We start from the raw sequence: 72,089 nt of genomic DNA, 5'->3' as shown, positions 1-72,089 counted from the left end.
ACTGACCTTTGAGAAGATCCTCATAGTTGAATCTACATCTGTATTGCTTTGGGACTTCCCTAGATCTCCACGTCGCACTTTGAGATCACCATCTCAATCATCCGACAATCCTTGTCTTGTAAACAATCTTTCCACTGACGAGGTTGAAGGCATCCAAAACACAAGCCTTCTCTCCTCACTTTCTCTTCTTGCTATGGGGTCAAAGAAGATTTTGACCAAGCCTGGGCTATAATTGGAGTTACTTTTCTTTTCACTCCAATGGTGGTACTTGGTTTAGAAGGAGTCTCAATACGCTTTGCCTACTTGGCTTGGCCACTGGCCTGTGAGACACTCCCTTTGCTAACTCACTTTTCTTCGGCTACTCATACCGAGTCCCAATCTACACAAACCCACTTGGTCTCTTCCCTTTGGCATCCTCATAGTTCAAGACTATGGCAATTGCTTCATCTAGAGTGTTCGTGTACTTAGCCCGAACTTCCATCTTGATTCTATCATTCAGCCCAAAATTAAAATCCTTTATCTCTTCCGACTAAGAAAGTGGTTCATAAACCTTCATTACACATTCTCTGAATCTATAGTGTATTCAAGCACTGATAAATTCCTCTAACGAAGATTTCTATACTGAGCTCGGGATGCTTCGTCAGGAGGCAAGATGTGTTTTCTAAATTCTTTCTTAAACCCCTCCCAAGTAGTGGATGTCGCTCCATCCCTCTGTTGTTTTATCCACCATCTATCCATTGCCTCATTAAACATGTGGGTGGCCTCACGGATTTTCTTCATGTCATTCCTGATTTCACAAATGCCAAAAGCCACGTCCCATTTGTGCAACCAGGTTTCTATGACATCAGAACTATGAGACAACCGACTAGAATACTTTTCTAGCCTATAATTGGCAATATTAGGTACCTTAGCCCTTCTAGGCTCAAACGTATGAACACTTGTTTCAAGCTCCATTGGAGCTTTATCTCTTTCCTCATGAGATGATCTAGTATGTTAGAATTATTGCCATAACGGATTAGTCCCTCTCCTCTTTCACCTCTACTCGCCATCCGTCCGTACAGTCTGTACGATTGCACGAAATTCCCTACCTTGCACGTATGGTCGCTGCACATCCGTACGGCATGTTGCCCCGCACCCGCCATTCCGTACGCTGCAATTGCTGGCTCATTCGTATGACACATGCGCCGCCGTACAATTCAGCCATCCATACAAAGTACGTGCACGTACAGTGTTCGTACTATCAACAGTGCAGGTGATCCGCACTGCGTACGGATTTCCGTACCCGCACCTCATACTTGCAATGTAGTACACCATACTTTCATACCTGCACGAGCATATCCGTACAGTTATACCGTACGTTGCCTAATCGTCGCCGTACAGTCACTACACGTGATTGTACCGTACATTGTACGGAGTCCGCACACATCTCTACGAAACAATCCATACAAGTTGTACGGGTCTGCTTCATCTGCAGGAGTTGTGGTGAAGAAGGATTTTTTGTGCAGGTTCTTTTCTCTACAGGGTCATCTTGTAGGGCCTTCTTGCAGGTGCATTTTGCAGGGATAGCCATTGTTTGGCAAAGCTATTTGAAGAGAAATTTGGGGCAGATTTTCTTGCCTTGCAGATAAATTTGCAAATTTGGGGCTTTTGCTGCAAAATTTGGGACTTTCAGTAAATTTGCCCTCTTTCGGTTGCAATTTCCCATAAGAATTTGGGGCTTTTGCATTTTAGATGCAATTTGGCAGTGGACAATCACTTTGGGAGTTTTGCAGGCAATTTTGGACTCAAATTGAGTCACATTGCAGACATTTGCCATTTTTTGCAGACAGATTTGGCAGATTTTGGGCATTTGTAGAGCATTCTGGTGCATTTTAAGCCTTTGATAGGCTATGACAACAAGCTGTCATTTTGGGCAGCCTTTTTCGCAAACTTTGGTTGTGCATCTTTGATCCCACGAAGGGATTTCACTTGTCAGATTTACTGCATTTTTGTTTTATATGGCAGATATGGCTCAGAACAACCCCAATGAGGTTTTTGGTGTCCTCACACAGGAGGATGAGTAGCATGGCACCAACTACTCCTTATGGAGCTTTATGGTTTGCAATATCTTTGTTGGCACACCTATGGGATTATGTCAACGGAGATGAGACACGGCCAGAGACTGTGGTTGCACCTATCACTCCTCAACAACAAGGTGGAGGAAGGGCTAGAGGTCAAGCACAAGGTGCAGGACAAGTTTCAGTTATTTCCCTTTCTGTCAAAAGGTTTATCATTCCACACATTCGGTCATGCAAGACCTCGAAGGCAGCTTGGGATATTTTGGAGAGCATGTTTGCAGCCAGAAAAGATGCCCGGGTCTCTTTCCTGAAGAGAGAGTTATCTCACACACATATGGATGAGGGTGATTCCATGAATGCTCACCTCACCAAGCTTCAGGATTTGAGGGAACAATTGCTGAATATAGATGAGATCATTCCTGATTCAAAGATGATTACCACTACTCTGAATTCTCTTCTTGAGTCGTATCTCGGTTTTCATACCTTGCTGAATTTGTCATTGAGGGGGGGTTCCAATCCTCTCTCTTTTCACGAGTTGGTAGGACTCTTGTTGCAAGAGGAGCAAACTAGAAAGAACATGGCCACACAGGCTAGTGAGCATGCCATGCTTTCAAAATTCCAGCCTATAGGGAAAAGGCAGCAAAAGCAACATGCTAACCAGCCTACACATCACCATAACGCTGATTCCGGACACAAGGCTAAAGGTGATGCATTGAAGCCAAAGAGGAAGGGTATTTGTCACTACTGCAAGTAGCCAGGTCACTATATTGGTGAATGCAAGAACAGAATAGTAGAGGAAAAGAAAAAGAATTCGGGTATGGCTGTCTCAGATGCATTAGCCCCTAGTGCACATGAAGGAGCGGATGCTACAGCCAAGTTTGTGGAAGAAGATTATGCCTTTTTGTCTTGCATTTCAGATTTTCAAGCAGTTGGTTCAGATACTACAGCCACTCTTGAGGATGACTCTCATGCTTTTCTGACTTACAGCTATGACCCTTCGAAGGATGCATGCACTTTCAGTGTCAATGAGACATTGACCACGTGGTATTTTGATAGTGGTGCATCCAAGCACATCACTTCCAAGAAGAGTCTTTTTGCGTCTCTGCATGCACCACCCGCTGGAAAGAGGGTGACTTGTGCAAACAATTCTTCTTATTCAGTGTGTGGAGTGGATGACATTATACTTACCTCCATGGATGGCACAGATTTCAGAATTCCTAATGTACTTTATGTGCCTGGTATCAAGAAGAATTTACTTTCAAGGTCCTCACTCAATCGAGAAGGGTTTCAGGTCATCTTTGAAGATCCCAAGTGTGCAGTCCAAGACAAAGAAAATGATTATGGTTTGATGTTGTCTGGCACTTTGTATCGGGGTCTTTTCACCTTGATGTTTATGACAAAAGATCCGATCTAGCACTTGCAGTAACTACTCCCATTGCTACCATGCAGGATGCGGAGTTATGGCATGCCAAATATGGACACATGAGCTATGGCAGCTTGATGACACTTCAAAAGCATGCTATGGTTGATGCATTGCCTCCTTTGAAGTCACCTCCTCCTCATGCCTATGAAGGGTGCATCCTCGGTAAGATGCATAGATTTTCCTTTAAAAAGGATGATGCAGTACGAGCTGTCCGGATATTACAGCTCATACATAGTGATGTCTGTGGTCCCATGAGGACACCTACTTTGGGTGGTTATCTGTATTATGTCACATTTATAGATGACTACACAAATTACACTTGGGTCTATGGCTTCAACAAAAAATCAGATGTGTTTATGCATTTCAAACACTTTGTGGCCAAGGTTGAAAATGAGACAAGACTCAATCGCACTGACAGAGGAGGGGAGTATATGTCTCATGAATTTGAGGCATTTTTGAAGAAGAAAGACATCACACATCAGCTTACAGTAAGGCTTACCCCTCAGCAAAATGGCAAAGCTGAGCCAAAAAATAGAACTCTCTATGGGTCTATGGCTTCAACAAAAAATAGATGTGTTTATGCATTTCAAACACTTTGTGGCCAAGGTTGAAAATGAGACGGGACTCAATCGCACTGACAGAGGAGGGGAGTATATGTCTCATGAATTTGAGGCATTTTTGAAGGAGAAAGACATCACACATCAGCTTACAATAAGGCTTACCCCTCAGCAAAATGGCAAAGCTGAGCGGAAAAATAGAACTCTCATGAAGATGGATAGATGCATGCTCACTAGCGCTCACTAGCTAGAAGTTGCCTCACAGATTCTGGCTCGAAGGGCTCGTGTGCCAATTATGTTTTGAATCGGGCTCCCACAAAGGCTTTGAAGACAATCACTCCCTATGAGGCTTGGCATGGGAGAAATCCTTCAGTGCATCATTTTCGTGTCTTCGGATGTGTTGCATATGCCCACGTGCCTGTGGAGTTTCGACATAAGTTGTCAGATAAGGCACTGAAGTGTATTTTTGTTGGATATAGTGCAGGGAGAAAAGGCTATCGTCTCTACAATCCTGCCATAGGCAAGATTTTTGTGAGTAGAGATGTAATTTTTTTAGAGAATTCAGCTCATACACATGCTGAATTCACTATTCCAACTTCTTTAGATGATGTTTTTGAGGGGTTCCTTTCTATTGTTTTTGGTTTCCCCGCTGATACTAATGCTGAAAATCAGCATTTACAGCAGCCTCCTCCTGTCCACATGCCCCAATTCAGCCACCTGCTGGTTTTGTTCCTCCACAGGCAATGGATGATATTGTCAGGCAAGAGATTCAAGAGATACATACAGCAAAAATAGTTCTAAACTGGTTGCTACAAACTCTCAAGGAGAGTAGGCTTGAGGCACCTTTGCCTGGCAGGACTCATAGTGCATCAAGGCACGCAAGGGGGGCTCTTTCTGGCTCTTTCTGTTGAATCATCTTATGCAAGTACTCTTCTTGATGAAGAAGAACCTGATACTTTCGAAGAAGCCAAGGATAATGTGCATTGGATGAATGTCATGCACAATGAATTGCAATCCATTGAGAAAAATCAAACTTGGGATGTGTGGATTTGCCACTAGGAAAACATGCCATTGGTACCAAATGGGTTTTCAAATTGAAAAGGAAGCCAGATGGGTCCATTAATAGGTACAAGGCACGGCTGGTTGCCAAAGGATATGCTCAGAAAAAGGGCATAGATTATGAGGAGACTTTTGCTCCTACATCAAGGATGAAGGAATGTTCATCAGTTGGACATAAAAACAACTTTCCTTAATGGGGACTTGGGGGGAAGAGGTTTATGTCAAACAACCTCCTGGCTTTGAAATTTCGGGCAATGCACAACAAGTTTGCAAGCTGAATAAAGCTTTATATGGGCTGAAACAAGCCCCACGTGCATGGTATGCCAAGATTGATGCCTTCCTGGCAAGCAAGGGGCTACACAATAGTCCCACTGAAAGCACCCTCTACATCAAGAAGGATGGGGGGGATATTTTAGTCATCATTCTTTATGTAGATGACATGCTGCTCATAGGGTCAAATGAGGAAATAATTACAGATTTCAAGGCTGAATTGAAAGCTGAATTTCACATGACAGATTTGGGCATGTTAAATTTCTATTTGGGGATCCAGCTCATACAAGACAAGCGTGGCATTGTTATGTCTCAATCCAAGTATGTGCAAAAGCTCTTGGATAGATTCAACATGCAAGATTGTAAGCCTACAGCCACTCCCATGGAGCCATGGCTGAAGCTTTACTATGTAATGCAGGTGAATCAGTGGATGTCACACTTTACAGCCAGGCTGTTGGATGCCTCATTTATTTGTGTAATACATGGCCCGATATTCAGTATGCAGTATCTCAGGTGAGCAGGTATATGCACAACCCAAAGACCACACATTGGCAAGCTGTAAAACGCATCTTTCGTTACTTGCAAGGCACAAAGTCTTTTGGCTTGATGTTTCCCAGGGGGGGTGACTTGCAGATGCATGCTTACAGTGACTCGGATTGGGTTGGAGACTATGACACTAGGCAATCCACAAGTGGTAATTGTTTCTTTTTGGGCAAAGCTTGCATTTCTTAGCTGAGCAAGAAACAATCTACTGTGGCTACTTCCTCATGTGAAGCTGAGTACAAGGCAGCTTTCACAGCGATAGTTGAATGTGTTTGGCTGCGTCATTTGTTTACTGATCTTCATCTCTCATCGGAGGGTCCTTCTCCAATTCTCACTGATAGTCAAAGTGCTATAGCAGTGGCAAAGAATCATGTGTTTCATGCTCGCACGAAGCACATTGAGGTTCATTATCATAATGTCATAGAGAAGTTGCATGCAAGGGAGATCAGTATGATCTATGTGTCATCACATGACAATGTTGCAGACATCTTCACCAAAGCACTTCCACGTGAGAAGTTTGAGGCATTTCGTAGTGCCCTGAACTTACCTCCTTTTGGTGATTGATCACTTCCTTGTACATCATCACATTGGCACTACAGGGAGGCGTTAGAATTATTGCCATAACTCTAGGCAGTGACCAATGTAATCCATAAGTGAGTTAGGGGCACTTTCCCTCACTAGAAGTTTTTTCCCTTAACCAAAGTTAGTGGGTTAGTGTGGTTTTGTCACTTAGATAAAACCACCTCCACTCTTGTTTTGTATTTCATCCTATCTATTGCATCTTCTACGTTCTGCACTAATCTAGCTGGCAATATACAAAAACCTTACAAATTTCTGCAAAACATTAAAATTGTGTTGTCAGGAAAAGGGCCTTCTTGCGGCTGAGATACCCACTATTTGAGAGGGAAGGAAAGAGGGAGAAGTACAACGGGGAGAGAGTGAGAGAGAGGAGTGACACAATAGATGTGGGTGTGAAGTGATGAGCCACACCACAAACTCATAGGTTTTATTAGGATTAGGTTTTTCACCCTATGACTGTCTTAAGACAGTCATAGGTGTCATATCTTTAACAAAGGGGTGGCAATGTGCCTTTACCCCAACAACCTCCCACCTAAAGGCCAATGTGCCTAAAGGGGAGAAAAGAATAAAAATTATAGCAATATACAGTTACTGTATACAAGACCATAAAATAAGAATGGTCTCATCCTAATCCCATGATGTGGTGGCAATGTGCAAACCGCTCTGTAGGCAAGCTCTTAGTGAGCAAATCTGCAGGATTATCATCAGTATGCACCTTCACAAGCTCAAGTCGCTTGTCTTCCAGTACCTCCCTCATGAAATGATATTTCACATCTATGTGCTTGGTCTTTTGATGAAAGACCGGATTCTTTGCCAACATGATAGCACTCTGACTATCACAATGCAAAACTGGCATATCTCCTGTAATGCCCAAATCTCCCACCAGCCGAGTAAGCCATATTGCTTCCATGCAAGCCTCAGTGGCTGCAACATATTCAGCTTCAGTGGTTGACAATGCAACGCATTTCTGCAACCGAGACACCCATGATATAGCACCTCCTGCAAAAGTAAAAATATAACCGGTAGTAGACTTCCGGTTATCTGCATTCCCTGCATAGTCTGAATCTGTAAAACCATGCACCAATGCATCCTGCCTACCATAGCATATGCACAAGTCTTTGGTACCTTTGAGATACCTCAAGACACCTTTCACTGCTTCCCAGTGCCGCTTGCCTGGATTTGCCATATACCTACTGATGACTCCCACCGCAAAAGCAATATCCGGACGAGTGGCAACCATGGCATACATCAAAGAACCAACTGCAGATGCATACGGAACCTTGGCCATTTCAGCCTTATCATCATTTGATCTGGGGCTGTCCTTACTGCTGAGTTTTAAATGTGGAGGCAACGGGGTACTAATAGACTTCCCCCCCTCCATTTTAAACCTCTGCAGTACTTTGTCAATGTACTCCTTCTGTGACAAAAACAAAAGTCCCTTGGACCTGTCACGAGTAATCCGCATGCCAAGAATATGGTTTGCATCACCCAAGTCTTTCATGTCAAAAGACTTATGCAGTTGTTTCTTTAAAGCACTAATCTCATGCTGAGATTTACTGGCAATCAGCATGTCATCCACATATAGAATGAGTAGCATCAAACTGCCATCCTTTGCCCGTTTGGTGTACAAGCAATGATCGGTCTCACACCTATGATACCCTTGGGACTGCATGAAGGCATCAAACTTCTTGTACCATTCTCTTGGTGCCTGCTTGAGTCCATACAAGCTCCTCTTGAGCTTACACACAAGCTGCTCTTTCCCTTTAACAGCATATCCCTCTGGCTGACTCATATAGATCTCATCATGGAGATCTCCGTGAAGAAAAGCAGTCTTCACATCCATCTGGCATAAATCCATGTCCTCATGAGCAACAAGAGCTAACACTGCTCTCAAAGTAGTCATCTTGACTACAGGGGAAAAAATCTCATCAAAGTCAATGCCCTTCTCCTGCTTAAATCCCTTGGCAACCAATCTGGCCTTATACCTCGGTAAAGCATTTGAATCCACTTTGACTTTGTAAACCCACTTGCATGGCAAAACTTTTCTGCCTGCAGGTAGCTACACCAAGTCCCATGTATCATTTTGAAGTAGGGAGTCCATTTCAGATTGCATGGCTTTCTCCCACTTCCTTTTCTCTGTTCTTCCCATAGCTTCCTTGAAGCTGGAAGGCTCACCACAATCTGTCAGCATAATAAAATCAGCCACATTATTGGCTCCTGGAACAAACCTGTCAGGAGGCCGTTGTACACGGGTGCTCCTCCTAACAAAATGTTCCGGATTAGGCTGCTGTCTAGCCTGTTCGTCATGCATGACGGGTGGCTGTACCACCATATCTGGCTGTTCTACAGCCCCATTTGCTGGCATATCCAGTGGTGCATCATTGGCAAAATTATCTGGCTGATTTTCAGCCTGTTTACCCTCTTGAACAGGGTTATCTGCTGCTGCATATAAATGGGCATTCTTTGCTGTCCGACATCATCATAAATAACCCTCCTGTATTCCACAGGTTGCACGGGTTCTTTGTGTACACTATCCTCTTTAAAGAGGACATCATTGCTGCGTAAAATCTTCCGTTTAACGGGATCCCATAACCTGTACCCCATTTCACCTTCGTCACCATAACCCATAAAGATGCATCTGGAAGACTTTGGCTCCAGTTTGGTGCGCAATTCTTTGCGTATATGAGCAAAGCACTCGCAGCCAAACACACGTAAGTGCTTATATGAAGCTGGCTTGCCAGACCACACCTCCTCTGGCACTTTCAACTCCAAAGCCTTGTTCGGCGACCTGTTAATTATGTGAACTGCTGTTTGCACGGCTTCTGCCCAAAAGCCATGGGGCAATGCAGCATAAGACAACATACATCGAACCTTCTCCTGAATAGTTCGATTCATCCGCTCACTCACACCATTTTGAGATGCATTATGAGGGGCTGTGAGTTCCTGTTTAATGCCCTTAGCTTCGCAAAACTGTACAAAAGCATTTGACACATACTCACCCCTATTATCGGATCTGAAGCATTTCACCCTGCGACCTGTCCGATTCTCAACCTGAGCGACAAACTTCTTGAAAGCATCTAAGGCATCACTCTTATGCTTCAAGAAATAGACCCACACTTTGCGTGTGGCATCATCAATAAAAGTAATGAAATACTTTGCACCCCCTAGTGATAACTGTGGCATCTCACACAAATCAGTGTGCACTAGATCAAGCGGTGCTCTATTTTGGGGAGTTCTCCTCTTATGAGGAGTCATAGAATGCTTGCCAAATATGCAATGATCACAAGTAGGCAAATCTGAAAATGAAAGAGACGGCAGATAACCCAAACGTGACAGTTCTTGCATTCCTTTAACGGACATGTGTCCCAACCGGCTATGCCACAATGAAACCTTTGGCAGCTCGGTTATGGCAACAACATGATTACCTACACTGGAAACATAAAGAGGGTACAAGGTATCACTCTTATAACCCTCAGCCACTACAACCTAGCCATCAGTAATCACCCATTTGGAATCTCCAAATGTGGTGTGGTAACCACTGTCATCCAACAAGCCAGTGCTAATCAGATTTTTCTTAATTTGCGGCACATGTCGAACACCATCAAGCATAAATATGCGTCCATCAGGGAATACTATCTGTATACTGCCAATCCCTGCAATCTGACATGCATAGTTGTTCCCAAGGTGAACAACTCCATGAGTACCTGTGTAGGAAGTAAACCACTCCCTATGAGGAGTAACATGAAAAGAAGCCAGGTGTGCATGTCATGGCCATCAATAACCAAAGTATGTGCAATTACAGCAGAAGAGCATAAAACATCATGTCTGTCACTGTCACTGTCCTCTGCTGCAACATTCACTGCATCCAAGTCATCTACCTTGGCCTTGCCTTTGCCTTTGCTTCCACTGCCTGCATCCTTTGCCTCAACCTTCTTGGCTTTCTGATCCCGTATAAACTTGAAGCACTTAGACTTCACATGTCCCTTCTTGCCACAATAAAAGCATTCAATATCCTTTTTGCCACGGGACTGACTGCGGGATTTGGACTTACTAGCAGATCTCCCCTTCTGCTGAGTCTTGCCTCTTTCCTGTACCTGCAAAGCATTTGAAGACTTGCTGCCCGCATTATTCTTCCTGCTCATCTCCTCCATAGGGAGAGAGCTCTCTACATCAGCATATATAAGAGTGACATTTGAATTAGACAGGGTGGTCTTGAAAGTGTCCCAACTCTCAGGGAGGGTACACAACAAGAAAGTAGCCTTGAACTCCTCATCAAGGTTCAACCCCTGTGCAATCAGCTGTGTAAAGATGGCATTGAACTCACTCAAGTGTGAGGTCATAGCTGTACCTTCCTTCATGCGAAGATCAACCAGCTTCTTCAACCAATACACCTTACTGGCTGAACTCTTTTGGGCATACAACTCTGCTAGCCTCTGCCATAGGCCATAAGAGGTCTTTTCAGCCTGAACATTGAACACAAGAGAATCACTGAGAGTAAGCATGATAGCAGCCCTCGCGGACAAATCTAGCTCCTCCCACTCATCATCTGACATCCCAGATGGCTTGACACCCTTCACCCTTATGGGCTTAGAAATCTTCTTTAGCAGAAGTACATTCAAACACTGTTCTGCCCATAATGCATAATTGTGTGCCCCTTCCAATTTCTTTATGTTCAGAATTGATGATTCACTTCCCCCTGATGCCATATCAGATAAGGAAAGTACCTGACTCCCTGTAAGTCAAAAAATGACTGAATAAAATTCTGATTTCTCAGAAAAACCTGCTCTATCAAGAGCCAGGAGCACTCACAATAGTGCTGTTTTTACTGTCAAAAAATCTGCAGCAAAACAGAAAATTTCCCTCCAGTTACTGTACCTTCTGACACATTGTACCGTGCTCAAATAGGCATAAAACAGTAATTTCAGAATGCTGCAGCTGTTCCACAAGTGCTTTAACAGTGCATCATCAGCTGACAAAGCACAAAACACTGCTGTCCTGGACACTTCTTCCACCTCAGATGAGGTATTGCACTGATTTTATATGCATAAACCACTTGTCATACACTGTTTTGTTCATTGAAAAAAGGCTCCAGACACTTCAGCCTGTCACAAACCTGCAACAGAAAATGGGACAAATCCCAAGATCACCCTTCTGCCAAGGGGATAAAAGGCATCTGAAGGTCTCAAACAGTAACTTAAGTGCTCTCAAGCAAAATCTGGGCGAAAGCCCCTTGATTTGACACCTGTGCCAAGTGAAAAACACCTCAACACTGAGGTAGCATACAAAATATAGCGCTCTCCTGGCACTTTCACCTGACAATGCAATGCATAAACAGCCCTGTGTACACAGTAACAACACAGATCCCAACGTACAAACACTGAAGAGAAAATCTTTTGAGCACTGTCAACGATGGACAGTTAGGGACCGAGTAAACTCGATGCGCCCTGGCCAAGCGTGGCTCAACTGAGATTTTTCAAGGTGTTGTACACAAAATGTGACCTGCAGAAATGTCACTGAATACACTGCGGAAACAAGACCAATGTGGGCTCCCTGGCTCCACACTGCCTCAAGGCATACACTGCATAAGCTTCCAGGCAAAAGCCCTTTGAAAATGTCACCCAAAAGCTGAGATTTGCACTCAGCAAAAGCATAAAAGCCCTCTGCAAAATCAAGGCATTACCTTCCCGAAACAAGATAACTGTGCAACCACCACACACTGTGGTACTAGTCACCTCAAGCACAAGGGATAGGAGGGTACTTGCTATACCTTCAACACACAGTTTTAAGAACTGAACAGCCGAGAATGCTCTCTCTTTTTCTTCTTTCCCCAAAGAAAAACTGCTGTACTTTCTGTATGTGTACTTGTGTAGGGTACCACTGTACCTGCTGTACCTGTGCAGGGTACAGATCCAAAACTGCTGTACTTTCTGTACCTGTGTACTTGTGCAGGGTACCACTGTACCTGCTGTACCTGTGCAGAGTACAGATCCAAAACAAAATTTCAAAATGCACTCCTTGACGCAGCTCCCTGACGGAGTTCGTACGGCGGCGTCCGTACAGTACGGACGCCTGTACGGTGTCCGTACGGCGGTACGGATAGCCGTATGTCCGTACACGACCGTACGGATAGCCGTACGTCCGTACACGACTGTACGGTGCGCAACCTGGTTGCGCACACGCAGCTAGTAGCAGCTAGCTGCTGCTGCGGCTAATGCTGCCCCGCGCTGCCTGCGTGCACACCTGCGCGCCGCCTCTCTGCCCGCGCTACCTGCGCGTACGTGCACGTCGCCTCTCTGCCTGCGCTGCCTGCGTTGCCTGCGCAATACCCAGCTCCACCCGCACGCTCTGCTTGCGCTACCTGCTGCGCAGCCCCGCTGTGAGCTCACTGCTGAGGGCACGAGGCCCGAAGGGATAAGGAGGGGTGGAGGGAGTGGTAGGCAGAAAGGGAGAGGGAGAGAATGAAGGCTCTGATACCAGTTGAGAGGGAAGGAAAGAGGGAGAAGTACAACGGGGAGAGAGTGAGAGAGAGGAGTGACACAATAGATGTACAAACTCATAGGTTTTATTAGGATTAGGTTTTTCACCCTATGACTGTCTTAAGACAGTCATAGGTGTCATATCTTTAACAAAGGGGTGGCAATGTGCCTTTACCCCAACACTATCAACGTTTAATCTCATGGGTATAATGGCATTAGAATGTATAAATTCAGTGCTAAAAGGAGCTTGCAAGTAGTACTCGATAGATTTTTTTCTACACGGATGATTTTGGAGGGATTTAACTATTTGTATCATTTCAACGCAGTCACATCACTCTTGTAAGACACAAAAAATATCCAATGCGGAAGGTCAAAAGGTAATGCATACTCCTACCCTGTTTAAAAAGGAGTTGCAAACAAGATGCATATGAGCTTGGATCTCTAGATGATAATTAATTACATCTTGCAAGCAAGCCAAAGACGCACATGTTTGTATTCCATTGAAAAGTGGTCCTTTCTGGAAAACACTTGTTAGTTCTAGAAGGAGATATCATACCAAGAACAGCATTGATGGAACAGAAAGCAAGCAAACCTGTTTTAAGACAAGAGATCTATTTGGTCCAACCACAATGTATACAAAGTTGAGATTGCCATCCCCTACTTCCTGGACATTCCAATCTGTACCTGTACCCCCCAATCTTTCTGCCAGACCTGGATGATTACTGATGTACTCAACCACCGAGCTCGTATCCAATATATGAAACACGTTTCCATGATCTTGATCACTGTGAATTTTGCCATCTGAAGAAAAAGCAGTGTTCGTCTTTTGTGAACCTGAATTGAGGATAGTATGGCCGAATTCATCATGTTCTTTGCGAAATGCATGAATGTCAAACATGGATGAGCCTTGTGCTTTTGTTATGATGCCCTATAAAACCAGACAAAGATGCACAAGTGTTTATCTCCTAAATTTCATATAAATCCTAGAGCTCTGTTTTCGCATTTGCACGATTTCTCATGTATTATACCTTGTCTGTGATGATTGCTGTAATTAGTCTAGCTGGAGTGACATCAAATGCTGGGTTCCAAACAGAAACTCCAGGCGCTGCCACCTGATCTCCTTCACCTCCATGAGAATGAGTAAGCTCTTTTGATGACCTCTCTTCGATGATAATACTCTCTCCAGATGACAGAGAAGTATCAATAGAGGTCAAAGGAGCTGCCACATAAAATGGTATACCATGATGGGATGCTGATAATGCCAGGTTGTAGGTACCAATCTTATTGGCCGTATCACCTGTTAACATCATCTCAATACATCCACAAGAGAAAACCATCAAAAATCATGCACAACTTGGCAAAAATACACCAACTGATTTTTTAAAATCTCGTATCTGTTTGTTTATCAAGAAACAAGGTGTTCCATGGCTTGACAACACAAAATTGATAAGAGGAACATAAAGATGCATCGACATTCAAGACAATTGTCAAAAGAGCCATCTCCAAAAACAGGTAATGGCTCAAAGTGCATAATGCTTATAAAAATGATGAGTTTCCTTCTCATCATCACATAGGACAGGACTTCACCCTTGATATGTGAGACACAATGACACTTGGAAAGAAAGCTAGAGAAGTAAAAAAACTGAAACTGTGAGATGATAATGATAGCAACTATATTTCTCAAACACTCAATTTGAGTTACATCAGTGGAATACCTGGTTTCCATGGCAATAAATCAATCACCCACAAAAGATCTAAGTAATGGTCTTCCATAATCTAAACAAACAGCAACCTGCAAATTTTCAAGCAAAACCTACGTCTCTATGTAAAGAGCAAGTACACATGCAAAACAAGGCCAAACCAGCAGCTGATACAGTAGCTGTAGAAACGATTGGTTTGAAATCTCATTGCCAAAGAAGAATCTGTGATTCCCATTTGTGTGAACTCGCTCTCATGTGTGGAGTCACTGCCACACAAAACATAGCCTCCACCTTTGGCTTGCTAGAAATAAACCAGACAGAGGGTATCCCGCAGCGGAAGACTGACAGAGCGTCCCAGGAATTACACGCAGAAGTGTTTAACTATGGAATCCAAAACTTCTTTACTTGTGTGTACTCAAAAAACATGTGTGTATGTGCAAGTCAGTAAATAGACAATGCTCCGAAAGAGATATAGCACCAATAAAAGCTATTATTCTGTTCTCAAGTGGACACGATACAAAAGCGAGAACCAGAGTCCTACCAAATCCTGGTCCTCGGACCTTACCAAAAGTTGTCCTACTATCACCTTGGCACTTCTAGATCCCTGAGCCGGCATGCTCCCCGATGAACTTCTGCAAACTTAGTCTCCATGCCGTGATCTCTACATCTTGCTGCCTTGGATGTCAGCCTAGGTGTGCAGCCCTCTCTCAGCGCTGTCTGCAGCTCTTTAGCCTTCTATCCACCTCCTGGATGTAGGCCCAATAGGTGTTGGTCTGCTGCTCCATTCTGCTGAAAGCTTGCTGCTCCAGAAGATGATCAATGAGGCCCCAAAGGCCTCCCTTTTATAAGGGCTGGATGCCCTCTAAACTAGCCAGCGCAACCAGGTATTCTGGCCAACCCAGTAGCCTCTAGAACCGACCCACCCGAGTGTGGGGAATCCGACTTGAGGCAGCTCTTTCTAGGGCCCTTGCAGGCCCTGCCTGGTCATGTTGCATCCAGCCACTGGCCCAGGTTCTGCCACCCTACAACCCGGCCTGTTTCAGGCCTATTTGCTGGCCAAAAACCTCTCCAGACAGGCGCAATCTTCTCCTACAGATCTGCCTCTGTTCCAGCCAGGTTCCAGCCTCTGGATCCTCTCCAAACTCTCCGTACAGCCTGCTGTACAGATCCATATTGGCGTGTACTGATGCTGGCGTCATCTGCCACGTACTCCTTGCGCATATTTGCTCCAGCCAATTGTTGGCAGCCACGTGGCATAGCCATACTATTGCTGATGTCATCCGCCTTGCGCAGGTCCACATCATCACTGCCAGGTACCTTCTGGTCTTGCTGCCCACCTAGAAGCTCATGTGCTGCCCAAGTGGCAGCCCCATCTTTTGTTATTTTGCTGTGAGCATGCTGCCCATGTTGCAGCCACATCCACATGTCCCCCCCCCCCCCCCCAATGCTCTCCTCATATGGAGGCTTATAGATGGGGAGGTGACCAAACCCCTTCCAACACCCCCACTCGCTAACTCATCTTGGCCCAATGCGGACCCATTGATAAAGATACTCTAGTAGCTCCCATGTCGTAGCCCTCTGGAACATTTTGGAGTTGATGTTGCTTCCTGGATTTATGATCCAATGGCTCCTGCTCCACCAAGTCCGGTTCCGCATAAGCACACCACCCTAGTACACAGATCCATCTTTGGTAGCACCATATGGCACATCTCCTTCAGTCACATACCCGCCTTTGAACTCGAGTAATACAGGTACTAGCATCCTCCAGATATCTCCCTCATGATGGGTGAACAGCCTGGGGTCTTCCAAAAACCATGCTCTCAGGGTCTACTTCAACCCGTCCTCCATCTAGCAAGGTCTACAACCAAATGACATACTCGAGAAATCAACTCCCAAGTACAAATCCAGGTTATTTGGACCACTAGCATCAATGTGGAGTCTTGTGATGTCCCCCTCTAAGTTCCAGCCTCCATCTAACTCTGAGTCACCCATAATAGATGCTAAATGCTACATAGTCCTAGAAAGTATCAATATGACACAGTCATAACAGTAACATCATCTACATCATCACGTCACATCAAGTGTTGTGCCAAGTCTGGCCCGATACAACACATATTGGAGCACTACAAGAGAGGTCATGGTGGACCCAAAGTGGAGAGGCTGCAGTGGTATAAGATTAGAGATAGAGCGATGGCGGCTATCTATGGATGCGGTCTGGCATGGTCTCCTAGCTGCAGCTCTACGTCTGATTAGGGTCACAGTACCTCATGTAGGTCATATGGGTCGTGCCCCATGTCTGAACATGGACGGGATGCCCCTGGGCATGATCTATGTGTCCTCTCTTTATCGGGTATGTCATGTCACTAGCTTTGGATCTCCGCCTTGCCAACTACACGAGGAACAAGGGTCTGTGTGATCTAGTTGGAAGAACTCTGTGATCATGCTCTAAGATGAGTCTGCATTTGAACACCTAAAGCTAGGCTCTCTCTCAGACACTGTTTATGTACACAGACTAGTTACTCATCCAAAGGCTTCATTTCATGCCTTGTACATAGTTTCATGGTTACAGTCTGAGTCCTTCTCAGTTTGGTGTCACATTTACTTGAATACCGTACATGACATGGCAATATCACCTAGTGGGCCAAAAAATCCTACTCACCACGCTAACTCAGCTATGTCCTCCACAATCTACTACATACTTGAAAACTAAAGAAATTCAGCACACCAAACATATTGGGAATTTCTTTATGAAACCATTTAGTTCCCCTTTTGAACGTCTTGAATGATGCATACCATTTGCAGCAATGCGGTCTGCCCCAACCACCACAGCATCCACCTGTCCAGAATACTGGAGAGCCGCTGCTGCTGAATCGGCTATGAGAACTGCTGGTATTTTTTCATGAACCAATTCATATGCTGTCAAGCGTGACCCCTACACATATTCACAACTAGATTCACTAATTGCGGTCATCACATACTTCTATGGAAATCCTCACTCATCAATGGAGCAAAATAGATCAATTCCAGTACTTAACCTGATTGTAAGGCCTTGTCTCTGTACAATATACTGTATCCAACTTGCCCTTAGAATGAAGGGCTCTAATAACCCCTAATGCAGTTCCATAGGCTGCTGTTGCCAAACTGTCAAACATATGAGATACCACGGTTCAAATTTTAGCAATCTTATGATAGAAGATAATCATTTAAGAAAGCTCCATCAAGTTCACAATAACTCCCCATTAACAACCAAATCACATTAATTATTAACTCCTTGCTCCTGAATACTCTTGCCTGCCTGTATTGCAGTGAGTAAGCAGACGAAGGCGCTCCCCACGTCTCTGATTTTTTGCTTCATTCAAAACCAAATCGGCACCATAGGCTCCAATGGCCTTGTTTGATGCCACATCAGCTGCCAGCATTTCTTCAGCAGCCTCAATGTATGCCTGTTAAAAGATGTAAGAGTTTTTTAGGTTGCCACCCGCAACCAATAAGTGGAAGAAATAGAAAACTCGACTAACAAAGTTTAAAAGCATTACACCATGGTTGTTAAGACACTCGTGTCTTATGATACGACACTTAAGACACATGTCTTACCTTAAGACACCTTTAGACACTCTTTTTTTTTTTTTTTTTTGAGTGGGGTGTAACAACAAACATTGAGTTTGACTTAACCATGCTATCATTGATGGCGACTTTGGATCCAGTAGTGGTAGTGACCTCACACATTCAGATTAGGATGAATCTTGAGAGTCAAAAGTTTCCTATTATATGTATCGAGATGTAGATTTCATTCATGTCACATGTGATTGACTGACTGTTGTCATGATATTTATGTTTATGGATATATGATGATTGATATATAATCTATGTAGCCCTCTAGGCTCTTGTTAAGTTGTTTATCTGGATTTTAAAAAAATTGTCAGTTTAAACCTTTAAAGTTGTGTCGTGACTTGCAAGCTCTTGAGCCGTGAGTCTAAACTTTACCTTTGAAGTCCTGAGTACATTGTACAAGTGCTTTGTTTAAGTGTAACTTATTGTACTTTTAGAATCTAGCTGCTAGCTATGCTAGCAAGTTGTACAATTGTATTCTTATACATATATTAATTAAATATTTATTATTACAATGACGTGTCTTACGTGTCTTATTTTAAAGAGACTTTAGACACTCATGTCTGAAGCGTGTCTAACGTGTCGTGTCTTAAACGTGTCTTACAACCATGCATTACACAGATTCATAGGACATCCAAATGAAGGACAACACTCGCATCCTTTCAGTTGCCTCCCACACATGCACAACCCAAAAAAAAAAAAAAACTTACTTAAAATTCAAGAAAATATAAAAACATTTTCAAAGAAACAAAATCATTCAGTAACAACCATGACATAAAAGAGTTCACATTTATCCCAAGTCTCTCATACTCCTAACCAATCAAGAGATTCCCCAACTTGTTATGATAACCTTAAAAAGAATGACTGCCGTTTGCTCTTTACTTGCAAAATTCCGACCAAAAACTATGCGCATACTACAAGCTATGAAACCCCAACTCATACGAACATAACATATAAGATGGTGCACCTCACATATATCAAGTTATACTTTTACACAAAGAAAAACTCACAACTTTCTGTGATTGTACTCTAGGGAATAAAGAATATATACCATAAAAAAGCCCCTACCGTGAGAATTCTCCCAATTTTGTATATAACTCACCAAGCATACCACAAGATAAGACAGAGTTATGAGAGCTGTGCCATGAAGCATAGATGGAGCCAACAACTATGGCCGAATCATATAGAAAGAAGAAAGATATATTAACATTTGCAGAAGCCCTCATGGGACTATGAGACAAAGTACACATCCAAAAAAGGAAAACCCTTACATCTCTGAGTGTCAGAGAGAGTCGAGGAGTGCACAAGGCATCTCAGCTAGAATTATTTAGCACACTACTAAAGTCAAATATTATTTGAATTGGCCTTCATTAAATCAGTTTTAGACTGAGAGTCTTTGGGTCTAGGATTGTAGTCTCTAATAAGTGCCATACCATCTCGATAAACAGCGTAGGAGGGCTTGCATATGGGGATGGTGTTGAAGCTATGGAAGTGTAGGAGGGCTTCTTGTTGGCTGGGGTCGTAACAAATAGTTTGGTTTTAGGGAACTCCATCAGGTGGCATGTGCTGGGGACCTCTTTGCTAAGACTAACCCCCAAGCTAGGCCAAGGGTTCAGGGTTTACTCCCCTTCGACCTACTCGATGGCAACCTAAACAGGCTAACGGGGAGGGGGCTAGATGGCTGAACAGAGAAGCGGATGAGTAGAGAGGCTAATGACCTTTTGTATCTTGTTCTTGAAGTAATATAATTAGCACTGTTTTTTCGGCAAAAAAATATACGTGCAAGCAAGAGTGTAAGCGTACATGTACGTGAGCATGTGTATGTGTGTCTAGAGTAAAATGGCCAAATTCATAATTTGAAATAGAATTACTTGTGCAGTTTAATGCATGATAGACACACAAGGCCAAAACTTATCAACTCCATCATGAATTGCAAAGACTAGCTATTAATCCTTGCCATTGACTCACTAGTGCCCAGTAATCAGTGCAGAACCTTGAATCTTCAGCAGTCCTTTTAGCGAATTTTGTGAGAGCTGTAAGGATGAAGGGCAGACTCTATCATGCAGGCTAGTAAGGAGAAGGCTGAGCAAAATATGAGATGAAGTCATACATCAGAAACTACAAAACTTACTTTAAAAACAGCTTCAGCATTAGAGCGATGAGCTGCAGCATTGCTTGTCCTTTCTTTTAATTTCATGGCCGCATCATAGAGATTGACTGCTGTGGGTCGACTGCATTTCACAATCATGACCAACACCCTCAGTTCGAAGTTCCAAAAAGTGCATAGAGTCAATGCAGATATTACAGTCAGTATGATACAGCACCAACCTAGAGACAAGGTAATCCAGTCGATCCTGTATGTATTGGAGTGCCTCGACAGCATCAGTAGGCTTTAACTCTAAGTTTGCCACCTCCACGGCAAGGGACAGTGCTGCTGCAATGGCAATCGCAGGTGCACCTCGTACCACCATCTCCTTAATCGCAGTCCTGGTATAAGTGGACAGAGGCCTTAGAATGTTCAAGCAACATCCAATTATATTTTCCTGTTTGACCTTTTCGTTCTTTGAATAAAAGCCCGAAACCTGGTAAGTAACTAAGTTTTGCAGAAAGCAAAGTTGGGTACAAAGTTTGATGAGAGTACATGCTCAAAAATCTGGCAGAGCAAAAAAAAACTGTAGAATTTGCAGACAGCAACCCTCGATAATGTCTATGCAGGAAAGAGGTCTCACATGAGTTAAATCTTTTGCTGTAAAATGGACACTGGCAATCCAAAAATCATAAGTCTATTCCCTTTTCTATGAGATGTACTAATAAGCACTGAAGTAAACACAGTTCTACTCGTCATTTGAAAGCCAGGGATTCAATGAAAGAAAATTTCATAATTTGATATGTTTCCTAAATGGCACCCCTTTTAGCAGGGTGCACACTACAAATACTAAATCCAGTTTATCTCATCTTGTCTTCAACAGTGAAATTACAGGTTTTGCAATATTATGCTTACAATGAGATGCACAAGGATGAATTTATTGCCTTTGAATATCACCGATGTGAATCCGATATGAGATGTGAGAATTGCCATTTCAATATGAAAGTGTTTGGTCCCCCATGATCTGATCCATATGACAGGTTATATAAAGGAACAACCAGTTCAGTTTTGTTTCATGATGGCAGTACTCGTAAGTTTGTTGATGCCTCACTTGTGCAGAAGCTGAACATCCCGACAATTCCTAGTACTCACAGGTATATTGTGAATCTGGCTCAGGGAACAACGGAGACCTGGAACGAGATGGTTCCTCTCTTACTGGTGATCTGTGTTGTCCAATATCTAAAATGGCTTCTCATATGGATATGGAAACGAATACTTTATCTGACCAATATTGTTGTTCCGCTTTGGAAACATATGACTTATTGCAATCGGGGAAGCGGAATTTCATTGGTGCTTTGAAAAACCTTAATTTTATTTTGATCATGATTCAAGTTTGTTCTCTGTTAATAACACCTTTAAAATGTTTCTCGAGGAAAATGATTGCGATAACAGGTTGGCTGTCCAGAAAAACAGCGTACAAGATACGAGTTCAGCGACTTGTTTAGGGCATGTTAGTACCTCAGCCATGGTACTTGGCTGCCCATACTGAGGATTCAGTGATGGATGAACATGGTTTGGATGGACATCCACCTGTTCGGGTTACACACGAGATAAACAGTCGACTGAACCTTATACTTGGGCTACTGAGTAAGCCGAGATCTTGGATAGAAGCCCTTGGAGTGAGGATTCACCCGAGGCTCAGCTTATCTGAGATCTATTGTTTGAGTATTCCCAATGGGTCTACTTCCGAAAAGGAATGTTGACCATCGGATCGACCTGTTGCCCAGTGCTTAGCCTGGGTTTAGGCAACCGTACAAGACAAGTTCGAAGGAGGAGGATGAAATTGCAAGGCAAATTCAGGAATACCTCCGGCTTGGTTAGATAAGACCTACCAAATCAACTTCGGGTGCACCAGTGATTCTGGTAAAGAAGAAAGACCAAGGGATGCATCTATGCATGGACTACAAATATCTGAATCGCTTGACCATCAAGAACGAATATCCGCTACCTCGGATGGACGATCTCATCGATCGGCTCTGTGATGAGAAGTATTTTACTAAGATCGATCGCTATCATCAAATACAGATATATGAGAAGGATGTCTATAAGACCGCATTTCGGACGAGATTCGGTCACTATAAGTTCTTGGTTCTACCCTTTGGATTCACAAATGCACCAGCAACATTCCAGCAGATGAATGATCTGTTCGTCGAAATCTACGAGTGTTTGTGGTGGTGTTTTTTAATGACATCCTAGTCTACAGTAAGACTCTCTTGGAGCATGGGGAGCACTTGAGGATCATGCTGACCATACTCAAGCAAAAGAAGCTCTATGCTAAGATGACTATGTGTGAACTTCTGAAGCAAGAACTCGCGTACCTTGGACACGCCATTTCTTTGAAAGGTGTCTTGTCCAGGAAGGTATGACACGTCCCAGCACTCCTGAAACCCCTGATCTGCAAAATAACCACACACAACATCAGAACTGAGCAGGCTGCTCACCACCCAACCGTGACATCTACGGGATGTGATCCCGAATCAGAAGATGTCCCCTCCGAGCCACGAGCTGAGCTACTAGCACGAACTCCCAATCAGATCCAAACCAGCCTGGTGTCCCATACCACCAGGTGGCGCTGTGAAGCCCTGGATCTGCCACGGGGCCTTGGGCTACGCTAAGATGCAGGCGCGCGTCCGCGACTCAATCCAGGATCAGACCTAGCACCTGGGAACGAGACTTGCTCCCAACTGCACACTGAGAACTGAACCCCCTGGGCCTCTTTTATAGACTCGGGCCCCGGCGCCAAAAATAGCGAAGACCTATAAATAGTTCGTACCCTTGCCACTCAACCCGAGAATCAAGCCTGCCTAGCTCTAAGCCTCCCCAGGCTAACCTGAGCTAGTTCTGTGTAACTAGTACACATCAGATACCAATCCGTGCACATGACATACTCCCCCTCCTCTAAGAACTCACTCCTGAGTTCGCTAAGAAATCGGGAAATGTTCTTTGGAGGTTTTGTAATGTCTCCCATGTTGCATCCTCCTCAACACGATCCTTCCACTTGATCTTGTATTCCGTGATAGTACGATTTCGAATCTGTCTTTCACAAAATTCAAGAATAGATTCAGGTTCGTGAGGAATAAAAGTCAAATCTGTAACTTCTATAATCTCATGAGGAGAAACAAGTTGATCATCTGCACCCAATACTTCTTTCAGTCTACTGACATGAAAGACTGGATGAACTTTAACATCAGGAGGCAATTCTAGTCGATATGCAACTGGTCCAATTCTTTTAATGACCTTGAATGGGCCACAGTATCTGGGGGATAATTTCGGAACCAAACCAGTACTTAGGCTCTTGGATTCCTTAGGAATTCTCAAATATACCATCGTTCCTTCAGAGAACTCTCTGGGTGAACGATGTCTATTAGCATAAAATCTGTCCCGATCTTGGGCACTTCTAATAGACTCCTTGGCAAACTGCAACATTTCCTGCATGTCTTGCAAGAAGTTCTTAGCAGCATCATTTTGAATCCCTTTTAATCCTACCATAACTGGTGACTTAGGTTGAAACCCGTACATAAGCATAAAAGGACTATAACCTGTACTAGAATGCTTTGCACTGTTGTAAGCAAATTCAATCATGGGTAGATAATCTTCCCATGAAGACTGTCTCTTAGATACATATGCCCGAAGCATGTCTTCAACCAACTGGTTGACCTTTTCTGTACTGCCATCAGATTGGGCATGATCCGAAGAACTCATACTTAGAGTAGTTTCCAACTTCTCAAATACAAGTGTCCAGAAGTTACTTGTAAACTTTGAGTCCCTGTCACTGACTATGTCAGATGGCAAACCATACAGCTTGAACAAATGGTCCACAAACTCGTGAGCCAACTGAACAGCTGAAATAGTTGTTCTTGTAGGTAAGAATCTAGCCATTTTTGTCAAACGGTCAACTATGACCCATATAGAGTCATGACCCTTGCGCGTTCGAGGTAAACCAGTAATAAAATCCATGGAAATACTTTCCCATTTATTACCTGGAATCTGTAATGGCTGTAATAAGCCCGCGCTCCTAAGGCGTTCAGCCTTAGTAACCTGACAAACTCGGCAACCTACCACATAGTTCTCTACAAATGCACGCATCTTAGGCCAATAAAAGGTATGCTTCACAAGAGACAGAGTCCTATGTATACCTGGATGTCCCGCACTAGGAGCATCATGACACTCCCAGAGAATCTTGGATTTAAGGTCCAGAACATCAGGCACACAAATCTTTTCATTTCGGAACAGCAAGCCGTTCCTAATCATCCACTGACCTCCCGCCGCCTGTATCCTAGGTGGCACAATCCTTGAGTCCTGGTCAACCATGGAGCTCCCATCCTGGACTCTCTGCCAATAAGAACTGAAATGACTATCAGTTGCGTATAGCCCTCTCAAGGATTGAAATAGGTCTGAGGATATTTCCGTAAATGACAAAGCATTTACAAACTTAACCCGACTTAAGGCATCCGCCACACTATTCAACGAACCCTTACGATAACGTATTTCGAAATCAAAATCCTGCATTAACTCTGCCCATCTAGCTTTCCTTCCTCTCAAGTCTGATCCATCACACACATACTTAATTGACTGGTGATCAGTCAATACAAGGAACTTTGAACCATACAAGTAGTGTCTCCAAACCTTGAGAGCATACACTACTGCATAAAGTTCCTTCTCCAGTGTGGGCCAACGATACTGAGTGTCGTCTAGCTTCTTACTCTCAAAAGCTACAGGTCTGCCCTCTTGGAATAGAGCTGCCCCAATCGCATAATCACTCGCATCGGCCTCTAAAACATAAGGCCGGGTAGGATCGGGTAATGCAAGAACGGGTGCTTCCTTGATAGATAACTTCAAGGTTTCAAAAGCCTTGTTCATTGCATCATTCCAAGGGATCGGTTGAGTAGACCTGCGTCCACGACCTTTCAACATGTTGGTAAAGGGTACCGTGATTTGTGAATAATCACGGACTGACTTCCGAAGAAATACCGTAAATCCTAGGAAAGAGCGAAGTTGTTTCACAGTCTGAGGGATAGGCCATTCTAAAACCTTCTGGATACGATCCAGATCAATGCTAATACCTTCAGAAGAAATCTTGTGTCCTAAGTAAATGATCTCCTTCATAAAGAAGTCACATTTACTCATCTTGGCATAAAGCTTATGCTGTCTTAGAACAAGTAAGACAACCCAAAGGTGTCCTATATGATCCTCAAGCGTTTTACTATATACCAAGATATCATCTAAGAACACTACAACAAATTTGCCCAGATAATCTCTGAACAAATCGTTCATCATCTGCTGAAAAGTAGCAGGAGCATTGGTCAAACCAAAAGGTAATACGAGGAACTCGTAATGACCATACCTAGTCCGGAATGCGGTCCTATCTATGTGTTTAGCATAGATACGGATTTGGTGATAACCCGTGCGCAAATCAATCTTAGTGAAATACTTCGCTCCGGCCAAACGGTCTATCAAATCATCAGAACGAGGTAAGGGTAGCGGTTCTTAATTGTAACTTTATTTAGTCGTTTATAATCTATACACATTCTCCAAGAAGAATCCTTCTTCTTTCTTAAGAGGGACAGGTGCACCCCAAGGAGATTTACTTGGGCGAATATAGCCCATATTCAGGTAATCCTGAAGCTGGATAGCTAACTCATCCTCCTCTACCTGACTGATAGGTTGAGCCCCTGGGACTAAATCTATGCGATGATCTACTGCCCGTTCTAGAGGTAAACCTTCCGGCAGTTGAGCTAGGAATACGTCCTTAAAATTATCTAACAACATTCTCAATTCCCGGTGTTCAAACACACTTAATTCATTTTTGTTAATTACCGAAACAATAAATGAAGAAAGTGGAATCAAAACACACTGATAGACATCATAATGAGAAGTGTTCAATATATTCCGAAGCTGCATCGCAGATACAATAGGCCCCTAAGAAGGGGGAATCTTATCACACTGAATACACAAATTGGGTGTCCTTATCTACAAAAGAAAGCGTATGCTCCGTCCATCCGATCTGAATATTGTGGGTTTTAAACCACTCTATCCCGATCAGCAAGTCTACATGCTCTAGATGCATAACATAACATGTGAGAGCTCCTATGTAGGCTTCAATCCGGATGGGAAGCGCTTCAACCTTGCGATCCCAAAACTGCTTCCCAGCTGGAAGCTGCACCTCGTAGGTGTGGTCGCTAGGTACTGTGGACAGCCCCATCTTCTGCACAAATTTGTAATTAACAAAATTGTGAGAGCTGCCCGGATCAAAGAGAATGTGAACCTGTTGGTCCCTAACTTCTCCATAAACTCGGAAAAGATCATGGGAACCAAACAACGAAGTATTAAAGGTACAATTACAAGAAAGGGGGCAGGTAATGACATTTACTGAAATACCTGTCATCGTAACCTGGTTGGCTCCCTTGGCTGCGGTACGTGGACCTACCTGGAGCTTCGGTCCTAGCACCAATTTTTGGTTCTTCCGCTTAGGACACTCATTCTTCGTGTGGCCCCGCTCCTCCCAATAAAAACACCGGCCCTCTTTCTTGAGCCTGAAAGTGCGAAGGAAACGGGCCTTACCATTCTACGCAAGAGTTAAGCTTTTCCTGGAGGCGTTGTCCGTAGACTTCGTCTCCCCAATACCAGTTGCATGCTGAAAGAACTTGCGTTTGTTCTTTCCACTCGTCTCGGTAACTGTGGTTGCCTTGGTACCGGCCATGGTATCATCGCATATGTCATGGCCTCCTGCAATGTTGTGCACTTGTTATTCTTAATCTGTAACTTATAGGAGTCTGGCAAACCATCCACGAAAAAACCTAACAAGGTTACAGGATCCATTTTAGTGGCCCTGGTTTGCAGATCCCTAAATCTTTGAAGATAAACTTCAAAAGTTAAATTCAATTTTGACATATCGAGGACCTTGAGCTTGCCGACGATATCGTAGTCATCTTCCTTCTTCAGGAACTCCTTCCTGAAGATACCCTCAAATTCTGTCCAAGTATCAGGCTTAGGCTGGAGTTCTTTCCACCAAAGCAAGGCTTTACCTGACATAAACCCTGCTGCTAGCTGAATCTTTTTGTCGTCTGGATAGGGATGAAATTGGAAGTGTACTTGCCACTTGTGCAACCAAGTGTCAACTACCTCCTTTGTTCTTGATTTTTGGTCACCTGGAAAGGGATCCGGAGTGATATTCGGGCCTAGCACGGAAGCCATGGCATCCACATGCGTGAGTGCCTGAACCGTGCTAGCCAGAAGAGTCAAAGTTGCTTGTATCCCTTGGAGTTGCTGTGTCAACCCCGATTGATTAGCGTTGACCTGCTCAAATTTACCATCCAGAGCAGTCGTGAACTCACTGAAGGCTTTCTTAGTTATCAGGTCGTCATAGAGACCCTGATCATCCTCTCCCACTGGAGTGTAATCTAAGTCCTGCTCTCCCATAGCAAACTCGGGATTTGGAGCATCAGACATGGCTGAAATCTGATTTGATTACAAACGGAGAGAAATAACTGACTGAAACGAAGCACGGAGGGAGATGGAGCAGAAGAAAACCGTCCCAGATGAAGCTGACAGAAGGAGATGCTGAAATCTGGTAAATCGGAAGACCACGAGTCCTGGTGCCTCCCCGAACCTGCTAACCGGATGCGCAGGCTGCAATAGGAGCTGTGCGGACTGCTGACGTGGCCTGTACGGCTGCTGACGCAGGCCGTACGGTGGCTGCAGATGCTGGCGCAGCTGCTGTTCGGTACAGCAGCAGGTACAGAAGCAGGCAGGACAGTCCGTACAGGCTGTACGGCTGTCGCTGGAGCTGTACGGGCTGGTACGGAAGCTTCAGGAGCTGTGCAGGGCTGACGCAGGCAAGGGCAGATGCAAGGGAGCTGATCGAAACAGGGCGCAGGCTGAAGGGCGAGGCTGGCTGGCACGAAACTCAAGATAACTTCTCGAATCTTGGGGCTGCTTGTGGGTAGCCTAGCACCCAGCCCCCACCTATATAGGGTGCAGGGCTGCCTGATTTGGAAGCTAGGCTTCCAAAAAAGGCTAAGCCCCTCCAGCTTTGGAGGGGTGCTTTTTCGAAAAAAGCACCTGAGCCCCTCCAACTTTGGAGGGGTGCTTTTTTTCGAAAAAAGCACCTTGTTTCAGCGCAGGCTGCACGCAGCCCTAGGCGCAGGCTGTTCGCAGCCTGCTGCGCAGGCTGTGGACAGCCTTTTACACAGGCTGTCCCGCCACACTGCCTCGCCTACAGCGCCCCTTAATAAGCTCCGCATCCCCTACTCCCTTGCTGTCTATTTCCTGCACTTCTCTCCTCCTTTTCTGCTCTCCTTCTCCTCCCTCAAAACTTCTCTCCGTAGCCTTCAGAAATTTCGATTCTATTTCACTCCTCTTCTTCTTCCTTTTCCAGATATTTCTTCACCCCTTCTACCCCAGGTAGTCAGCAAAAACGCAGCAGGAAATCTCGAATTTTAGGGCATACCTGGAAGAGAAATCCGTCAAATTTCTCGCATCAGAAGTTCCTACCTCAGGAGTTGGCTCTGATACCAACTGACACGTCCCAGCACTCCTGAAACCCCTGATCTGCAAAATAACCACACACAACATCAGAACTGAGCAGGCTGCTCACCACCCAACCGTGACATCTACGAGATGTGATCCCGAATCAGAAGATGCCCCCTCCGAGCCACGACCTGAGCTACTGGCACGAACTCCCAATCAGATCCAAACCAGCCTGGTGTCCCATACCACCAGGTGGCGCTGTGAAGCCCTGGATCTGCCACTGGGCCTTGGGCTACGCTAAGATGCAGGCGCGCGTCCGCGACTCAATCCAGGATCAGACCTAGCACCTGGGAACGAGACTTGCTCTTCCCAACTGCACACTGAGAACTGAACCCCCTGGGCCTCTTTTATAGACTCGGGCCCCGGCGCCAAAAATAGCGAAGACCTATAAATAGTTCGTACCCTTGCCACTCAACCCGAGAATCAAGCATGCCTAGCTCTAAGCCTCCCCAGGCTAACCTGAGCTAGTTCTGTGTAACTAGTACACGTCAGATACCAATCCGTGCACATGACAAGGTATGTGAGTGGCCTATTCTGAAAACAGTTACCCAAGTCAAATACTTTTTGGGATTTAAGAATTTTTTCCACACTCACATTTGGAACTATGCTAAGATAGCATTGCCCCTGTCAAACTTACTCAAAGGGGTGGAGAATGGTAAATACAACAAGTATAAGCCCGTGGTGTGGACAGAGGAGCTGGCTGCGTGTTTCAAGGAGTTGAAACACGCGGTTACCACAGCTCCTATCCTACAGATAGTCGGCCCGAGTAAACCTATTGTGGTTGAAACGATGCTAGTGACTACGCGATTGGAGCAGCATTGTTCCAGGATGGTAGACCAGTAGCTTTTAAGAGTAAAAAGCTATCTAAGCCACAGGTGGCTAATCCATGAGAAAGAGCTAGATGCTGTAATTCATGCACTGAAAAAGTGGAGACACTACTTATATGGTTCTACTTTTGTGATCTACGTGGACACTTCCCTCTATGAGGTATTTTTCTAATGCATTGGACCTAAGGGGCAAGAAAGCCCGATGGCCGAAATTGATGCAGGAATTCGATTTTGAGATTCATTATCGAAAAGGCTCTACCAGCAAGGTAGCGGCTGCTCTGAGCCAGATCAGTACATTGAATCAACTAAGGTCTGTGTACCCAATGTGAGGGATACAAGATGTCGTATCCTATTTGCATGTCATGATTGTCCCAGTGCCAGTCATCCAGGGGTACAGAGGACATTGGATCTAGTCAAAAGAACCTTCTTTTGACCTAAGCTCAAGGTTGATGTCGAACAGTATGTTCGATACTATCAACAGTGGCAAGTCAATAAAGCAAAGCGCTTGAGACAAGGTGACATGTTGCATACCAAAGAATAATTGGCTATTTCCATGGATTTTGTGGTTGGATTACCACGCACCTCTCTTGGGAATGATGCGATTTGGGTTATCATGGATCGGATAATCAAATTGGAGATATCCATACCCACTAAGAAGTCTATTACAGCCACACGGCTCTCTCATCTTTTGTTGAGAAGTTGTTTAGCCTATGTGGCTTGCCGGCTGAAATCGTCTGTGACAGAGATCCCAAGTTTACTGGGCATTTCTAGAGAGCTGTGTTCCAGCAATTGGGTACTCAGCTCAGTACGAGTTCGGCTGATTGTCTGGAATCAGATGGACAGATTTAGAGGGTAAATCTGACTTTGGAGGATATGTTGAGAGCATACGTCTCCGTAAGACAGTCCGATTGGGGAGATTATCTTCCAATATTGGAGTTTGCTTACAATAGTGCTGAGCATTCGACAACCCAAAAAAGTTAATTCATGTTGATGTATGGTTACCAGCCGAGATCCCCATGGGTAGTTGGCTTACATAACATAAAGGTGAGTTCTGCGTCAGACTGGCTGCAACTGCAGCAAGATGTGCTGCAGTTAGCCAGAGATAGCATTAGGAGTGCTCAGGATAGAGCACAGTTTTATGCTAGCCAGAAACGATCACCACAAGTTTTGTCTGAAGGGCAATATGTCTATCTGAGGATCCCTAAGGATTCTCAAGTGATGCATATAGACCCTGTATATAAGTTATCTCATCACTATTGTCGGTCATATCAGGTCCTTAACAAGATCAATGATGTAGCCAACAAGCTTAAGTTACTTGATGGAGTTCGAGTACATCCGGTCTTTCATGTCAATCGACTGAAAGAGGCTTTGGGTATTGGAGATAATTTGGTTTCTGAGGATGAACTCATAAGATTGGAAGATTTATCCACTTATGTACCCCATAGTCCGGAGTGCCTAGGGAAAGACAGCTTCGGAACAGAACTATTCCAGAGCTGAAGGTTAAGTGGAAAGATCATTTTGAGGAGGATAGCACTTGGGAAGTGTCGATTCTCTTCGACACTAATTACAAGACTTTATGTCTCAGGCATAACCATGGCCAGTGTACAGAGGTCATGACAATCGTGGGATATGCACCTAACCCTAGGACAGTTAGGGCGCCTAGCACATATGCTATAAATAGTGGGTCCTAGACTTGAGACATTTAGGACACCCTATGCCTATATAAGTGAGGGCCATTACTCACTTGGGATCATTCTCAAGAGTGGAGCCTCTTGAGAGACCAAGCTTGGTTGAGACCTGTCCAGGCTTGTGTCTCCCTAACGACAGCTGGATTGGCTGGGGCTGCGTAGTATGGGATGCGCAGTCTTACCTGGATTGACTACGGTCGGTGGTTGCATAACCTCTATCTCGGGGGTGGTCCGTGGTTGGGTGGTGATGCACTAGCCCCTTTACCATATGTCTTAGTGTTGTATGTTCTGATGCGGTATTTCGTGGATAGAGGGGATTGTTATACCCTTCGTTAGGGATCTGCTTGATCAGTCCCCCCATTCAAATGATCCGGGAGATCTTTTCTTTTGTAGTAAATGAACCTGAGCCTGAATCGTGGTTGGGTGGTGATGCACTAGCCCCTTTACCATATGTCTTAGTGTTGTATGTTCTGATGCGTCGTGGATAGAGGGGATTGTTATACCCTTCGTTAGGGATCTGCTTGATCAGTCCCCCCATTCAAATGATCCGGGAGATCTTTTCTTTTGTAGTAAATGAACCTGAGCCTGAATATCTTGTTGCCTAGCCCTTAATTCTAATGCTGCCAGCTCATCTCTAAGTTTATCCATTCTCCTTGCTCTTATTTGAGCTCTGTTTCTTCTGACATCCTTAAGGACTCTGAGTGTTTAAAACTGCCTCATGCCCAGCCTCTAAAGCTGACTCAGCAGAGGTGAAAGCTACATTCCACACCTTTGTAATCTGCCTTTGCACAGTCTACATCTGAAGAAGAGAAGGGTCTGCATTAAACCACCTTTTACTAGAACCAAAGTCAATGGCTGAGTAAAGATTTATGGTCTGAAAGAGTTAATGAAGAGATTACACTGACATTGGGAGATGTAAACTCCATCCAATCTTGCTTCTCTCCTAAGGTCCCCCACCTGTCTATTGCACCAACTGTAAGAATGTGTTGAGCCTACATCAATTAATTGTAGATCCTCTTTGAGATCTTCCCAGATTTGCAATTCTGAGCCTCTCAGACAAGATGCTTTTTTTGACCACCTGTCCTCAGGACTCCCCAAGAAGAATACTGTTGTTTCCTAAGATGTTAAGAAAATCCCAGGTCTTTCTCCTTGCGTGTGCATCAATAGGAGTATAGACTGATGCTACAGTAAAAGAAACATTCTTTATTTTGCATTTTCCTTCTCTACACCCACTACTTTCCAGCTTGGTCAACTGGTGAAAAAGGGAGGCCAGGGAGCTCTACCCAAACAGGTATGAAGATAGATCTAGGTCTGTTAGGGTTAAAATCATGGGACCAGAATTCCAAATATAAGGGTTAATTCATGATGGTCCACAGTCCTTGATGAGGGGCATTAAAGGCCATTTCCTCTCTTTCAAATAGAAAGAAGTAAATACCTTTCCTAAGGAATCTTACACTAGGGACGACTAGTCCTTTTCTTATCCAGTTAGTTCTTAACCAATTCTCAAGAAAGGCAATAGGGAGTCTGGGGCCACGTAAAAAACCAATTAATGCATGAGAGGAGAGCCAATCTATCGATTCCTCATGCTAGTCTTTGTCTAAAAAGGCAGTTACCTTACCTTTTGAATATGGCACATCCTCAGTCTGAGATTCTGAGACCTCCAGTTGTAATTCACGTGGAATGTTCAGTGGTCCAACTCCACCTAAATGAGAGGTCGTCCATCCTGTTTGTCTCTTGCTTGGTGTGCACACCCTCTGGAATCGTCGGGAGAGTCGGAGAGTCCTCTTCTCCTTGCCTTTAAAATTCTCTTTGGCTTCAGCAATCCTCTCAGCATCGTTTCTTCTTTCCCTTTCTCGTTGGTAGGCGCTTTGTCTTGCATGTTCACCTGAGAGTCCACATGATCTTGGTCGATGTTCTGTGTTTCCTGACCGTTCACCAGCACTCTTTGCGCTTCGTTGGGGGGTCCCTGACTGATAAAATTGAGGTCGACTTCCTCTTGGAGTACCTAATGTGTCTCTCCATCTTTCTTCCTCTTAAGGGCCGCGAGTGCGAGAATGACACCATGAGAAAGGAGGGGAGAAAAGTCATCCTTTAAAGTGCTTAAGAACCCCCAAATAAGAGGGCCAATAATTGTTTGCCAAATTTTCGTTGGCAGGTCCGTTTCTAGCTTAGACCCTGAGACCTTCTCCTCTGTAGGCTTTGAACCAGTCTCCTCCTGCATGGAAGTCGCCATCTCTCTATATCGGGAGTGGAGGAAAGTTGCGCGGAGATATCAAATCCTTGGACCAGTCGATCTTGGGGAACTCTAGTTTTCCAAAGCCGTTCTCATTATGCTTGGGCAAAAGACTGACATGATTGGGTTCACGTCACTCAATCTAGACGCACAGGTTACATCACCTCTAGAACCTAAGCTACCTTTGGTAGCTAAAGCGAAGTTGGGGAGCTTTTCCACCAGAATTGACCTCCATCCTCCGTCCAGGGCTATTTCCAGTTGGTTGTTTAGAACCAGGCTGCAGGACAGCCAGCACTCCTTTTCAGCACCTCACAATATGCTGAGATCTTGTATTGTTTTCAAAACTTCTAATAGACGATACTTTTTTTTGCCGGGGTGGGGGGGAGGGAGAACATGCCACAAACTTTGCAAGATAAATATCTTCCATATCAATCTCGTGACCTCTCTTCAGATGATACTTATAATCTTTCTTAATATGCCAATATTTGGACCCACACTGTACACACTCTGATGGCCATCTAGGCGAGCATGCAGGGATCCTCCAGAGCAGCCACTGCCAGGAGAGTTACTTTTTTCAGAGTTTGGAGAGGATCTCTTTTCTTCTCTAAGTCTCCCTCAGGGTTGAAATGGCATTTTCAGCCTCCGCCTTGGTTTTTTATTAGCTCCTTTTGGGCTGTTCTTTTCCTCATGCATAGCATGATGTATTCCCACATTTGAGCTTGCTCTCGCGGTTTTTGTTCATACTTAATGAAGTGATTTTCTTGAAAAAAAAAAAAAGCATAAACCATCTCCCGTGAATGATCAAAAGCAAATGATCATATCTAAGCTGTTCCTATCTGTGAATATGGACCTCAAAAGACTACCACCCTTCACTTACACAACCTGCTCCCACTCAAAGAAGTCTCTAGACCTGGTGACTAATTTTCTCTCAAACCTATTGTCCCTTGGAATGCCAAGCTTCTTGTCACGTAATCTCTCACCAGTGCAACTTGAGACATAATGTAACATTTCCCTTGTCAAATCTTGCAATGAAATCCATGCATTTGTAACACACATAAAATCAAAATGACAATCTTGTAAAAGATTTAGCTTTCATGATAGCAAAATAGTCTTACCATCCTTTTGCAGAATCTGTAATTTCAAGATAGATAGTCTCCAATGGGAGTCTCCTCTGGACACATGACAAAATATTTAGCATTGTGAGTCTCATATTCATAACTGTCAAGCCTCATTACAATACTCACATAAATATACATCTGACACCTGACATAAGGCAATTCCGAATGGTCCAGCTTTTTCATTTGTTGGTCTCAAAAAATACTTTTTATTAAGATTCAAAGTGAGAAAATATCTCAATTCAAATAAAAATCATGCCAATGTTAAGCAATGTGCAGAGGACGAGGCTACCAACAACAAACCAACTCTTTTGTAAAAATTTGAGCATTTGTATAAATAAGAAACTTTTGCTGGAATTTACACAAGGATACCTCATCCTCTAAGCTACCGCTATCAAAGGTGCAAAACATTGGATCATCTCTTACTTTTGAAGCAACTAGATTGAAAAGTGTGAATTTCCAATGTGATAAGAGACCTTGGACCCCTAAAGATCCTTCTACTTGGATAGCAAACTTTGAAACTCCTTTCTCTATGGTTTTTAATAGGCATGCTTAGAAGAAGAAACTCAAAATCTTTTGCCTTTTAAGAAAACCTTCCTCAGAAAACCAATGGGAAGGACAGAAGAATCAACAATAACATGTCCTAAAGAACTATCGATGAAATGAGAAAACTTTTTATTTGTGCAAAAAGGGCTACTAAGAATGGATAGCTTTCCATGCATTATAAGGTTTCTACCAATGTCTGCATAATTGAAGGCCTTTTGCCATAATGTTTTCACACATTTTCAAGAAACCACAAAATGCTTCCAAACTCTTCTAAACCGGAGCACTCATAACTTAAGGTGACTTCAATATAGAACTCAAACTTATCTTATTAACATTAGGAGCGGTAAATATAGTAATCTTAAGCTGTTTACAAACTTCTCTAACAATACTTTCAACTGAAATGAAGATCTTGACCAAAGTTTTCTAAAGTATATAGAAATTTAAAAAGAACCTTAATATTATATCTTTCAAAAGCCTTAATAGAAACTTTACCCAAAAACATAAGCCATCCAAGAACTCTAACCTTCTCTTATAGTCTCTATAGGCGAAAATCCTCTGAATTCTAGAAGTTAATGAATGTTTCTAATAGGAGAATCGGAAGAAACATGATTCATCGGACTAGAAGTTGATGCAATGTTTCTAATAGGGGAATCGGGAGAAAAAACAGCAATCACTTTTGGCTGTTACAACAATAAGGAAAAATGTTCTTACTCTTTGGATGAGTTCTCCAAACCATAGGATTCTTTTGACTAGCCTTTTTACTCTTGTGATGAGCCGACTTCCCTACCTCTAAGAAGGAAGGTATGTATGTCATTACAAGGAAAATGATTACTTTGTTAATCAACAAACACTAGAACATTATTACATTATGTGTGAATTTGATGGTGCAACATATGTTTGTATTTATGTTGGACACCAATCAAGATTGTTATGGCGGTGGATCATCTGAGTAGATAGGGCCCGTCAAGCTAGAAAGAAAGAAAGAAAATCTATTAAAAGTCTTCATAAGACAAAAGGGTCTATGAGACTAAAAGAAACCAGATACAATGATCTAAGGGGTGGAGCTTCTAGGCGGGTATCAACACGCATGATGAGTACAAAAGTCCATAATCATAACCATAACGGCATCAACACATAAAGAGGAAAGCTCTAAGAGGCAAGGCATCAATCCCGAGAAGGAAGCATCAATGTGTGAGGCTATTGTGGTGGCATAAAACCTGTGATGGAGCGCTAGTGTCTGTCGGCATGCATGGCCCACTCTAGTCTCCTAGTTGTGGCCATGCGGCGAACAAGTGCCACTGTCATGCATGTGGGTCGTGTCCCCGATCTAGTGAGCATAGAAGGAAAGTTCCCTAATATGCTATGTGTCTGAGTCCGTCACGAGTCTGTCGTATCTTTGGGTCGGGTCTTCGTGTTCGTTGTCTCCGCAAGTTTTGTTGGTTGGTGCTATTTGGCTAAAAGAACTCGGTGATCATGCTCTGAGAGGAGTCTGATTGGGTACCCTGATTACGCCTGTGTCCAAAGCAAAGACTTCTTGTTTCAGACGGCCTCATGAATAAAGGCTGCCATTGCACAGATATCACCAAATTTGGACATGTAACACTTATTTTATCAATGAAATAAAAAGAGTCATGTAGTAGGAACCGAGGTGAGGGTAGACACATTAGAGTGCACCTTTATAAAGTCCAAGACTTTAAGGAGGGAACCTTAGTCATTTATTTGGGCTAAGTGTATCCTGATGAGTAAATGGGGTGTTACAAAGAGGTGTGAGCCTCTTCATGTCTCATCCACCCATCCATCCACTTCACCTCACCCATCCACTTTGTACGCACGTTGCATGTGCTGTGTAGCCTAAGCAAGAGTCAACATAATACCAGTCCGGGGGGCCCTTCCCCATTGCCATATCCAACATCCATTTCTCTACCCCTACACTATTGTTTGTTGCATAATTGTAACATGCAGGGACTTGCTGTGTGGAAATAGAATAAATGTAAATGGAGAACTCAATCATGAAAGACACCAAAGATCTTCCTAACTATTGTACACTACTTTATTTATGATGCTGGTGAAAATGCCCTAACTATTGTCTGTACATGAGAGCCAAATCATCATACAAAACTGAGCTGCAAACTCCCCTATCTAAGGCGCAAACTACCGCGTGTCCTATGTCATCTCACATACTGCTATGTAAATTGTGCCACCTCATGGGCTGCCATGTATCCAATGCCATGTGTCATGGCTGCCACATAAGCATGCCACGTCAACATGCCGAGTATCACATGCTATAATTATGGAATAAGGTTATTTCAACCACTCTTATTTGCCTGAGTAATAAATACAATTTATGTGGTCAATAGTACCCCGATGTGTGAGTGGGTAGCGAGCAAGGGAGATCAAACGTGAGCGAGAAAGTAAAATCGAAACAAGATATAAAGGGGTCGACCACACACCATATACCCCCTATAACTATATCAAATCTCCGATTCACTCAAACTAAGCAGTCTAAACTCAGCGCACTAATTGACAGCAAGAGACAAGGAAAAGGGCTTATTTCAGTTTGTTTTTTATGACGTAAATCAAGCAAGAGATGGATAAGTATCACTAACTGTACAACATTTCAGTTTTGCTGTGAAATAACCTTATAGCAAGTCGATTTTCTCTTATTAGTAAAAAGAAAGAATGGAAGGGGAAGGGATGCGTAATAATGAACTTGTCCCGTTTCCTCCCTTGCCTCAAAGAGAGAGAGAAAGCATACCATCACCTCCTCTTGAAGAGGATCCATGAGATGAAACTTGATCACACCTTGATTATGATAATCCACATATTGAGTTACCCTCCGCTTTCCAGCCCCTTGATAGAGAGTTCTATTTTAAAAATGAGAGGAGAAATGAGTCCACGCAAGAGCAAGGTAATGAGTTTACACCTTTAGCCCGCAATTCCACGCACATGGATTATAATCTAAATGCGAAAAGAAGAGGGAAGGGTCTCCCATTAATAAGCTAGTTCCTCAGTTTTGGCAAAGCTAGGAACAAAGAGGGTTCTCAATTATAGGGAGGAAAGCTGAGTACTCCTCCAAAAAGAATCAAGTTTCAACCAGGACAAATAATAGAATTCCATAAATATGATCGAGAAAGAGAGGCTGATAAAATCCTTAATTGAATTCGTCACTCTGAGTTTAGTTCGCCCACAAAGGAAAGACCAATCAAGGGAAGATTGCTCTTGCTACATTGTGTAGACACATATAATGATATGGTGGTGTAGGATAGTCCAGGACTTAGTCTATTTTTGTGTGTGGTACTTAGGTACTATATATATACCAAGTACTCGTACTTCCATTCAGCATTCTATTGGAGTTTCTATGTGACCACTTCTTACTCACTTGTGTTCACAACCTTTCTCCATTTGTTCCTTCATGTGGTATAAGAGCCACACTCACTAGCTCCCAGTCCATGTCTTGCTTCCCGTCACTAAGCAAGTTCTCCGGCGTCAGTGTGTTGCTCCTGTCACCTCAGCCTGCTCGTGGACTTCATAACACATTTGGGGAGCACTTATACCGCTCCTGCCACAGGTTCTAACTACTTCTGCCACTACTTCTATTGCCGCTCCATCTCCAGCACTTTTGGAGGAGCAGAAGAAGTTTGATCGGAGAAATGCACAAGCTTTGTTCTAGATTGCCTCATCAGTGAAGAGGCACATTATGATGACCATTAAGTCATGCAAAGATGCAAAGGATGTGTGGGACAAGTTGGCAAACATGTATCATGTCAAGAATGAGGCAAGGGTCATTGAATTGACCAATAAGCTCAAGGAGCAGAAGATACAAGAAGGTCAGACAATCACAGAGCACATTACAAAGATCATTGATCTCAGAGATCAGCTAGCAAGTGTTGATGAGGAAATAGATGACAAGAAATTAGTCTCTATCACTCTCAATAGCTGGACTCCCTCTTATGGCACATTTGTTACCTCTTTGACTATTATGCTCAAGGCAGCTCCTCTCTCGTTTGATGAGCTAGTTGGGTTGTTGTTATAGCAAGAGGAGAGGACCTCCAATTTTGCCTATTCTTCTCGTCAAGGTGCACTTGCCACCCAAGGAAAGGGAAATTTTCAGCAAAAGGGAGGTCATTTTCAGAAAAAGAACAGCCATAGATATCAGCCCAAAAATGAGGGGAATGCAAGTACAAATCAAAGTACTAAGGTGAAGAAGGCCAAATGCAATTATTGTAAACAACCAAGTGATTATATTGCAGTGTCAGAACAGGATTGCTAATGAGAAGAAAAGGCAATGCACAAGCAGTAATTTTGTTGCACCAATTGAAAATGCAAATGCCCCACCACAGGCAAACTTTGCACAAGAGGACAAAGATTTTGTGCTTGCTGCAGTTCAAGACAAGTTTGATGCCAAGGGGGATTCTAGTGCACATGCTCATTCCATTGATGATACTTTTGCTGCCATTGATAAATGGTATTTGGATAGTGGTGCTACTAATCACATGACTCCTAGAAAGGAGTGGTTTGAGGAAATCTCACCTGTTCATGACAGACAGGTTACATGTGCAAATGATGCATCACAGAACATCACAGGAGTGGGAGATATTCCCATCCTTTTGGATTCAGGCAAGAAAAAATACATCTATGATGTTTGGTATGTCCCAGATTTGAGAAAGAATCTAATTTCAGTCCCTTGTATTGCCCATGATCAACACATGCTTGATGAGTTTCAAGATGATCAATGCAGGATCAAGGATCCCAAGAAAGGGTATGAAATTGTGGTAACAGGTAGCCAGATAATGAAGTGTGTGTGAAGGGTGTGCTCTTGGCAAATTGCACCGTCTTCCTTTTAAGAAGGATAACTCAGGTTCAATGAAAGCCACTAAAGTTTTGCAAATCATACACATTGATGTATGTGGTCCCATGAATGTGACAACCCATAGAGGGGCAAGGTACGTTGTTACCTTCATTGATGACTATTCTAGATTCACATGGCTCTTCCTCATGAAGACTAAATCTGAAGTATTTTATTGGTACAAAGAGTTCAAAGCCTTGGCTGAGAACAAAACCAATTCCAGGATACAAACATTTTGTTCAGACAATGGGGGAGAGTACACATCAAATGCCTTTGAAGGGTATTTGACAGAAAATGAAATCAAGCGTCACATGACCGTGCCATATACACCGCAGCACAATCCTATTTCGGAGAGAAAGATCTGGACACTAATGGAAATGACAAGATGCATGCTGAAATGCAAGAAAGTGTCAAAGGCATTTTGCGGAGAGGCCGTTACTACAGCCACATACATACAGAATTGATGCCCTACAAAAGCATTGGTCAATGTGACACCTTTTGAAAGGTTTTATGGCTCAAAGCCAAAGGTTCATCATTTCAGAGTGTTTGGCTCAATTGCTTATGCTTTGGTTCCATCTCAGCTTACATCAAAGCTTGATGACAAAAGCATCAAATTCATTTTTGTTGGATATAGTACAGAAAGTAAAGGCTTCATGCTCTATGATCCAATAACCAGAAAGATAATAATCCGTAGAGATGTTCCACTTGCTGAAAATGAATGCATGCAGCCAACTAGTGAGATTTGCCACCTTATGATGATATTCCTTTGGATATCATTCAATTTGAGGATGATGATATGGGTTCTCCAGAGGATACTCCTTCCTCCTCTCATACTTCAGCTAGTTTGCCACATGTTGAGGGTGATTCTCCCTCAAATGTTCCAGATGAGCAGCCAGCTATTGAGGGAAAACAGCCCAATTTTTGGATACATTACCACTGTCGTGGAGTTAGTCAACCTCAGGATACAACTCCAAGTGGTACAGCCAGCGGTACAGCGGAGAAATCCATTCCAAAATTGACAAGGTTGACCATTCAGGATGCAAAGGGTCAGCCTACTTTGGGGAGAACCAGGGCAAGCAAAAAAAGTGCTCATGGATAGGTCAATTTTGCATTGATGACCTCCGTTGTGGAAGCTGAAATTGAACCTCAAAGGTTTGAGGGTGCACAGGGACATCCTTCATGGCAGAAAGCCATGGAATCTGAAATTAGGTCCATTGAGAAGAATGCCACATGGGATTTGGTTGATGCACCCATTAGTAAAAATATTGTGGGTACCAAATGGATCTATACAGTCAAGTATCATTCCGATGGTACTGTGGAAAACTACAAGGCCCGTCTTGTTGCCAAGGGGTATGCTCAAGAAGAGGGAATTGACTATGAGGAGACTTTTGCTCCGGTAGCCAAAATGACTACCATCCGTTGTGCCATTTCTCTTGCTGCAAATTATGGTTGGTCAGTCTATCAAATGGATGTTAAGACAGCCTTTTTGAATGGAGATCTCAAAGAAGAGGTCTATGTGCTGCAACCCCAAGGATTTGTGGTAAAGGGACAAGAGCACAAGGTGTGCAAGCTTAGGAAAGCTTTATGGGCTCAAACAAGCACCCCGTGTGCATGGTATCACAAGATACACAAATTTATGTTGTCCCAAGGCTTTGTCAATACACATACAGAGCCTAATCTTTAGGTTCTACAAGAAAACTCAGATTTCGTCATTCTAGTGCTTTGTGTGGATGACATACTACCTATAGGAAGTAATACACAGCAAATTGCAGCAGTGCAGTCCACTTTATGTTAGATATTTGACATGACAGATTTGTGTTTATTGCACTATTGTCTTGGCATTGAGTTTTGGCAGACCCAAGAGGGAATAATATGCATGTCACAGACAAAGTATGCTAAAGGTCTCTTGCAGAAATTTAAGATGAAAGAAAGCAAACCTGTGGCTACTCCGTTGGAAAAAGGACTCAAACTTACTAAGGAAGATAAGGCTGAAAAGTTTGATGGCACACCTTACAGGCAGCTGGTTGGTAGTCTCATTTATTTATGCTCCACTAGGCCAGACATTGCTATGCTACAGGGTTGCTGAGTCGGTTTATGCATTGTCCTACTATCACACATTGGAATGCAGCCAAAATTTGAAAGTACCCAGAATACCCATCACATACAGAATACATCTCATGCCCTGCTACTTGGTCTAGTAAAGAGGTCATCTTTGTTGCTAGCCATTGATACAAATAGAGAAGCAATATGCTTGATTCTCAGCTTGTTTCTAATACCCTTGATGGGTTGCCTGATTCTTATCAAGGCTTTGCTACTACATTGAGGTTGGTTACAAGTAGCAATGCCAACCATTTCTCATTTGACCAGCTGGTTGCTTTTCTTCTTTAGGAGGAGCAAAGTATGTGCAAATCGCAATGCTTCTATGGCTAGTGATCAAGCCTTTGCTGCCCAACATAAAAACAAAGACAAAGGCAAGGTTTCAGATGGTAAACCCCCTCATTCCCATGCTGATCATTCTCATGGTGCCTCTTCTTCAGGGAATAACAAAAAGAAGAAGAGATGTAACTATTGCAAGATACCTAGGCATGATATTTCTGAATGCAAGAAGAGGATTGCATCTGAAAAGAAGAAGAAAGAGTCTAGTCTTGCAGTATCTGTTCTTCTAGTACAGAAGATCGACATGAGTTAGCTAATTTTACACAAGACCAGCATTGGGCTTTCTTGGTTACATGTCAGTATGATCATGATGTTCATGATGCCTGCATGGCAGTTTCAGATGTTCGTGATGCCTGGTTCTTTGATAGTGGTGCTAGCAGGCACATCACTTCCTGCAGGAAGTTATTCAGCTCATTAGAGCATACATCTCAGAGGAAAGAGTCACATGTGCCAATAATGCATCATATAGCGTGAAAGGTATTGGGCAAGTTGCTCTTACTTCTGTCTCTGGTGGTATTGTCACTCTAGAGAATGTGCTTTATGTTACAGGCATTCGCAAGAACCTCATTCCTATTTCAGCCATAGCTACATGTGGCTATCAAGTTCTTTTTTATGGTGTTAGGTGTGCAGTGTATGATGCTAAACATGCCTTTACCATGGTCTTGACTGGCACATTGACTAGAGGTCTTTATAGACTTGATGCATATGACAGGTGTTTGAATGATGCTGCACTTGCAGATGCACATGCCTTTGCTCTTGATTCTACCATGGCAGAAACCCATTTGTGGCATGAGAAGTTTAGACACCTCAACTTTGGAGCTTTGGTGAAGTTATATAAGGATGGTATGGTTGTTGATGTTCCCAAAATGCAAATGCATTCAAAGCATGTTTGTGAACCATGCTTGCTTGGTAAGATCCATCATGCTGTGTTTCCCAAGGATGGGAGAGTTGGTGCAGCTCTATTTGGTTCATAGTGATGTTTGTGGACCCATGAGGTTGCAACTCTTGGGGGATTCTATTATTTTGTCGCTTTTATTGATGACTTCACCAGGTACACTTGGATTTTCCCCTTGAAATCCAAATCTGAAGTTTCTTCATGCGTCAAGCATTTTATTGCCTTGGCTGAGAATGAGAGTCGGCTGCATGTTGCTCACCTTAATATAGACAGGGGTGGGTGAATACATGTCAAAGGAGTTTGCTGTTTTTTTGGCTTCATGTGGCATACATCATCGATGCATGATGCCGTATACTCCTCAACAGAATCCTGTGGTTAAGCGGAAGAATAGGTCAGTGATGGAGATGGCCAGGTGAACGTTGAAAGGCAAACATTTGCCTAACAAGTTGTGGTTGGATGCCGTCATGTGTGCTAATTACATTTTGAACAGATGTCCCACAAAGGCATTGCAGACTATCACACCTTATGGGGCTTGGACGGGTCGTAAGCCTCGCATTTCTCACATGAGGACTTTTGGATGCTTGGCCTATGCTCATATGCCCTCACAGACACACACCAAGTTGGATGATAAAGCTGTCAAGGGCATTTTTATTGGCAGAGAGCAAGGCCTATAAGCTCTATCAGCCCTGCACGGGCAAGTGTTTTGTCAATCTGGGATGTTGTGTTGATGAATCTACCATGATGCCTTTGCTGGACTGTCAAAAACAGCCCGTTGTTGATGCCCCAGATATCTTTGACAGCTTGATGCCTTTGTTTCTGTCCGATGCTCATGATGATATTCCATCTGAGGTTCTACCTCCTCACTCTGTTGGTCATTTGCAGCCACATGTGCAGCCAGCTATTCAGCCTGATATGCCTTTGATTGATCAGGACCATTTGCAAAGGGCTCTTGGCCACGAAAGAGCTGAAATCCAGGAGCCCAAACAGGTCCCCCGTTGGCTCCTTGACACATTAAAAGACAGCAAACAAGATACTCCTTTGCCAGCCCATACTAGAGCAGCTGTCCGGAAAGAGCAAGCTAGTTTTTTTTGCTTGTGCCTTGGTTGCTACAGCATGCAATGAAGAGCCATTATGTCATCAAGATGCCTTTCAGAATGATTGTTGGTTGAAGGCTATGCAAGCTGAATTGGATTCTATCCATTAGAATAACATTTGGGAGTTGTGTGGTTTGCCTCCTAGAAAGAATGCCATTGGAACTAAGTGGGTTTATAAAATTAAACGGAAAGCTAATGTTTCAGTGGGCCGTTACAAAGTCCGTCTTGTTGCTAAGGGCTATGCTCAACAGCAAGGCATTGAGTTTGAGGAGACTTTTGCTCCCAGGGCATTTGCAGGAAGAGGTCTATGTTTCCCAACCTCCTGGCTTTGAGGTTGAAGGTTCTGAAAGCAAGGTATGCCGCTTGAAGAAAACCCTCTATGGATTGAAGCAGGCACCTCAGGCTTGGTATTCCCGGATTCATACTCATTTGCTCACACTTGGCTTTCAAAACAACCCTATAGAGGCTACCCTTTAGATCCACAAGAGTGGGACAAATTTGCTGATTTTAGTCCTTTATGTGAATAACATGCTTGTGACTGGGAGACATGCTAAGCAAATTGCAAATTTTAAGCTTGATTACATTTGCTATGTCTGATCTTGGTCTTTTGCACTACTATATGGGCATCCAATTTGCTAGCAATGAGGTGGGCATTTTGATGTCACAATCCAAGTACATTGGACACCTTTAGCAGCGTTTTCAGTTTTGAGGATTGCAAGCCAGTATCCACACCATTAGAGCCTGGTTTTCACTTCTCTTATGAGAATGGCAACGGTACATGTGATGTCACTCTCTATCAACAGGCAGTTGGTTGTTTGATTTACTTATGCCATACGAGACCTGATCTACAGTATGCTGTCTCCCAGTTGAGCAGATACATGCACATCCCATCTACGCACCATTGGCATGCTCTGAAGCGTGTCTTTAGATATCTAAAAGGCACTCAGCCTTTAGGCCTTCTTTATGGGGCTGATACTTCACTTGTCATTCATGGATTCACTGATAGTGATTGGGCTGGTTGTTCATACAATCATGTGTCACATAGTGGCAACTGTTTCATGCTTGGTACTTCATGCGTTTCTTGGTTCATCAAGAAGCAGAGTACAGTTGCTACTTCTAGCTGTGAAGCTGAGTACAGGGCAGCTTTTACAGCTACAGTGAGTGTGGTTGGCTTCAGAAGCTACGTGCAGATCTTTATGCATGTCAAACTGCTCCTACCGTCATCTTCACTGATAGTCAAAGTGCTTTGACTATTGCATGGAATCCTGTTTTCCATGCTCGCACAAAGCATATTGAGGTTCACTATCACTGTCAGAGAGAATTATCAGCAAGTGATATTCAGTTGTCTTATGTTCCCACTGAAGACAACTTGGCACATCAATTTACAAAGACTCTACCTTGACCTAAGTTTGAGGCTTTTCGGCAAGCTTTAAACTTAGTACCTTTTGTAACTTGATCTATTGTACTCTGTATAGTCATAGGTGCTATATCCCTACAGGATGAACATGTGCAATCATGACATTAGATATTCAAGTATCCTGAGACATGTCCAAGATACTTCAGCCCATACCATGGAGAGGGGTTTGCAGGCCATTCTATGGGCTATCCATAGGTGCCACTTATTCCTTGGTAGGTGCCTTGTAGGCCTAGTTATAGTCAATTAGGACTATTGGTACAGTTAGTACATGTAACACCTAGGTCCGTTAGGACACTTAGTCCAGTTAGGGCATTTAGCCCTAGGGTTTTGTCATTTTGGCTCCCTCTTGAGCCTCCACTCATTATAGCAACATTTTCAGTACATCAGCACGTTTCTGGTCTTCTATCACTCATTTCTGAGCTTCTATTGATTGCCATAGCCAACAAAGATCCACTTCCAACTTATTGCTTCTCATTGGTTTCAACTTGTATCTCTTGGCTGAGTAAGAAGCAAGACCGAGTCTCTCGTTCCTCTAGTGAAGCAGAGTATAAAGCAGTAAATGCAGCCACTATGGAATGCATGTGGTTAAGAAAGCTTTTGCATGACTTGCATCATGCACAAGATGGTGAGGCAACCTCTCTCCTTTGTAACAGCCAGAGTTGCATTGCCATTGGCAACAATCCTGTCTTTCATGCTCGCATGAAACACATTGAAAATCATCATCACTACACACGGGACTGTATTTCAAATGGCTTCATTGACCTTATCTATTGTTCCACTGAGGACAATGTGGCAGATATCTTCACCAAAAGCCTATCAGCACCTCTTTTCACACGTCATCGACAAGGCTTGGGGATCTGAGACATTAAAACAATGTCAAGAGGGGTTGTAAAATGACATTGTTTCTTTTGTACTGCCATAGGTTGCTATATCCACACAAGGATGAATTTGTGCAACCATGGTAGTTTAGGTACATCAGGTACTTCTAAGATCATTCCAGAGTACTTCAGCCATATCATTGAGGGGGAATTTGTAGACACATACAATGATATGGTGGTGTAGGATAGACTAGGTCTTAGTCTATTTTGGTGTGTAGTACTTGGGTACTATATATACCAAGTACTTGTACTTCATTTTCATTGAGCATTCTATTGGAGTTTCTGTGTGACCACTTCTTGCTCACGTGTGTTCACAACCTTTCTCCATTTGTTCCTTCACATTGCATCCATAAAACGATGCTTTAATATGGTGGTCATTGTTACAAACAGGAAGAGAGCATGTTCTTGAATGGGCTAAGTTTGTGGTGAAAAATGAAAGGCACTTTCATACACAAATGCATGAAAAAAATTTGACCTTCTATTGGAAAAGGTAGCAGCTCTAAACCCTAATGTGAGGTATGAGGTTGAAATATTCAACCCAACCACTCTTAGAGACCTCACCACGTTGGCTGAAATAGCCGAAAGAAAATTGAATCCACGTAAGTCCTTTAATAAGGGAAAGGAGGCTCTTGTACAAATATAATCACATCCCGTATGGGTGCCCGTTCCTTCCATGATTGATGAAGAAAAGAAAATTGGTTAAGAAAGGCAAATGTTTTGGATGTAAGAAACATAAGCCATTTCCTAATGTGAGGTATGAGGTTGAAATATTCAACCCAACCACTCTTAGAGACCTCACTAAACTGGCTGAAATAGCCAAAAGAAAGTTGAATCCACGTAAATCCTTTAATAAGGGAAAGGAAAAGGCTCTTGTACCACATTCCGTATGGGTGCCATTTCCTTCCATGATTGATGAAGAAAAGAAAACTGATTAAGAAAGGAAAATGTTTTGGATGTAAGAAACATAAGCGAGGGCATGTCTAACATAAATGTCCTATTATTTTGGCTAAAATTGCCAAGACAATTCAGTCAAAGGGAAAGCTAAAGCATCCAAGCAGGACGGCGAGGCTTCTACCTCCTCATCCCATAAATCTAACGTGACTATCAAACTACTAGTGAATGCTGTCCATTCAACCAACACCTTTGGGACCTCGTAACCTTTTCAAGGTGTATGGGTTTGTGAATACATTACATAGAGAATAGTTGTACTCTTTGTAGAGAATGGATAGAAATGGAGTAGTTTCTCCTCCATGTAGAGCTCATTAAAGGATGAATAGGAGGAGGTAGACAAATAGATTGATGATTTATAGCAAAACGGCCTAATCCGACCAAGTTCTCCATTTAACTTGAGGAACATCAGGATCACCTTGCTAAGGAGACGGAGCTTCTAAGAAAATATCGATAGTTCCTAAATACAAACTCTAAGGACAAGTAGAAGGTTTCATGATAAGCAATAACTCCTTAGGTGAAAGCATGGTTTCATCTGCAAATTATTGCTTAACCAACTGCATTCCATCAGGAAGTCCAATGCCTTTGATGGCCCCATCCACACTAAGGCTATGGAAAATAGTAGAGGAGCAATACGGCATCCTTGCCTTATTGATCTGTTCAATGGGATATCCATCAGAATTGAAGTAGAAACCCCAATCCAGCCTATCATATGCCTTGTCAAAATCCGCTTTTATAAAGCATATATCTTGCCATGTCTCATTGGCATACTTCAACTACTACATTTGCCATACTGTTTGATTATCCTTGATCCACCATCTTCTTCTTGCAATCCTTAGCAAGGTCTCCTAGCTTGTCATAGTAAAAGCATTTTCTTTTTTTCTTTTTTTTGCCTTCACCCTCAGTCCCGTTGTTCTTGGAATCTTCTTCTTTTGCAGCTTTCCTTCTAGACTCGCTCTTGGCAATTTACACGATCTCTAAAAACTACACTCCTAAGACATGCATTAGTTTTTGCTGTAATGATGTCGACCCCTAAAAGCTTATCCACACCTTCAGCACAGGAAGAACATCTTGCATATTTAAAATTTTGAACGTGAGGCATTAGTCATTTAGAATATAATCCTGAGACATCTCAAATATTTAAAATTTTAGAATGTAATCTTGAGAACGGGAGTTATTTAATAAATGTAAATTGAAAAATATATATGACCAATTCAAGCCTACAATATTTGGCGTGGCATCGTGGCTCATATGTTTTTTGTGACCTACTCTTATACACTGTAAGCACTAAGCTGTCATGCTTTAACCTGCAATTTGACGATAGTTGCCAGCCTGGAATTTGAGTATCTGCTCTAGATTGCAGTGTCGTGCTTCAAGCTTTGGAAATTGAATTGAAAATTTGAATATTTGCTCGTCAGCCTTTCCTTGGCGACATTTCCAAAATCCACTACCTACCGTATCAACGATATTTCAAGGGGTGCCATTTCTCCATCTCAAAACAAATCGGTCACCTTTGCAGATCATATACATAGGTGTTTGAAATATATTGTAAACGATGCAAGTGATTATTTTACTACGAACGATGCATCAGTCAAGCTAGTACGAGAGAACTCCCTCCTCAAAAAGTTTTTTGGCATAGGAACGAACGGACACTTGAGACAATGGTTTTCGCCACTTTACCGTCTTGCGTAATCAAATGGCAATTCCGCTTCTAACGAACTATCAAGTATATAAACCTGCGATTTTTAAATTGTCTTGCTATGTGGCGATCTTCGGGCCCTCCAAAGACTACGTAACACACAAATCGAGGTAAGCTTGTAATTCAAAACAAAGCAATGAATTTGGTTAGACAAGAATGTGGCACTTTTCTGACGTCAATATGGTCTTCCCTGCAACGCACAAGGACGGTAATAATGATCAGAATTGCGGATAACCATTGACTTTGTGGCGATGATTACTGCTATTGTCTTGAATCACGAATAGGTAATGAAATAGCGAACGGTTCAAGGAAATCAAGTCAAATGCAAAATTCTGCTTCCTCAATGGCACGAGCCAGAACTAATAGCTGGAGTCGTAAACCAAGCATCTACTGTACCATTGTTCACTGGAAACCAAATACTCCTTCAAGTTGAACGAAAATTTAGGGACTGCACACAGTGTCAAAGCACAAAGACTCCGGGAAGCTATTCAGCCTGATATGCCTCTGATTGATCAGGACCATTTGCACAAGGCTCTTAGCCAGGAAAGAGCTGAAATCCAAGAGCCCAAAAAGGTCCCTTGTTGGCTTCTTGACACATCAAAAGACAGCAAACAAGATACTCCTCTGCCAGCCCTTACTAGAGCAGCTGTCCAGAAAGGGCATGCTAGTTTTTTTTGCTTATGCCTTGGTTGCTACAGCATGCAATGAAGAGCCATCATGTCATCAGGATGCCTTTCAGAATGATTGTTGGTTGAAGGCTATGCAAGCTGAATTGGATTCTATCCATTAGAATAACACTTGGGAGTTGTGTGGTTTGCCTCCTAGCAAGAATGCCATTGGAACTAAGTGGGTTTATAAAATTAAAGGAAAGCTGATGGTTCAGTGGACTGTTACAAAGCCCGTCTTGTTGCTAAGGGCTATGCTCAACAGCAAGGCATTGACTTTGAGGAGACTTTTGCTCCCACTTCCAAGATCACTACTATTCGCATTGTTATTGTCTTTGCTGCCCACTTTCATTGGGATGTACATCAGCTTGATATCAAGACAACGTTCCTTCATGGGCATTTGCAAGAAGAGGTCTATGTTTCCCAACCTCCTGGCTTTGAGGTTGAAGGTTCTAAAAGCAAGGTATGCCGCTTGAAGAGAGCCCTCTATGGATTAAAGCAGGCACCTCAAGCTTGGTATTCCCAGATTCAGACTCATTACCGCCTCCACTAGATCTCACCCAACCCACCCAACAAGCTGCCCAACCTCCTCTTCCTTGGACAACACTACCCGAGTACGTGTCCAATGCCTCCAACACCACCACCACACAGCACGGACCCTCCCAATCCATCACCTCCAACGCTCCGGTCGACCTCCCCGACGAAGCCTCAACACGCTGCTCAAAGCGGCCCATTTTGTACAAAGCACCGACGCTGCAACTCCTGCAGGCCCCCCAAAGATAGAACCAATGCCGTTTGCCGATGACGAAGCTCCGCCATCCCCGCCAATGTCTCCTCCTGAAGATGTTCATTGGCATCCAGACTTGCAGTCCTTCCAAGAGTTACCGGATAGTGTGCTAATGCACCATTGGAAGCACCAGCTCGAGGGCTCCAACCTCCACCTCTTTGAAATTCTCAAGGTACGCCCTCTCAGACAGTTCATAGCACAGTCATTCGACGACTGGCACCGCGTGCATCCCAAGCGCACAAGAGGAGGATACACCTCGCCCCCAATGCCCCCGTCCCCGCAACCAGTGCACATGCCAATCTATAACCAATTGGCAGCTCCCATTTTTGAAGCTGGAGAAATTCTGGCACTACTACCGCAACGCACCCATCGATCATCGAGTCCACCCACTCTACATGCCCATGGAATGATGTTGACTTTCAGAACAACCCTATAGAGGCTACCCTTTACATCCGCAAGAGTGGGACAGATTTGCTGATTTTAGTCCTTTATGTGGATGGCATGCTTGTGACTGGGAGACATGCTAAGCAAATTGCAGATTTTAAGCTTGATTACATTTGCTATGTCTGATCTTGGTCTTTTGCACTACTATCTGGGCATCCAATTTGCTAGCAGTGAGGGGAGCATTTTGATGTCACAATCCAAGTACATTGGACTGCTTTTGCAACGTTTTCAGTTTTGAGGATTGCAAGCCAGTATCCACACCATTAGAGCCTCGTTTTCACTTCTCTTCTGAGAATGGCAACAGTACATGTGATGTCACTCTCTATCAATAGGTTACTTATGCCATATGGGACCTGATCTACAGTATGTTGTCTCACAGTTGAGCAAATATATGCACATCCCATCTACGCACCATTGGCATGCTATGAAGCATGTCTTCAAATATCTCAAAGGCACTCAGTCTTTAGGCCTTCTTTATGGGGCTGATACTTCACTTGTCATGCATGGATTCACTGGTAGTGATTGGGCTGGTTGTTCAGACACTCGTGTGTAACATAGTGGCAACTGTTTCATGCTTGGTACTTCATGCGTTTCTTGGTTCAGCAAGAAGCAGAGTACAGTTGCTACTTCTAGCTGTGAAGCTGAGTACAGGGCAGCTTTTACAGCAACAGTGGAGTGTGTTTGGCTTCAGAAGCTACTTGCAGATCTTTATGCATGTCAGACTACTCCTACCGTCATCTTCACTGATAAAGCTTTTGCATGACTTGCATCATGCACAGAATGGTGAGGCAACCTCTCTCCTTTGTGACAACCAGAGTTGCATTGCCATTGGCAACAATCCTATCTTTCATGCTCGCATGAAACACATTGAAAATCATCATCACTACGTACGGGACTGTATTTCAAATGGCTTCATTGACCTTATCTATTGTTCCACTGAGGACAATGTAACAGATATCTTCACCAAAAGCCTGTCAGCACCTCTTTTCACACGTCATCGACAAGGCTTGGGGATCTGAGACATTAAAACAATGTCAAGAGGGGTTGTAAAATGACATTGTTTATTTTGTACTCTCATAGGTTGCTATATCCACACAAGGATGAATTTGTGCAACCATGGTACTTTAGGTCAGCAGGTACTTCTGAGATCATTCCAAAGTACTTCAGCCATATCATTGAGGGGGGATTTGTAGACACATACAATGATATGGTGGTGTAGGATAGACTAGGTCTCAGTCTATTTTGGTGTGTGGTACTTGGGTACTATATATACCAAGTACTTGTACTTCATTCTCATCGACCATTCTATTGGAGTTTCTGTGTGACCACTTCTTGCTCACGTGTGTTCACAACCTTTCTCCATTTGTTCCTTCACATTGCATCTATAAAACGATGCTTTAATATGGAGGTCATTGTTACAAACAGGAAGAGAGCATGTTCTTGAATGGGCTAAGTTTGTGGTGAAAAATGAAAGGCACTTTCATACACAAATGCATGAAAAAAATTTGACCTTCTATTGGAAAAGGTAGCAGCCCTAAACCCTAATGTGAGGTATGAGGTTGAAATATTCAACCCAACCACTCTTAGAGACCTCACTAAATTGGCTAAAATAGCCGAAAGAAATTTGAATCCACGTAAATCCTTTAAATACGTTTTTTGTGACCTACTCTTATACACTGTAAGCACTAAGCTGTCATGCTTTAACCTGCAATTTGACGATAGTTGCCAGCCTGGAATTTGAGTATCTGCTCTAGATTGCAGTGTCGTGCTTCAAGCTTTGAAATTTGAATTGAAAATTTGAATATTTACTCGTCAGCCTTTCCTTGGCGACATTTCCAAAATCCACTAGCTACCGTATCAACGATATTTCAAGGGGTGCCATTTCTCCATCTCAAAACAAATCGGTCACCTTTGCAGATCATATACATAGGTGTTCGAAATATATTGTAAACGATGCAAGTGATTGTTTTACTACGAACGATGCGTCAGTCAAGCTAGTACGAGAGAACTCCCTCCTCAAAAAGTCTTTTGGCATAGGAACGAACGGACACTTGAGACAATGGTTTTCGCCACTTTACCGTCTTGCGTAATCAAATGGCAATTCCGCTTCTAACGAGCTATCAAGTATATAAACCTGCGATTTTTAAATTATCTTGCTATGTGGCGATCTTCGGGCCCTCCAAAGACTATGTAACTCACAAATCGATGTAAGCTTGTAATTCAAAACAAAGCAATGAATTTGGTTAGACAAGAATGTGGCACTTTTCTGATGTCAATATGGTCTTCCCTGCAACGCACAAGGACGGTAATAATGATCAGAATTTCCAACGGCGGACAACCATTGACTTTGTGGCGATGATTATTGCTGCTATCTTGAATCACGAACAGGTAATAAAATAGCGAACGGTTCAAGGAAATCAAGTCAAATGCAAAATTCTGCTTCCTCAATGGCGCGAGCCAGAACTAATAGCTGGAGTCGTAAACCAAGCATCTACTGTACCATTGTTCACTGGAAACCAAATACTCCTTCAAGTTGAACGAAAATTCAGGGACTGCAGACAGTGTCAAAGCACAAAGACTCCGGGAAGGATGCGGAATCGGAAGAGTACCTGGTCGAGGAGCTGGAGGCGACCGGGGGTGTAAACGATCGATTGGAGAGCGGTATCATGGGAGGGATGGCAAGGAGGGGAGTGATCCATGAGAGGAAATGGGGAGAAGGGGAGGCAAAATGTGAAATGAGAAGTGGAGATGGAGATGGAGATGGAGAAGTTGGCTATGGCGATGGATAAGATTAATTATCTGGCGATGGAGAAGCTTCAAATTTTGTATCCCTCAAAAAGCAAGTTTTACCCTCCCTCTTTTCAAACGAGGCCCCTTGCCCACTTCTTTGCAAGTTTTACCCTCCCTCTTTTCAAACGAGGCCCCGTGCCCACTTCTTTGCAAGTTTTACCCTCCCCTCATCACCCCTTGCCCACTTCTGTGCCACACTTTCGCGTACTCATGCCCACCTAGAACATTCGTCTCTCCCCCGAGCCCTGTCGGGTGTCCCAACCTTTAGTGTTTGCATGCCACATGGAAAATTCGTCTCTCCACCCGCTCAATATATCGACGCTCCGTGTCCCCACCCTCGGCCTCCGATTCCTCTTTTCGAGCGATGGATGAAGATTCTCCACCATTCTTCCCCATCGTCATTGCATCTGTCAAACTCCCTGTTGCTAACACTTTCTCTCATTCAATCAATGGAGAATAAATGCACTTTTGCTTATGGAGAATAAATGCACTTTTGCTTTATATTTCAACCTTTTTCTTTGATGCATGTTGTATTTCAAGCTTTTTCTTTAATGCATGATTGTATGAGTGTAAAGTGTCTTTTAATATGAAATCCTACTATCAATGCCCACCACTCTCTTTATTCACAAACTTGCATGACCTCATTCATTGATTAACTTTTTCTATATCTGAAAAGCATTACGCAACTTAATGTCAAAATTCTCACTAAAACAAATTGCATTTTCAAAAAACTCATAAGGGTTGCGAATAAAAGGACGTGAGCAATGCCACCCCCATGCAAAGGGTTGACTTTACATGAATGGTTATGGTGGTAGTCCTTTACTTGGCACTACTAAAGGTATAGGTGCTCCTAGAATAAAGGTAGAGATACTATCAGTGTCCACTCTACTCGTTATTAGTAACTTATTCATTAATTAACTTTCTCTATATTTAAAAAGCACTATGCAACTTAATGTCAAAAGTCTCACTAAACCAATCTTTTTTAAAAAAGTTATAAGGATTCTGAAAAAAGGAAGTGAATATTGTATGTACTTATGACATTATATCACTCCCCATGTCAAGGGTTGGCTTTATGTCAAGGGTTATGGTGGTAGTCAAGGACATGCTTTACTTGGCACTACTTCAAGTAAAGGTGCTAACATAATAAAGATAAAGGTACCATCAATGTCCGTGCCATTGTTTCTTCATAAACTTCCACTTATTCATTCATTAGCTTTCTCTATATTTGAAAAGCACTATGCAACTTAATGTCATACTTCTCACCAAAACAAATTGTGTTTTAAAAAACCTTATAAGGGTTGTGAAAAAAGGAAGTGAGTAATGTATATGTTGATGCCTTTTTATCACCCTCATGTCAAGGTTTGGCTTTACATGAAGGCTTATGGTGGTAGTCAAGGATAACCTTCACATGGCAATACCATAGGTAAAGGTACCATTAGAATCAAGGTAAGAGTACTACTGGAATCAAGGTCACCTATAGGTTATGTTATTTCACAATATGATTCAAGTTGTGTTGGGTATACAGGTGGAATGGGAAGTATGTGTCTTTCAAGGAGCACTACTCATGAAATCACCGTCAACCCTTCACTAACACTTGATGGGTTCATGGCATGAATTATAATAGCAATCATGCCTCACACTATAGGATTGCTAATGCAAGGCACACCAACCTTTCAAGCTCAAAGATTCTTAAAATGGAAGAGTATCACACGAACATTCTCAAAAGGAAGGTTATCAAAGCAGCTTTCTTAAACGACCATTATTTTCACAACAATTGCAATGGAAACTTTGGTAACATGTTTGTTCTAAATGAAATTCTTAGGGAGGTCACTACAACCTATTGTGTTGTGCCTTACTGCAATGCACCCGCTTTATCCCTCGTTCTTCATCCTTAATCATGTCTTTTGTGTTGTACCGTCTTCTGGAGTGCTCGGGTGGCTCTTCTCTTCAGTCTCTATTCTGAAGTGTTGCTTTCAAAATTTTCTTCTTACGGTCATTTAGTGCCATTGCTATTGACGCTCTAGTTGCTTAAGATCCTTACATTCTAGCATCGGAGATTAGAACACCCTATGACCAGCCGCCCTCAGACACATACAATAAGTGAATACTCTCAATTCATAGCCATATGTCGACCAATGACAATGAATACAGTAGAAAAATGAAGCAATCCACCTGAACTCATGAATATAGATCATACCAAAATCCTTCTTTAATTACACGCATCCATCAACGAGCTTGACTCAATCATGACTTGCAACTCCCCAAGTTCGATTTGCTGCCCACTGCCTAAGTGACTTTATATTGAATAAGTTTCACAAAACTAAGTGGTTGAACTCCTTGAGTTCAGACTTGTAGCTTGCAATTGTCTGCTTGGGTTCGCTTTGCTATGCATTGTGTGAGTGACTACTCCCTTGAGGTGTGAGTACAAACTATCAAATGTTTGCAACTATACATAGATTGAGTTGCCTTTGCCGTTGACCTAGAAATGGTATGACAATGACACTCGTCTTGAATGCTGCCTATTTATTTTCCTTTGACCATCAAGGTGATTCACCCCTGATGTACATCTAAAATAGGCATCCTTTGATGAAGGCTCAATGGATGCATTGTCATTTGAACACTATTCGATAAACACTTTGAATTGATGATGTGGTATCTACCATTGGTTGAACTGTTTTAGATGACATCGTAACTATCATCAAACCCTACTCAATGATGTGGTAACTATTACCAGTTAAACCCTGTTTGATGATGTGTCACTATTTGACCTATGATGTGGTAAAGTTTGAAAGTCGAGTTTGATTTGATGACGTGGTAATTACTGCTAGACAATAGAAACTCACATATGAGTATTGATTTCTAACACCCCTTCAACGAGGAAATGAATGAACGAAGAAGTAAGGGAAGATGCATGGTAACACGACCTATTCACACACAAATTCTAAAAAAAGGCCACATCATACAAAGTGATAAGAAATTTGTAGACAAAGCCACATTGTTTTTTCCATGCCCCCCAATTGTGTGACCCATTATTAGGCTACATAAAGGATTAACAACTATGAATCAACAAGCCCTCATTGCCAAAGGGCCCATGAGCTTTCCAAACCAAATCTTCCAACCTGTCAAAGATTCATTTACCAACCAATGCCTTGATGCAATTTATGTTTCTCAATGTAGAATGAGATAGCCTGACAAAGATGCAAGCCTCAATTTCTATTCGTTGTCAAATTTTTAGCAAACCATCCAAGCAATAATCATTTGGTGCATTACAAAAGAGTTGAGTACAATTCAGATTGTAGATTTTCCCATGACTAAACTTGCATGAGCATTCCCAAGTTGAAATCTACTGTAGCCTAACAAAATATTGATCTCGCTTGCTCTATTACTAATATTACATCACTACTAAACGAGGACTGCCTCAATGTTTTCCACCCAGCCATAAATTCCATCCTTTACTTCTTTTTTGCCTCATTGGGGTTGTTAGCTTTTGATAACCCCTTATAGATCTTTGTGGAGTTCTCCCCTTAACCCAAAGCTTACCACTTGGGACCCCGTGTTGGTGCCATGTGTCCTTTAAGGAATCCATGACCTCTCCTAGGCCTTACCACCAAATCCCAAACTTGCGGCCTAGGCCTAGGATCGCCTCTAGACCCTAGCCATTTTATACTACGACAAGGCCAATAAATGCCATTATCCATTAATGTCCCATATATGTAAAATCCTGAAGCCCTCTTAGTGTCCCACCTCACCATAAACAAGCCATGGCTTTTGGCAATTATGGATGACTAACACATTATAATGGATGTTAATTGATTTTTATGCTTTTATCCCATGAGAACTTAAGGTTTGGATTTCTGGGGTCCCCGGCCTTGAAAAAAGGAGAATCAAAATCTCTTTCTCAAAATTGTATGGCTTTATGTGTGTAATGCCGAGCCTTCTTCGGCTTTGGATTACCACTTATGAGCATTGGTAGCCTAGTCTTACCTCATCCATTGCCATTAGTTGTTGTAACCTACGAGAATGTATCTCTGCATCTTACATCCTATTCTCTAACATGAGACTCAAGCTAGGCACCAAGAACTCTAGAGGTATAGATGACTCAAGGCCATAATACAACTAGAAAGGTATGTGGTTGGTTGTTACCTTAAAGGCTATCCTGTAAGCCCATAAGACTTTTTTCAACTCTTAGTACCAATCATTTCTATTTTCATTGATCAGTTTGATGAGTATAGACTTGATTACCTTGTTTGTGCTGTTTGGTTGGCCACGCATCTTGGATAGTTGGTTGTAGATGTTTTGTGATGAATTATAAATCCTTCATAAAACGCTCAATGATTAAGTTAATGAAACGCGAGCCTTCGTCCAAAACAATCCCACTTGGGCATATATGTAGTTTGGTGGTGACTCACGTGTCGTGGAGATCTTCGAGGAATGCTGATGGAGCCTTCTACTCCAAGAAGCTACTTGTGGGAGCTATACAAGGATGTACAGGCCATAAGTGTCACTCAAATGGCTTTTGAAGTTTTTTTGCAAGTGTGAAGAGAGGGGAGAAGGAAGAAGAAGAGGGAGAGAAGATGGGGAGCAAGAGGCAAGAGAGGGGAAGGGGGATGAGATCCTTTCACAAAAGGCAAGATGCAAGAGAAACACAAAAGGCAAGAAGTAAGAGAAACATGAGGGACCACTCTTGGAGAGGGGGAGATCTTCTATTACTCAAAAAGCAAGAGAAGGAAAGGGAGATGAGAGCCATTCACAAAAGGCAAGAAGTAAGACAAACACAAGGCACCACTCTTGGAGAAGAACAAACTTGCATCCAACAACTCAAGACCAAAGTCAAACTTTTGGCCTTTTATACATGCCACTTTTTGAAGGGAGGGCCAACCGTATTCTCTTTATATCGGTCTCTTTCCTCATTAGTTACAATCATCTTTGGCCTATTTGGCTCCAAGGCACAATCCATCTTTGGCCTATTTGGATCCAAGGCACAAGCCATCTTTGGCCTATTTGGATCCAAGGCACAAGCCTAGCTCTACAGAATTGCCCCTATCCATCAAGCGACATTGCCAACCAATGTAGTTAACAGCATCAATACCTTCGTATGATGTTTTCATAAATTGAGTTGTATTGTACTCCTTGCATGCTATCACTGGAAGCTTTTGCTTCAACTTGTTTGGTGATGTTTTGTGCTAGGTGGGTAGCCATTTTGAATGGACACACAAACTCCCAACTAATTTTTTGAAAGGGTTCCCAAGGGGTTGGTAGATGTAAAGACAAATACTTATGCGATAAAGGTCTACATCTTCTTGACCTTTCCTTCCTTTGACCTCAATGGTCCTCCAATATTGCTTCTCCCCTCCCTTATTTTTGTTTGTCCCACTCCACCCTTTATTCAATTCTGTAACCCTCATGGCCTGTTAGTCCTTCCATGTCATCACTTTTCAACCTCATTTCCCCCACCACCATGGCATGTTCATCTTCCCAAGCCACGATCGCTTTCTTGCCTCTCTACCCATGGCTCCCACCACACCTCTATTCCTACATAATGTTCTTCACCCCAACTTGCAACTTCTCCACCTCTTCTGCCTTACCCCACCACTCACTTGACACCTTCTTCTTTTTCACACCTTGCCACTTCACCTCTCCTCCTTTTTGCTATCTCTTCGTGTATCCTGACCACCACCCTCCATGCAATTCCCCCCTCCCTCTTTTCAATATCTCTATCCTAACCCCATTTCCCATGTGTGATTCCATTCCATACTCACCATATGTCCAAATTAGATTACTTTTACCCATTCAAAAAAATTGCATGCAAGGGGTCTCACCCCCCCATGATAATGGAGCAGAAGACCATACAAATACAACATTTACACCATGACAAGTGGCTCCTTAAGGGCCTTGCATGGATTTAACAAGTCTTTAAATTCTTGGCATAAGTGTCTAGGCTACGCTTTCCCCATCTCAAGCTTAAATAATGTACAAAAAATTTTCACCTTATTAATCAAAACAAAGTTTGTGCTAAAAGACAAACCAAGTAGTTGGTTTCGCAGGGAATCCTTCCACTAAGTGAATGCTTTATTTTGTAGTGAATTTACAAGTTTGCACACCCACTTGGTACCAATGACCTTTCGCTTGAAGGGCCAATCCGTCAAGTCCCAAGTGTCATTCTTCAGAATAGCATCCATCTCTGCCTTCATAGTAGCTTGCCACTCTAGAACACATTGCTTCCTCAAAGGATATGGGCTCGTTCATCTGAACCACCATGGCATAGTTTATGGAGGGAGTAGCATATTGTGTCGAGACCTCCAGAACTACTCTTGAGAATGTCGATGACCCAAGAATCTTGCAAGGTTCTTGAATACCACTATGGTAACTCATAGTGAGTGAGGGCTGATTTTTGTGGGTGTGCCCACCCTATTCAAGCTAGGATTTGCCTTTTGAGGGCTATTTATAAGGCTACATGGCTCAGTATTTAAGGTCGCGTGGCTTGTGCATTCGAAGGTCAAACCCTAGTTGCGTCAGTCGACCAAACTTGGTCAGTTGATTGACCCTGGTTGTGTTCCCTCCTTTAATTGTAGGCTAGGGCAAGCAATGGAAGCGCAAAAAATGAAGAAATGCAAGCAAAAATGAGCTGTTGTAATTAATTTCTACAATAGAGAGTATAGCCTATATGATAAGTTCCTAGGACAAGGTCTTAGTGGTACTAACTGGTACATGTGCTAACTATACCAAGTGTCCTAATTGCCCCTAACTAGGCCTACAGGGCACATACCAAGGAATGAGTGGCACCTATGGATAGCCCATAGAATGGCCAACCCCCCTCCATGGCATGGGCTGAAGTAAGTATCCCAAGCACGTCTTAGAATACCTGGAAAAAAAACTAATGTCATGGTTGCACATATTCATCTTGTAGGGATATGGCAAGCTATGACTTTAAAGAGCATAATAGATCAAGTCACAAAAGCTACTAAGTTCAAAGATTGCCAAAAAGCTTCAAACTTAGGTCAAGGAAGAGCCTTCATAAAAAGATCTGCCAAGTTGTGTTAGCGACCAACTACCTATTGATAGAGAGTGACATCTTATGCACCACTGGCATCCTTAGATGAGAAGTGAAAACCAAGCTCTAATGGTGTAAATACTGGCTTGCAATCCTAAAACTGAAGATGCTACAAAAGCTATCCAATATACTTACATTGTGACATCAAAATACCCCCCTCACTGCTACTACAAATTGAATGCCCAGATAATAATGCAAAAGACCAAGATCAGACATAGCAAATGTCTTCAGCAAGTCAAGCTTAAAAGCAACAATTTGCTCAACATGTGTCCCAGTCACAAGCATGTCATCCACATAGAGTACTAAAATCAACAGATATGTCCCACTCTTATGGATGTTAAGAGTAACCTTTGTAGGGTTGTTCTAAAATCCAAGACTAAGAAAATGAGCATGTATCCTAAAATACCAAGCTCAGGGCACTTGTTTCAATCCATAGAGGGCTTTCTTTACCCGGCATACCTTCCTTTCAGAACCTACAACCTAAAAGCTAGGAGGTCGGGTAACATAGACTTCCTCTTGCAAGTGCCCATGAAGAAAAGCTATATTAATATCAAGCTGATGTACCTCTCAATGAAAGTGGGCAACAAGGGAAATAACTATCCTTATAGGAGTGATCCTGGAAGTGGGGGAAAAAGACTCCTCAAACTCAATGCCTTGCTACTATGAAGAGCCCTTAGCAACAAGACAGGTTTTGTAATGGTCCATTGAACCATCAACTTTGCATTTAATCTTGTATACCCACGTAGTTCCAATGGAATTCTTGCCAGGAGGCAAGTCACACAACCAAGTGTTATTCTAATGGATGGAATCCAATTCAGCTTGCATGGAATGCACCCAACATTCATTTTCAAAGGCATCCTTATGGCATAATGGCTCTTCATTGCATGCTGTAGCAACCAATGTAGAAGCAACCAAATTAACATGTTCTTTCTTGATAGCTTCTCTAGTATAGACTGGAAGAGGAGCATCTTGTTTGCTATCTTTTAGAGTGTTAAGGAGCCAACGGGGAAGCCTTTTGGGCTCCTCTCTCTTAGTAAATGGACCTATGCACAATATTTGGATCAATCTAAGGCATAAGCATGCCGATTTTCAGACTGCACATGTGGTTATAAATGACCATGAAAAGGAGGAGGAGTAACTTAGATGGAGTAACTTAGATGTGGCATCATCATGAGAGTTTGATGGAAACAAAGTATCAAGCTGTCAAAGATACTTGGGGCATCAACAGTGGGCTGTTTTTAACAATCCACCAAAGGCATAGATGAAGACTTATAAAAAACAACATCCCTACTAACAAAAACCTTGCTTGTGTGGGGCTCCTAGAGTTTGTAGCCTTTGCTTTTTGAATTGTACCCAATAAAAATGCAATTGACAACTTTATCATCCAACTTGGTGCGTGTTTGAGAAGATACATGTGCATCCAAAAATCCTCATGTAAGAAATCCAGGGCTTATGACTTGTGTCCAAACCTCATAAGGTGTAATGGTGTTCAAAGCCTTTCTGGGACATCTATTCAAAATATAGTTTGCACATATACTAGCATCCAACCACAATTTGTCAGGAAAATGTTTGCCTTTCAACATACACCCGGCCATCTCCATGATTGATCTATTCTTTCTCTTAGCCACGGGATCTTGCTGAGGAGTATAAGGCACAATGCATTGATGATGCATGCCACGTGTCCCTGTCTATATTGATGTGGGCAATTTTCACCTACTTTCATTCTCTACCAAGGCAATGAAATGTCTAAAACATGCAAAAACTTCATATTTGGATTTTAAGGCAAAAATCCAAGCATATATGGTAAAGTCATCAATGAAGGTGAAAAAATAGTAAAATCCCCCAAGAGTTGCAACCCGTATGGGACCACAAACATCACTGTGAATCAAATACAACTTGCAAGATACACCAACTCTCCCATACTTGGGAAATGCAAAGCAGTGCATTTTTCCCAGTAAGCATGATTCACATACATGCTTTGAAGGCATATGCATTTTAGAAAGATCAACAACCATATCATCTTGTGTAACTTCACCAAATCCCCAAAGTTGAGGTGTCCAAACCTGTCATGCCATAAATATCTTGTTGGCTTTTAGATGCACACAGTAGATCATGCAATCTTTAAATTTGGAGATTTCCCACATGAAATAAGAAGGGCAGACAAAGATCGTCAATTAACACAACCTACAACTCAAATGAATATGGCGACGTAAATATGACTTCTAAATAGAAATTCTACAGAATCATATGTTCTTATAGTCTAGCTTAATGCTAATCTAAGCATGTGAATTAGATGGTCACTCATGCAAAGTCATTGTTATTATAGTCTGATTTTGACTCAATGCTGATTTGAGCCGGTGAACTAGATGGTCTCTCATGCAAAGTCATTGTTATTACAATCAACTTCCTTGAAGAAAGGGAAAAAATAGGACATCAGATTAGCATTGAGTCGGTTCATGAGACCATAATAACAATAGTTCTCAGTCATAAGAATGAGAACTATTATTATTACAATCTGATGAACTGACTGAATGCTAATGTAAGCTTGTGAACTACATGGTCCCCCATGCAAAGTCATTGTTATTATAGTCTAATTCTGGCTCAATACTAATCTAAGCTTGGTTTTAAAGTAATAATTTGCCATTTATCTACCGTTTGATACCTCTTTATGACTGCTTCACTTAGTTGGACTTTATAATTTGAAATGTTGCATTTAGTTGCATTCAAAGGTTCTATTTTCCTATGAGACTGCTTCAATCACTTGGACTTTATAATTTGAAAATATTTCCCTAAGTTGGACTTTATAATTTGATGGACATTTTCCAATAATACATATGATTCTATAGCTTGCAATTCATTTAGGATTTGTGGTCACCAACCTGGTGGGTGGCTGAAATCTAATAATCGATAAAGAGAACCAACATGAAGGGGATTGTTTTAGTATAGCAATTTGCAACAAGACGATCCATTTTAGGATAGCAAGGCAGTAGTGCCGAATAAGTGGTCGCTAGTGCCTTGATTGGTTGCACACTAGGATATTAATTGCCACCAGCGAAGTGGTTTGCTTCTATTATTACAATATCAATTGGTTGGTTGCACACTAGGATATTAACTACCACCACCGTGGTGGTTTGCTTCTATTATTACAAGATGAATTGGTTGGTCGCACACTATAAGCATATTAATTGCCACCAAAGCGATGGTTTGCTTCTATTATTACAAGATGAATGGCATGCAATTTATTCGTTTAGGATTTGTGGTCTCAGGGCTGGTGGTTGAAATTTGACAATAGTTAAAGAGAACCAGCCTAAAGGGGATGCCATAAACAAATGCATTTTCTAATATTTCACTAGCTCGGTGGTTGAAATCTAATATCCATGCTTCCTTGCACTCCACATCCAAAAGCATGTTCTAACCTTGCAACTCTTCCTCCCTTCCCCTCCTCCCTCTTCCTCCTCCTCCTCCCTCCTCCTCCTCCCTCCTCCTCCTCCTCCTCCCTCATCTCTCTTCTTTCCCCCATGCTCTTACACCTTCTTCCTCTCCCACTCCTGTGCTCCCCCTAAACCCTTAGTTTCTTAACCCTTAATCTCCATGATCTACGAAGTAAAGTTTGACTGGCTTATCCACATGCAATCCCAAATCCTGCAACAACTTCTGAAGCCAAGCAATCTCACATGCAGCCAATGCTGCACCTCTATATTCAGCTTTTGTACTAGACAATGCCACTGTGGGTTGCTTTTTGCTACTCGAGCTAACCATAGCACTTCCAAGGCTGAATGCATAGCCACTAGTGGATCTCCTGTCATATGCACATCCTGCCCAATCTGCATCTGTGTATCCAGCCAGCTCTATTTCCTTGCCATATGCATAAAAGAGCCCATGTTCATATGTAGCCTTGACATACCGCATAATCCTCCTCATTGCATCCAAGTGAGGCTTCCATGGCTTTTGCATAAATTGACTACTGAGTCCCATAACATATGCCAAATCAGGCCTAGTGATTGTCAAATATATCAAGCTGTGAACCATCTGCCTGTACATGGTAATGTCCTCAATCTTAGCTCCAGAATCAGCCATAATCTTCAAGTTTTGCTCCAAAGGTGTATCCATAGGTTTGCATTCCTTCATGCCAAACCTCTCCAACATATTCAAGGCATACTGCCTCTACATAAGCCAAATGCCATTAGGTATTCTCAACACCTCTATGCCAAGAAAAAACTTCAAATCTCCCAAATCCTTCATGTCAAACTTCATTTTTAGCATGCTCTCAATTCTAGCAATCCCATCATCATCACTGCCAGTCAGAATCAAATCATCAACATATATAACAATCACAACATAACTGGCATCTGTCTTCTTCACAAACAATGAGTGATCAGCCCTGCCAACCATAAAACTAAGACTTTGCAAGTACTAATTGATCCTCTCATTCCAGGCTCATGGAGCTTGCTTAAGCCCATACAAGGCTTTCTTCAATCTGCAAAACATGTTGCGGGAAATCAGTATGGACATATCCTTCTGGCTGTGACATGTATACCTCTTCTTGCAAATCACCATTAAGAAAGGCATTCTTAACATCCATTTGCTGTAATTTCCATCATTTTGCAGCATTTAAAGCAATTACCTTACAACTTTTACTTGCAACTCCTACATGCAATTTCTACATGCAAGTCCTACATGCAACTCCTACATGCGAGTTCTACATGCAACTCCTACATGCGAGTTCTATCTACATGCAACATGCAACATGCAACATGCAAGTTCTACATGTAACTTGCAACTCCTACATGCAACTTCTATATGCAAGTTCTACATGTAGAGAGAGAATGCCTTACAATTCCTACATGCAGAGAGAGAAGCTCTCCAACATGTATAAATACCCCATAATGGAATGAAGCCCATACTCTTTGGGGCATTGTGTTGAGTTCTACTTTGGTATTCCAAGCAATTGTCTCAAGTGTCCATGCTTCCTCGCACTCCACATCCAAAAGCATGTCCTAACCTTGCAACTCCTCCTTCCCTCTCCTCTAACCTTGCAACCCATCCTCTCCCTCTCCTCCTCCCTCCTCCTCCTCCCTTCTCCTCCTCCCTCCTCCTCCTCCTCCTCCTCCCTCCTCCTCCCTTCTCCTTCTTCCTCCTCCCTTCTCCTTCTCCCTCCTCCTCCTCCTCCTCCTCCTCCTCCTCCTCCTCCTCCTCCTCCTTCTCCCTCCTCCTCCTCCTCCTCCCTCCTCCTCCTCCTCCTCCTCCTCCTCCTCCTCCTCCTTCTCCCTCCTCCTCCTCCTCCTCCCTCCTCTCTCTTCTTTCCCCCATGCTCTTACACTTTCTTCCTCTCCCACTCCTATGCTCCCCCTAAACCCTTTAGTTCCTCAACCCTTAACCTCCATGATCTATGAGGGAGACGAGTTCTCCACCATTTACTCTACCTTGAACCTTGGATCCTCCTTCTAACCTTGGAACCTCTTTCCAAACCTTGGAACCTCCTTCTAAACTCTAGGACCGCTTCTAAACTTTGGAACCTCCTTCTAAACTCTGGAACCTCTTTCTAAACCTTGGAACCTCCTTCTAAACCTTGGACCTCCTTCTAAACCTTGGAACCTCCTTCTCAACCCTAAACTTCTCTCTAACTCTTAAACTCCTCCTAAACCCCTCAACCCCCAATGAAGGTAAAAGCCTTCATTACCTCAACCATGATGATACACATTCCTTTTACACATGCATGCACTATGTTTGCTTACCACACTTAAGCCTACATCTCTCATCGGAATACGACTCGAGGTCCTAAGCTACAAGTATACTACAAATGACAACCGGGATGTATCTGTAAATGACAAAAAGCCTCAGAACCCTACATACTGAGATACTCTACTCTTCCTGAGAAAGCCATGGGAAAGAGCCAACATTTGGTGCTACTGTCAGGGAGACTAGCGTCTCAAGTAATGAGTAAACATATGCAGGTATGTGTAAAAAACAAACTACTTCGAACTTTCATGAACATATCACTCAAGAGCTAGGAGCGCTAAAATTTTTCCAACTCAAGTAAAAAATTAAAAAATTATTCCTAGCTAAAACTCTTCATTATTGATTTATAAAAATGCATGTTTTTTGGAAAAACAGCACCTTAACGAATAAATCAGACCATGTGATGGTTGTCAGAGTGTAGAGCTTGAAATTCTGAAGATTTCTCCTTTTTACGGAAGCACATTCTTACACAACCACCAAAAGTTATGGGCAATCAATGATTAAAGATTCTAAATGCCATAACCCAAAAGAAAAATTAAAACCACCTCCCTAGTCAAACGTGGACAAATTCAAAGCTACACATGTATTTGAGTACTCAAACGTGGACAAATTCAAAGGTGCACATGTGTTTGACTAAATCCATAGCTCCCTCTCCTTCCCTATAAAAGTGCACCCATCCCTCCCATACTTTTTTGCCTCCATCCTCTTCCCCATTCCGAGCCCTATGCAAGACACTCCTCCCTCTTCATCTACCACCACCCTACTCCCATCCACACATGGTGAGTTACTTCAAGCCCATCTCACAACAATAACCTAGCCATCCACCCATCGTCCATTGGTCCTCAACAATCCTGTTACCTCGAGAAAGACTTGGAGAGCGTTTAGGTGACCATCTCTTCCTCCCTTTGGATTTCTATCGAAGTTTTCCGTCCGTCAATTGTTTTCTTTTTTCTTTTCCCCCCTCCCCCTCCTCCATCTCCCCCTCCACCACCACCACCCCCCCCTCCCCCCCCCTCCTCCATCTCCACCTCCCCCCCTCCATCTCCATCCCCCCCCCTCTCCACCACCCTGCCCTCCATCTCCACCACCCCCTTCCATCTCCACCACCCCTCCCCCCCCCCCCCAAACCCCTCCCTCCATTCTCCCCCCCCCTTCCCTCCCGCCCTCCCATCTCCACTCCCCTCGACCCCCCCTCGTCCATCTCCACCTCCCCCCCTCCATCTCCACCACCCCCTCCACCCTCCAACACCCCCCCTCCAATCTCCACCCCCACAGCCCCCCATCTCCACCCTCCCCCCCCCCCTCTCTCTCTCTCTCTCTCTCTCTCTCTCTCTCTCTCTCTTTCTCTCTCTACCCCCCTCTCTCTCTTCTCTTTCCTTCCCCCCTTCTCTCTCTCTCTCTCTCTCTCTCTCTCTCTCTTTCCCCCTCTTTCTCTCTCTTTTCTCCCTTTCTCTCTCTACCCCTTCTCTCTCTCTCTCTCTCTCTCTCTCTCTCTCCCCCCCTCTTTCTCTCTCTTTTCTCCCTTTCTCTCTCTACCCCTCTCTCTCTCTACTACCCCCTCTCTTCTCTCTCTCTCTCTCTCTCTCTCTCACTCTTTCTCTCTCTCTCTCTCTACCCCCCTCTCTCCCCCCCTTCTCTCTCTCTCTCTCTCTCTCTCTCTCTACCCCTCGTCGGTTCTCCACCCTACCTACACCTAACAAAGGGCTATAGCCCTTATATTAAGTAAGGGCTAAGAAGCCCTTGCAAAGTTGCTACATTGACTCGGGCGGTGCATCCGTAGCACTCGCCCTCGTGGCGACGCCCGCATGCAACGCCCGCCAAGGGCGGTGCAACCAGTCACCAGTAGCGGTGCCCGGCTCACCAGGGCCGTCGGCCCCTCCCTCCGCCAGCGGGAGCAATCCCCGCCTCTACCAGCATACTCTCCCCCTCCACCCTCCACCTGCGGCCTCTCCTCCTCGATAGCACCTCCTGCTTCCCCTCCACTCCACCCTCCCCTCCTGCGATCGACCCCCCCCCCCTCAGACGCCCCCCACCGCCGCGCGAAAAAAAAAACCCCCTTGAGAATTTTTATTTTTTAAAAGAAAAATTAATTATTTTTTAATTTTGTTTAAAAAAACACCCTAACCTAACCTTATATCTAACCATAGTTAGGTTTAACCTAGGCTAGGTTAGCTTAAATTTGGTTAGATTAGCTTAACTTTGGTTATATCCTCCATGGCCCAGGCCCAAGATCAAGGCACCAAGGAGATTGGCACAGCAAAACCCACCTCTAGACTTAGAGATAAAGAGTGATAACCCCCCCTCCTCTCCCCCAATGATCCCCATCGAAGGTAGAAACTTCCATTCTAGAGGCTAAAGAGGGAGCAAGGGGTAGGGCCATAGACAGAGGGACAGAGGAAGGCATAGGAGGATCATGATGCATAGACCAATGACTTAGAGAGCATAGAGGAGGAGCACAAGGAAGAGCAACAGTGATGGACAGAGCAAAGGACCAAGTCAAGAGTAGAGAATCAACGTCCATGCCCATGGGGGAGAGGACACCTACCTCTAGGTCTAGGGCAAAGAGGCCCTCCACATCTAAGAAGAGGCCCTCCACATTTTGTCCCTCCTCCAGAGAGGAGATACAAGTTCAAGTTGTGGCACTTTGTGAAACCAGAAAGTTTCAAAAATATATCGATCTTCTCATCCTGATGTCAAGCTTTGCAAGGGTGGTACGTGAGGTTATGTAGGACCTCAACAATAGTCCCATGTCCTGGTATTATAGCTGTGGATTTGTGGAGGCTATATGGCATATTTCTAGAGATGCCTTGCTTGCCTTGCAGCATGTAGCTAAGGCCTATTTGGTAGACCTCATGGTGGATGATACCCAACTGGTTGCAATCCTTAGGAAAAGGGTCACTATGACCGCCAAAGATATGCAGTATATTGTCCATTGTAGGAAGCCCAAGGGCACTTAGGTTTTTTGTATATATTCCTTGGGCGATAGTAAGAGTTCATGTACTCTGACTTTAGGCATCAGTTTTGTATCATTCTCTTTTCAATATAATAAAGTGTCTTTTTTTGCATTGTCTTTGTATGTGCAATCTCAAATTTGCGACCAGCCTTGCCTTATACCTTTCTATTGATCCATCAGACTTGCATTTAACTTTGTATACCCATTTACATCCAATGGGTGTCCTTCCTATAGGAAGCTCAACCAAATCCCAAGTCTGATTCAAGGCGAGGGCATCCATTTCTTCATCCATGGCTATTTGCCATTGCTCATCATGCACAACATCATTGAATCTAGATGGCTCTGTATGTCCCACAACTTTTGCCATGTATGCACAATGTTTTGCCACAAACCCAGTGTGTGTCAACCTACCAACAGGGTATCTTACCCTTTGAGATCTTCTCACAGACTTTTCAGACATTGACTTTTCAGCTTCTCCTCTCTCATGAGGAGGCACATACCTGCTGCTTTTCACACCTGGTATGAAAATAGAATGAATGCCCAATTCACTATCCAAACTGTCGTTACCAAAAGAATTATAACCTGAATTAGATGGTTTAGGGGGCATATCAACCTCAATCTCAAGCAGTGAAACACTCTCATTCACCTTGTTCTTCCCTTTATCTCTCCCCCTCACTAACATAGAGGTGTCAGTGGTGGAAGAACGCAACCTGCCTGACCAAGGACTCATAGTGGAATCACCACTAGCTCTAGGTCCTGACATAGAAGTAGTATGTGGCTGATTTTTATCATTCAACTGAGCATCCGAGGCTTGATGTGGAACCACTATATTAGGTTTGTCATACCAGGATCCCATCTCATAAAAAATAACATCACGGCTGATCAAAGTCTTCCTAGTAGAGGGATTGTAACACTTATAGCCTTTCTGATCTTGAGCATAGCCTATAAACACACAATTTTCAGCCGTCGGATCTAATTTTCTCCTCTTCTCATCTAGTATATGCACATATGCCAAGCTACCAAACACTTTTAAATGACTGACATCAGGCTTCTGCCGATACAATTTCTCATATGGTGTGAGCATATGAATGCCAGCAGTAGGAGTGCAATTCAGCACATACATTGTAGTTGCAAGTGCTTCTGCCCAATAATAATCAGGTAAGTTCTTTTCATTCAACATGGCTCTACCACATGAACTAATCACCCCATTCTTACATTCAGCCAGTCCATTCTGCTATGGTGTATATGGGCATGTAAGCTCCCGTCTAATCCCATGATAGGCCAAGAAGTCATCAAATTCATTTGACAAATATTCACCTCCATTATCTGATCTCAAGCATGTGATATATGACCCAAACTCCTTGTCAACATGTTGCTTGAAATGCTTGGAGGCACGTAGGACCTCATCCTTATGTTTCAAAAAATACAGCCATGTATACCGGCTGAAATCATCAATAAATGTGACATAATATGATGAACCTCCCACACAACTATAGAGTCATCTTTGATTGAGATGAATACACAATCAGAGACAAATCCAGAGGATATCAACTAGTAGGAAAAGAAGTCAAGGAAGGATGCTTGTTCAAAATGCTAGCCATAGTTCTAGATTTGCATGCCATGTTAGCTCAACTGCAACAAGTGCCACTATCCACAAAATGGCACAAGAGATATGGACATTTCAATTTCAAAAGCTTAATAGAGCTCAGAAATCAGAATATGGCAATTGGAATTCTAAAACTTTAGTTTCTTGGAAAAGTTTGTGAAGCATGCTACTTCAGTAAACAAAAGCAAACCAACTTAAGCAAAAGCACCTCTCGAGCTAGATGTATTCTTGATTTGATTCATACAAACGTATGGAGTTATGCCCAGACCCACAGCATTAATGGTTCACTTTAATACTTGACTTTCATTGATGACTACAACAAATATTGTTGGGTCTACTTTCTAAAAGAGAAATCTGAAGTCTTTTCCAAATTTCAAGAATTCAAATCCATGGTAGAAAACCAGACAGGCAGAAAGTTCAAAATCATGAGATCAGAATGAGGAGGTGAATACATGTCTTTAGCATTCATGAACTTTTGCAGAAG

At 43.0% G+C, this 72,089-nt stretch overlaps 1 protein-coding gene across 1 annotated transcript; it reads right to left on the bottom strand.

Annotated features, from left to right (window-relative positions):
- Window positions 1-13,514: 13,514 nt before the first annotated feature.
- Window positions 13,515-54,254, bottom strand: LOC147881541 (NagB/RpiA/CoA transferase-like superfamily protein). The gene is made up of 9 exons (XM_087402411.1): window positions 54,076-54,254; window positions 34,812-34,867; window positions 20,602-20,760; window positions 20,405-20,504; window positions 17,956-18,107; window positions 17,700-17,805; window positions 17,458-17,596; window positions 13,993-14,261; window positions 13,515-13,892 (listed from the first exon to the last, which is right to left on the bottom strand). The coding sequence occupies exons 1-9, from the start codon at window positions 54,163-54,165 to the stop codon at window positions 13,515-13,517; spliced, it is 1,449 nt and encodes a 482-aa protein (XP_087258537.1). The 5' UTR covers window positions 54,166-54,254.
- Between the last annotated feature and the right edge of the window lie 17,835 nt (window positions 54,255-72,089).

Source organism: Dipteris shenzhenensis, chromosome 31 (assembly GCF_047967505.1).
Source record: "Dipteris shenzhenensis isolate YYH24624 ecotype China chromosome 31, Dip_SZ_1.0, whole genome shotgun sequence".
Classification (NCBI taxonomy): Eukaryota; Viridiplantae; Streptophyta; class Polypodiopsida; order Gleicheniales; family Dipteridaceae; genus Dipteris; species Dipteris shenzhenensis.
This window is presented reverse-complemented; position numbering and strand designations above follow the sequence as displayed.

Bases quoted from the DNA above. Each gene is read 5' to 3' on its own strand.
- LOC147881541 (XM_087402411.1), bottom strand. From the start codon at position 54,165: ATGGATCACTCCCCTCCTTGCCATCCCTCCCATGATACCGCTCTCCAA. The intron at 34,868-54,075 runs GTACTCTTCCGA...TCATGTGTCCAG, and splicing joins GCCTCCAGCTCCTCGACCAG to AGGAGACTCCCATTGGAGAC. The intron at 18,108-20,404 runs GTAAGTTTTGTA...ATCTTTTAACAG, and splicing joins ATGCTGAAGCTGTTTTTAAA to GCATACATTGAGGCTGCTGA.